General features: G+C 39.0%; 3 protein-coding genes across 3 annotated transcripts; 1 reads left to right on the top strand and 2 right to left on the bottom strand.

Moving 5' to 3' along the window:
• The first annotated feature begins 13527 nt into the window (after nucleotides 1-13527).
• LOC107810241 (phospholipase A1-II 1-like) lies at nucleotides 13528-15541 on the top strand. The gene is made up of 2 exons (XM_016635000.2): nucleotides 13528-14321; nucleotides 14706-15541. Exons 1-2 carry the CDS (start codon nucleotides 13626-13628, stop codon nucleotides 15288-15290), a joined length of 1281 nt encoding a protein of 426 aa, XP_016490486.1. The 5' UTR covers nucleotides 13528-13625; the 3' UTR covers nucleotides 15291-15541.
• Nucleotides 15542-41684: 26143 nt separating this feature from the next.
• Nucleotides 41685-46175, bottom strand: LOC107789302 (GDSL esterase/lipase At1g28610). The gene is made up of 5 exons (XM_016611082.2): nucleotides 45789-46175; nucleotides 45499-45711; nucleotides 43328-43476; nucleotides 42390-42666; nucleotides 41685-42032 (listed from the first exon to the last, which is right to left on the bottom strand). Exons 1-5 carry the CDS (start codon nucleotides 46057-46059, stop codon nucleotides 41773-41775), a joined length of 1170 nt encoding a protein of 389 aa, XP_016466568.2. The 5' UTR covers nucleotides 46060-46175; the 3' UTR covers nucleotides 41685-41772.
• Nucleotides 46176-56095: 9920 nt separating this feature from the next.
• LOC142171439 (uncharacterized protein At4g28440-like) lies at nucleotides 56096-58433 on the bottom strand. Its single transcript, XM_075233797.1, has 3 exons — nucleotides 57866-58433; nucleotides 56491-56706; nucleotides 56096-56301 (listed from the first exon to the last, which is right to left on the bottom strand). Exons 1-3 carry the CDS (start codon nucleotides 57984-57986, stop codon nucleotides 56201-56203), a joined length of 438 nt encoding a protein of 145 aa, XP_075089898.1. The 5' UTR covers nucleotides 57987-58433; the 3' UTR covers nucleotides 56096-56200.
• Between the last annotated feature and the right edge of the window lie 13656 nt (nucleotides 58434-72089).

The raw sequence follows: 72089 nt of genomic DNA, 5'->3' as shown, positions 1-72089 counted from the left end.
GACAGATTGTAGTAGATGCTCATGACTAGTGACAACCCGATGTCGGGCTTTTCCTTCCTCATTTTTATTTTGATTGAAACTCCTTTATGAAGGTTTTACGTTAAATAGCATTGAAATTAAAATATCGGTTTGTTTTGAAAATGAGTCGGCTTGCCTAGTTCCACGATAGGCGCCATCACGATAGGGGTTAGTTTGGGTCGTGACACGTCATATCCGCCCTCAACCGGATGTTACGGCGCGAAATCCCGCTGATATCAACTGCAGATCAACATTTACTGGAAGAAGAAGAGTTTTTACCTTATTTAGACTTGTACTAGGATTGAAACTCCCCTACTATATAAAGGGAAGAACCTTTTTATTTTAAAACCAATGTTGCCACGTGTATCAAAGCAATTAAAGTTCATTTTTTTCTCTAGCTACTGTTCATATTGTTCTTCAACTGCTTATTTATTTAGTTTCAACTGAGCCCGCCCCGAGGGCTTGACCGAGGTCAATTTTTAGTATTCATCCAAAAGTCAGGCTTAATTGTCCATCACGCTTGGTTTGACCGTTTCACTTCTCTTTACTTTAATTATTTTCTGTTCATAGATCATTTGTGTTAAATTAAATCACGTATTTTTTAAACCGCGTACAAATATAATTGTTACTCATTTTAAGGGTAAGCATCTGACTATACAACCCTTCTAATGCACAGGTTATGCCAAGTTTTAAGAAGATTAAAGCAGATTAAGTGCATAATTAACTAAAAAATAAATTCATTTAAAAATCAATTTGGTTGAAGTAAGATGAGTTCAGTGAAATTAGTCATAGCAGAGTGTCATAACCAAGCAGCCGAACTTACTCAGCCTCTTTCTATTTCCTCTGTTCTTCCTTTTTCTTGTTGTGGACAAAGCAACTTAAATTTCACATCTACACTGTCGGTGCAATTCTAGTAGATTGAGAAATAGTAAATGGTAACAAAGGAAACTCACATGCAGTGGATCCAACATTAAATATGCCGTTGAAAAGAACCATACTTTTCTTTCCTTTTTCTTTTTGCTTTGTTGAAGGAAAACCCGTTCGTTACGAAAGGATACGAGCATAAGTTTTGCACAAGTTACAACAAAGTTCTAGAACTCAAATGTAGATGTATTATTTTGTTTCTAAGGGCGCGCCGGAGGGGGTTCATTTATCTTGTTTTCTTGTACATTTTGTCACGGGGCTCCTAGTTTTCTTCATTTGCGCTAACATTTGTTGGCATTGTTTTTATCTGTAGGCCACAAAGGTCTCAACAAAAGAAAATTATTCGCACCCAATGTCAATTTACACAAATCAGGGAATGAAACGCATGTCTTTCCTATAGTATATACATATATCACTTAAAATAGTTAAGTAATATACGTTCTTACTATAATTTGCACTCACTATGATTGAATAATATTGTTTTATGTAACATTAGGTGCGAGTAAAATTGTCTCTAAAGTCTATACTTCCATAAAAAATGTACAGTACCTCTTAATTTGACATGATACGATTATTTGTAGTTCAATAATTTTACCTGACACGACTTTGAAGAAAGAAGATTGTTTACCCGAAAAATCGGATAACGTTGAATTTATGTATGGTTCTAAGGGCAAGTAGATTCCTTTGATCTGAAAATAACAATGTACGTATTTATGGTGCAAAAAAAGGAATGTTGATGAACAAAGATATTTAGTGAGCTTTAGAAAGATAAACACAATGAATTCTTAATCCCAGCGAAGGTGCCTTCTATTACAATCTATCTTGCCTTTTATAGCCGAGGATCACTACTTTATCTATAGCAACATGATGGAATACTACTACTAGTGGAGGACCCATGATGGTGTGTCTCCTCCTTAATTCCCGTAGAGATTCTCTCCTTTGGTGCGGTTGTAACAGCTTTTTGTCTGCGAACTCGATACCGACTCGAGCTCGGTATCGGTTCGGAACCTCGGCCTTGGTTTCGAGCTAGGTGATCACTTTCGGGCATCGATGTTCGGGACCTGTATCGGTCGATGTTACCTCGGTCGATTCGTACGTCCCGAGCTCGATACCCCCATCTCGGAATTCGTTCGGGGTCTCCGTGAAGATACCCCTTGATTGAAATGCCATCCTCGATCGATCTTCATGACCGAGGATCGGTTTTAACCGTATACAGATAGCCCCCTCTTTTCTTGGAAAGGAGATGACGAGAAATGATATGATTTTCCTAAGGTTCGACCGCATCGATGATGATGTTTCTATCGGCTTTGACTATGACGTGCGTGATAGCTGTCCCATCAATTTGGTTTTATCGAGGCATTTAATGTGTGTCAGTCGATGGTCGGCCACCGCTAGAAACGAATCGCCATGCCTTATAAATAGTTTTCCCATATAATGTTTTCCACTTTTGTGCTTCCTCTTTTCCCAAATTCCCTTTGATTAGTTTCTCTTATTTCGTTGCTTTAGTGCCGCTTATACCAGAGTTTCGGTGCTGTCCCATCTTTCACCTTTCTTTGCGACTTTTTCTTCTCATATTAATGGAGAAAACTTCAAAAATCGTACCTCACAAGGAGAAAGCTTCTTCCTCACAGCCGTGTGACGATAAGGTGCCGACCGAGCCGTCCGTTCAAGATTATATTCCCGGCCCGTGTATTTTAAAAACTGATTTTAAGGTGGAGAACCCTCCGTCCGTTCCGGGTCGGTGTGAGCACGTATCGATGTATACGTGCTCTATAGCGGAGGTTCACCTCGAGGCCGTCAGAAAAGATTGCGGTTGGGGTTTTGAGGTTGTGTTACAAATCCCCTCCTCCGATGAGAGCGTCACTACCTATGTGGAGGGATTTTTAAGTGTTTACACCTATCCCTTTACGTTGGGAGCTGTCGATCCCGTGATTTTTGATTTCTGCAGGAGATATCAGGTCACCCTCGGCCAAATTCATCCTTCCTTATGGCGTATAGTCATCTTATTGTGTTTCTTCTCTATCAAAGCCGGAGGGTTGGATTTTTCTCTGAACCACCTTATACGACTGTATCGGCCTCAGATTTATCGTGGACTTATTAGGCTATATCGTCGGGCATCGAAGGCTTTGATGTCGAGCATCGATGAAGATAAGGATCGAGGCTGGATGGGTCGATATATTCGAGTGAGGACTCGTGATCTTATCCCGGAGGAAAAGATGTCGTTTCCTGAAAAATGGAACTTCGACCGTAAGTGATCCATGTTTGCTTTTCGTGTCTTTTTTCGTATTTGTTAATATTATTTTCTGATGTCCAGCTGCACCTTGAATGCCACAAGCTGTGCCTGATCTCGAGGATTGGGTTCGAAAGTTAGCCTCGACTTCATCCTATGCCGAACGCGCTTGGCGTGATCTGGCTAAAGGTAGATGGGAGGCCAAGAATCATGGTGAGGTTTGGTTCCTGTTTCCCTCGAGGTATATTCTGCGTTCATTTCGTTATCGATTTTTCCCTTGTATATAGGTGTAACTAGGGATGCCGTTTTGCGGCCTTCGAGCGGTGATGAAGGAAACAAGCCCCCGGTCCTGGAACAGGGAAAAGAAAAGAAATGAAGGGCTTCCTCTCGACCGGAGGACCCTAAGCCCAAAACTCGAAAGGTGAGGAGAAAAATCATTACCCTTTCGATCGACTCGGTCCATCGACTGAGGGAGGAAGAAGAAGAAGAAGAAGAAGAAGAAGATAGCTCCTCGGCTTTGGTAGTCCGACCTACGGAGACAGTCGAGGTTGCTAGAGCTGCTGAGCCGATGGCGGCCGTGCCCATCGGGGTTGGTTCCGAAGATCTAAGTCTCGATCGGAGTACTCCGAGTGATTTGCTCGGGGCAATGGAAATGGGTCATTCACCTTCCCTTCCGTCTTTTTTTGAGGAGGCATTGAAGGAGGCTCGAGAGCTGAAGACTCCCGATATTGGTGCTGGCTCAGGTGCAGCGGATCCTTTTAAGGATTGTTTTACTGGTGTTGATGACAGTTCCGATATCGGTGATGCTTCTCTTTTGTTAGAGGAAGCTCAGCGTTTTATTACTCGGGTAATGATTCTTCCATACTTGGCTTCTTTGTCCTTTTCCATACTTGACGGTTCCGATATCGGTGATCCTTTTTTGCTTTATTGGTGTTGATGACAGTTTCTAATTATGCAGGCCATCGGTAGGTTTCGAGTTGATCTTAGCCAGTGTGAGGCCGAACTCCGGAAGGTCCTAGGTGAAAGAGATGACCTTCGGCTTCTTTGTAGCAAAAATGAGGAGGCTATAAAGGATCTTTAAGCAGATTTGGCTAAGGTTCGTGAAGAAAGGGTCGAGCTCGATCAGCAGGTGAGCCTCGTTCTGTTAAAGTATGGATTCGACTCGACTGTGGAAGTTAACCCTCAGTTGTCTCAGTTGTAGCAAAAGATCGAGAAGATCGAGCTACTTCGAGAGGAGGTCGATCAAATCCGGGCCGAATGCAACCTGTGCAAGGAGACTATTGACTGCCTGGCAGTGGAGAAAGAAACCATCTTAACAAAGTTATTATCAGCCGATGTTCAGCTTCAAAACGTCAAGCAAAAGGTGTCGGTGCAGGCTAAGAAAATCGATGAGCTTGAGATACGACTTGCCGAGGCTAAGGCGGAGGTTGAGTCGTCAAAAGTTTTGGCGGATAAGTCTATTGCTGTATATTAAGCTGATGCTGAGGCCGCTCAGGTAAAGGCCCGGGAAGCGGCGAAGATTGCCGATGCTCGAGCTCATTGGGTTGCCGAACTTGTTAAGTGTAGATCTCGGAGGAAGACCCTCGAGGAGATTCATGCTCGATGTTTCGATCTTACCGAAGAGGTAAGAAAGGCAAAAGAACTTGAAGCGGAAGCTAAAGCCTTGGCTTCTGATGATGATGATGATGATGATGATAACGATGATGGTAGCAAAAGCGGGTCCGAGGGTGGGGAAGACCCTGACCCAGAAGCTTAGAGTCTAATTCTCATTATCTGTAAATTAATTACTTAGGCAATTTTGTATATATAACAAGGTTGATTTTGATCGATCAGATTTGGAGTGACGTTTTGCTTGTTGAGTTGATGATAATGTGGTGGTTAACGTAAACTCTGAGTAAACGTAGCTTTTTCAATGTTTCAAATTCGATTGGGTCCTTGTTCGAACTCGGCAGCCCGTAGGCTTTAATATTTGAGTGTCGAACTCGATGTAGAAGTGACCCGTAGGCTCAATGGTTGACTGAGTATTTCGAACTTGATATAGAAGTGGCCCGTAGGCTTAAAATTCGAGTGTTTATTTTGAACTCAAGATAATGTGGTAGCCCGTAGGCTTAATATTTGAGTGATTATTTCGAACTCGAGATAATGTAAAAGCCCGTAGGCTTAATATTCGAGTGATTATTTTGAACTCGAGATAATGTGGAAGCCCGTAGGCTTTAATATTCGAGTGATTATTTCGAACTCGATGTTGAAGTAACCCATAGGCTCAACGGTCGACTGAGTATTTCGAATTTGATATAGAAGTAGCCCGTAGGCTTGTTTATTTCGAACTCGAGATAATGTGGTAGCCCGTAGGCTTAATATTCGAGTGATCGTTAATTCTGTTGCATAATAAATCTCAAGTCAATGTACATATGTTTTGGTGCAATCTAATATGAGCATGGTTCATTTTGACCATTTTGGCTCTTACAATTTTTCCTCTATTATTGTGAGAAAACTTTGTTGCATCTGAACTCGATGTATTTGAGGCCCTGGTGCCCCCCGGTATTCGAGGCCGTTCGGGCTAAGGGTCGAAAGCTTCGGATACTGTTTTGAAAGCGCAGCACGATCGATGGTTGCCTCATTGAAAACCTTGCCGCAAAAAACCCTTTTGGGAAAAAACCGGTCTAAGGAAAAAAGAGTGCAGCACGTGCTTTTGAGTAAAAGAATACTTCTGTTCTTTGTTCGAACTTCTGTACTGGACAGTTGAATAAATATGGGAAAGGTCGGACCTTAGCAGTAGTACCGTTTTAGATGTGATACATTCCAACTGCTTGATAGCTGTTTGCCGTTTATGATGCTGAGCCTGTACGATCCTTTCCCAAAGTTCTCAAGCACCTGGTACGGCCCTTCCCAATTTGGTCCTAATTTTCCTTCGTTTGGATTCCGAGTATTGATGGTGACTTTCCTTAACACCAAGTCCCCTGGATTGAAGTGGCGAAGTTTAGTTCTTCGATTGTAATACCTTTCGATTCATTGCTTTTGTGCGGCCAACCAGATGAGGGAAGCTTCTCGTCCTTCATCCGATAATTCAAGGCTGGTGTTCATAGCCTCGTTATTTGATTCTTCCGTCATGAATCGAAATCTGGGACTAGGCTCTCCGACTTCGACTGGTATTAATGCTTCGAAGCCATATACTAAGGAGAATGGGGTCTCCCCTGTACTGGATTTCGATGTTGTTTGGTATGCCCAAAGGACTTCGGGCAGGATTTCTCTCCATTTTCCCTTAGCGTCATTCAATCTCTTCTTCAGGTTTTGAAGAATAATTTTGTTTGTTGATTCGGCTTGTCCGTTTCCGCTGGGGTGGTATGGGGTTACTAGTATCCTTCTTATTTTGTGGTCTTCGAAGAATTTTGTGATTTTGCTGCCACTGAATTGCTTCCCATTATCACATACTATTTCGGATGGTATCCCTAATCGGCATACTATATGATCCCACAAAAAGTCGATAACCTCTTTTTCTCTTAATTTCTCGAACGCCTGCACTTCAACCCATTTAGAAAAATAGTCAGTCATAAACAAAATAAATCTGGCTTTACCTGGGGTCGATGGTAGGGGGCCGACGATGTCCATTCCCCATTTCATGAATGGACATGGCGATAGGACCGAGTGAAGCTGTTCTCCGGGCTGATGGATCATTGGAGCAAACCTTTGACATTTATCGCATTTACGAACAAATTCTTTTGCATCTTTGCCCATATTGATCCAATAATACACTGCTATGATCACTTTTTGAACTAACATGTCGGCACCGGAGTGATTGCCACAAGTGCCCTCGTGTACTTCCCGGAGGATGTAATTGGTATCTCCCGGACCTATGCATACCGCCATCGGTCCATCGAATGTTCTTCGATATAACATTCTGTCCGCAGCCAAAGTAAATCGAGCAGCTTTAGTTCGAAGGGTCCTGGACTCTTTGTGGTTTGAAGAGAGCTTTCCGTTTTTTAAGTATTCAATATACTTGTTTCTCCAATCCCAGGTTAAGCTAGTAGAATTTATTTCGGCGTGCCCTTCTTCGATTACAGACCTTGAAAGTTGAACGACAGTTTCCGAGTTCAAATCATTCACCTCGACCGATGATCCCAAATTAGCAAGCGCATCGGCCTCATTATTCTGTTCTCGTGGAACATGTCGTAGACTCCATTGTTTGAAATGGTTCAAAGTGATAAGCAGTTTGTCCAAATACCTTTGGATTCTGCCTTCTCGGACTTTGAAGGTTTTGTTTACTTGACTCACCACTAGCAAAGAGTCGTAGTTGGCCTCAACGACCTCCGCTCCCAAATTTCTAGCTAGCTCGAGACCTGCAATTATGGCTTCATACTCAGCCTCGTTGTTAGTTAACCTGATAGTTTTAATAGCTTGCCTAATAATGTTACCCGTGGGAGATTTCAAAACTATGCCTAGCCCGGACCCCTTTACGTTCGAAGCTCCGTCCATAAAGAGGATCCATGCCCTCGTCGATAAATTTGATTTTAACAGTAGTTCTCTTTCGACTTCGGGTACGAGGGTCGGCGTGAAATTGGCCACGAAGTCTGCCAAAATTTGAGACTTGATGGCCGCTCGAGGTCGATATTCGATATCATACCTGCTGAGTTCGATGGCCCATTTGGCCAATCGGCCCGATAGTTCAGGCCTATGTAAAATACTACGAAGTGGGCAGGTAGTTAATACGCTTATGGGGTGGCATTGGAAGTACGGTCGTAACTTCCTAGAGGCGCTAACCAGTGCAAGCGCCAATTTTTCCAAGTGCGGATATCTAGTTTCCGCTTCCCCTAAGGTCCGACTTACGTAGTAAACAGGAAATTGCATACCTTCCTCTTCTCGAACCAGGACACTGCTTATGGTGACTTCTGATACTGCCAAGTATAGGTAAAGTTTTTCGCCGATTTTTGGAGTGTGCAGCAGTGGTGGGTTCGATAGATATCGTTTCAGTTCTTGTAATGCTAGTTGGCATTCCGGTGTCCAAGCGAAGTCGTTCTTCTTTTTGAGTAGAGAGAAAAATTTGTGGCTTCGATCTGATGATCTCGAAATGAATCGGCCTAAGGCTGCTATTCTTCCTGTTAACCTTTGTACAGCTTTCACGCTGTTCACGATGGTGATGTCTTCAATGGCCTTGATTTTGTCTGGGTTAATCTCGATTCCCCGATTTGACACCATGAAGCCGAGGAACTTACCCGAGCTGACTCCGAAAGCACATTTTTCGGGGTTGAGCCTCATATTGTATTTCCTCAGGATATCGAATGTTTCCAGCAAATGGGTCAAATGGTCCTCTGCGCGCAGGGACTTGACTAGCATGTCATCAATATAGACTTCCATTGATTTACCTATTTGTTCTTCGAACATTCTATTTACTAGGTGTTGATGAGTAGCTCCTGCATTTTTTAGCCCGAAGGGCATTACGTTATAACAATATGTCACGAACGAAGTCTTTTCCTGGTCTTCCGGGTTCATCTGGATTTGATTATACCCGGAATAGGCATCGAGAAAGGTAAGGATCTCGTGGCCGGCCGTGGCATCGATCAAGTGATCGATGTTGGGCAGTGGATAAGAATCTTTGGGGCATGCTTTGTTCAAGTCTTTGTAGTCTATACACATTCTAAGTTTGTTTCCCTTTTTAGGCACTACGACCACATTGGATAACCATTCGGGGTATTTTACCTCTCTAATGGATCCTATTTTGAGCAGTTTAGTTACCTCATCTTTTATGAATACGTGCTTCACCTTCGATTGGGGTCTTCTTTTTTTCTTCACCGGTCTGAATCTAGGGGACACACTTAGTCGATGTGTCGTTATGTCCGGCGGGATTCCTGTTATATCTAAATGGGACCAAGCAAAGCAATCGATGTTATCGATAAGAAATTGAATGATTTTCTTCTTGAGTTCGGGTTTCAAACCCCTTCCCAGGTATACCTTTCGTTCGGGCCAGTGATCGATCAAAATTATTTGCTCCAATTCCTCAATAGTTGATTCGGTGGCATCGGAGTCATCGGGGGTCACGAAGGATCGAGGGATCCACTGATCATTGTCTTCTTCGATGCTCTGTTTATCCGGCTGGGTCGGGGCCGATGTCTTTGGTTGCTATTTGGCGTTCCGGTCTTCGATTGTGCCTCCTTTTGAACCCGATCCATTCATTGGTGAAGACGAAGATGTTGGTTTTGCTTCTTCGATGGAGAACATTTCCTTTGCGGCTGGTTGTTCTCCGTACACTATTTTGACACCTGTCGGTGTTGGGAATTTGAGGACCTGGTGTAGGGTCGAAGGTACAGCTCTCATGTTGTGGATCCACGGCCTTCCGAAAAGGGCGTTATATCTCATATCGCCTTCGATCACGTGAAACTTTGTTTCCTGAATTGTTCTGGCGACATTTATCGGTAGGGTTATCTCGCCTTTGGTGGTTTCGCATGCCATATTGAATCCGTTTAAAACCAAAGTTGCGGATACGACCCGGTTTTGTAGGCCGAGTTGTTTTACGACCTTCGATCGGATGATATTGGCCGAGCTACCTGGATCAATTAACACACGCTTAATTTTAATTTTATTCATGAGTACGGATATTACCAGTGCATCGTTATGGGGTTGGATGATTCACTCGGTATCTTCATCATTGAACGATAAAGCCCCTGAGGGAGTGTAATCTTGAATTCGAGATCGTTTTTCCCTCACAATCGACGTTTTAGCGCGTTTGAGCATAGGTCCCTGAGGGGTATCGACGCCGCCGATGATCATGTGAATGATGTGCTGTGGTTCTTCTTCTTCGTTTTGCTTGCCAAAGTCCTTGTTTTTAAAATGGTTCTTCGCCCTATCACTCAAAAATTCCCTAAGGTGCCCTTTGTTAAACAAGCGGGCTACTTCCTCTCTTAATTGTCTGCATTCTTCCATTTTGTGACCATGGGTGCCATGATACTCGCATATTTGATTGGGATTCCTTTGGGCCGGATCGGTCTGCATGGGTCGAGGCCATCTTGTATCTTTGATGCGTCCGATAGCCGATACGATCGCGGATGCATCGATGTTGAAGTTATATTCCGATAATCGAGGAACTTCTATAGGATCGGCATATTTATCAAAGCCTCTCTTGCTCATAAGTCCCCGAGAATTTTGCCCCCGATCATACCTGCGGTTATTCCTAACTGTGTCATGTGCCGAACCATGGTTCACCCGATCTGCAACGTACGGCTGGTGTCGGTCTCTGTTTGACCTTTGTTCTCTGTTGGTTTCCTTCAGAATTTTAGTGGTTGCGCGGTTCTGACGCGTGGGTTCATACGGAAATTCCAATTGATCATCTTCGACCCTGATTTTCGATTGATACCGATTGTGTATATCCGTCCAAGTTATTGCAGGGTATTCGATCAAGCTTTGTTTCAACCGACGTGATGCTGTCGAACTCAGTCCGTTCAACCCTTGGGTGAAAGCTTGTACGGCCCAGTCTTCCGTGACTGGTGGCAAATCTATGCGTTCCATTTGAAACCGGGATACGAATTCCCTCAGTATTTCATCACCCCTTTGTTTTACTTTGAATAGATCCGATTTCCTCGTTGTGACCTTTATGGCACCAGCATGTGCTTTTACGAACGAATCTGCTAACGTGGCAAAAGAATCGATAGAATTCGGTGGCAAGTTGTGATACCAGATCATTGCTCCTTTTGCAAGGGTCTCTCCGAACTTTTTCAATAATACGGACTCGATCTCATCGTCTTCCAAATCGTTGCCTTTGATGGCACATGTATAGGAGGTGAGATGTTCGTTAGGATCGGTCGTACCGTTATATTTGGGAATTACGGGCATACGGAACTTTTTTGGGATCGGTTTTGGGGCCGCGCTCGATGGAAAAGGCTTTTGTAAGAATTTCTTCGAATCCAGCCCTTTCATCATGGGCGGAGCCCCCGGGATCTGATCGATCCTAGCATCATATGTTTCGAATTTTTTGTCGTTGGCTTCGACTCGTTTTGTGAGTTCCTCGAGCAGTTTAGCAATTTCAGGAGCGGTTCCTGATTTTCGCTCGTTCGGTTTCACTGTGTCAGGCTCCGTTCTGGGTTACTTCTCGAAGAAGTGGATTGGAGTTTGGATTACTTCGCATATGAGTTTGGCTCTGCAACTGAGCTATCGCTACTTGTTGGGCTTGTAGCATTTCGAAAATCATACGCAAGCTGACCCCGATATCCCCCGTGCTGTGGGTGTCTCGGGCTATGGGTCGAGCGCCACCCTGAACGCTTTTTTCCTGCTCGGAACGTTGATTCGCTTCTATAGCTATTCGTGAATTGATATCTACTGGTACTTCGGCTCGAATTTCGGGTTCCTCGATTCGAGCCTCGTTGCCGTTGTTGGGTAGCCTTTCGGCCACGGGCACCAAGTTGTTGGTTTCATCCTGAAGGCCGGCTTCGAGGTCGATTGGCGGAGCCATAGCTGGTATGAAGGTGTAAGCTGGAGTGTACTGTATATTTGTATCAAATAATCACTTGTTATCCTTAGCCCCACGGTGGGCACCAAACTGTTTACCCGAAAAATCGGATAACGTTGAATTTATGTATGGTTCTAAGGGCAAGTAGATTCCTTTGATCTGAAAATAATAATACACGTATTTATGGTGCAAAAATAGAAGATGATGAATAAAGATATTTAGTGAGCTTTAGAAAGATAAACACAATGAATTCTTAATCCCAACGAAGGTGCCTTCTATTACAATCTATCTTGCCTTTTATAGCCAAGGATCACTACTTTATCTATAGCAACATGATGGAATAATACTACTAGTGGAGGACCCATGATGGTGTGTCTCCTCCTTAATTCCCAGAGAGATTCTCTCCTTTGGTGCGGTTGTAACAGTTTTTTGTCTGCGAACTCGATACCGACTCGAGCTCGGTATCGGATCGGAACCTCGGCCTTGGTTTCGAGCTAGGTGATCAATTTCGGGCATCGATGTTCGGGACTTGTATCGGTCGATGTTACCTCGGTCGATTCGTACGCCCCGAGCTCGACACCCCCATCTCGGAATTCGTTCGGGGTCTCCGTGAAGATACCCCTTGATTGAAATGCCATCCTCGATCGATCTTCATGACCGAGGATCGGTTTTAACCGTATACAAAGATGAAATATAAGTCATTTTGTACTCCAATTCTTTGAAATTGTTTCCATATTTCTTGTTTTTATGTGTAACAGAAAATTGTTCTTTCTGAAAAAGAAAAAAATACTCAAACACAAAAAAGTTTGGAGCTTAATATATCATTGGATACTCTAATGTATAAGCAACTATATATGCTTCGAAGCAATGACAAACTTGCCACCCCACCTCCATGGATCATGACGTTGACTAGCGTTGAAGAACTTTTAACTTTTCTTAAAAATCAAAGTAGAGATTATTGAGCAAAGAATTTTAAATGTGAACGTAGTGACGTTCATTGCACAAAAACAACATTGAGCAATGGCCACAATCAATAAACATGCAGAAGAAGATACTAGATTGACAAACATATGGGAATTCTTGTCTTGTCTTGTGAAAATGGCAAGCATTTCCCATTCTTTTTCCCATTGGTTACTATTATTTGATCCAATCATCCAACCACCACGTTGTCTGTTTGACTTAATGCAGAAAATTTTAACCCTTCCTCTTTTTTACAATCTTTTCTTTCCGGTATCTTTTAGGTCCTTTCGAGAAAATTGGATGGATAAAGAGGAAAACTAACAGAAAAATAAAGAGGTACAAAAATTAGGAGTTTATATGTTTGAGTGAAAATTTAGACGAAAAGAAATGAGAGAAATTTCTGTTTAAAATTGGTTAATAATGTCGGCATGACAGCCTGAGTGTGGAATGGAAATACAAAAGGCAAAAGCCGAAATTCTCAAGCTAAATGATTGATATAATCTTTATCCAGACGGAAAAAGGCTATCAGATGTGAACACTGGAAAAATGAAAAGGAAATAGTGGGAAGGATTCGCCTATACAATTCGAAAACACGAAACTATTGCACCAAATAACTTTCAATATCATTGATTTAGACTAGTTTAACTTTTATATTTGGATGGAGTAAAAAGAATTTAATCTGTTATAACAAGTAAAATTAAACTAATAAGTATATTAGTTGTACAATATCATTTGAAACCTGAAGAACATTTATAATGTTTGGTCAAAAATCATGTGAGATTTAAGTATTCAAGTGTTAGATCTGCAGTACTAATGCCTTAAAAAGTTAAGGAATCATTCAAATTAAAATTTAAATATTGCAAGATGTTTTTTCGAAAACGGATATAAATCAGAACTTTCAATGGTATGGCCGGCCGTATTCTGGAGTATGACCCAAAAACGGTACTCATTTTTGTAAAATTCATAAAAGCAAGGAAGTTAAACGACACGTTTTCCCAACCTATAGGAGAGGGTATTTAAATAGAAGAATAACTAACGGACATACCACAGGAGAGGAACATGTTCCAGAGTAAGAAAAAACCAATAGAGAAGATGCAAAGTCCTATTTTCTCCTTTTGTTTTCTTCTTCTCCTTTTCAATTTAGAGAAGATGCAAAGTGCAGACCTGGATATGGGCAATATAGCAGAAAGATGGAGGTTTCTTAGTGGGAATAACAGTTGGGAAGGCTTATTAGATCCATTAGACAATGATCTTCGCCGATACATCATTCACTATGGAGGAATGGCACAAGCAACTCGAGACGCCTTTAACACCAACAAAATATCAAAGTATGCAGGAAGTTGCAGATACTCAAAAAAGAACCTCTTATCTCAAGTTGGGATTGAGATGTCCAATCCTTTCAAATATGAGGTGACCAAATATATTTACGCGACATCATCTGTCCAAGTTCCAGAAGCATTGATCATAAAATCTTTGTCAAGGGAAGCTTGGAGCAAGGAGTCAAATTGGGTTGGTTTTGTTGCTGTTGCTACTGATGAAGGGGAAGTCGCATTAGGAAGGAGGGATATAGTAATTTCTTGGAGAGGAAGTGTACAGACTATGGAATGGTTTAACGATTTTGATTTTATTCAAGTCTCTGCCCCTGAAATCTTTGGTCATCAAAAATCTATTCCTAAAGTTCATCACGGTTGGTATTCCGTTTATACTTCTAATGATTCACGATCACCATTCAGTAAGGCTAGTGCAAGAAACCAGGTAAATTCATCTTCCTCTTACAAGAAATGAGACTTCTTTGTTTGCTTAAAGGGCTAATAATTCAGTTTCTAAGTATTAATTAATCATGTAAAACAAAAAATACTCCTGCTCTCATAATATGAACTTATTTGACTGAGTATAAAGTTTTAAAAAAATGAAGATTTTTAAAACTTATAGTCCTAATAAACAAGCAAAAATATTTGTGTGGCTATGTTAAACATGAAGAATATTTGTATGGCTATAAAAACTTCTCGTTGCGAGTAAAAATGAAAGTTTATGTTAAATTATTTTTAAAATTAAAAAAGAGTCATTTTTTTTAAATGAACCAAAAAGGAAATAAGTTCGTACTTGTATTAATAATCTTTGGATTCTCTTTTTAATTAGGTGCTCGGTGAAGTTCAAAGATTGGTAGAGCAATACAAGAATGAGGAAATTACCATAACAGTAACAGGGCATAGCATGGGAGCAGCAGTCGCGACATTAAATGCAGTGGATATGGTTTTCAATGGATTTAACAAGGGCTTTCCAGTAACTGCATTTCTATTTGCAAGTCCTAGGGTGGGAGATGAAAATTTGAAGAAAACATTCTCCAAACTCGAAAATCTTCGAACTCTAAGAGTCCGAAATGCCCCAGATATAGTTCCAAACTACCCATTGCTTGGTTACTCTGATGTTGGTGTTCAATTAGACATTGATACTACGAAGTCGACCTATCTAAAAAGTCCAGGAGATGAGAGCAGTTGGCATAATATGGACTGTTACTTGCACGGAGTGGCTGGAACGCAAGGATCAAAAGGAGGATTTAAGCTACAAGTGCAACACGATATTTCTGTTGTTAACAAGTATTTAGGCGCGTTAAAAGATGAATATGGTGTACCAGCATCGTGGTGGGTTGAGAAGAACAAAGGGATGGTTCAACAGCAAGATGGATCTTGGATTCTAATGGATCATGAAGATGATGATCTTTAGTTCTTTTTCAAGGAAAAATAGAAGCCAATATAAGAGATTTTGATTTTATTTCGTCCTTATTTGTATCAACATAGCCTTAGCTTGTTAAGATAAAAAAAACAAAAAAAATCGAGGTACATTTAATATTAGGAATGAAAGTTACTCGTGCGTCCACAGCCTTAGCTTGCTTCGACGAACGGATAATGGACATATATTTATTGGAGAATGAAAAAATTTGTAAAATCCTGTTTTTAAAATGCGTACTTCGATACAGCTGGCTGCATCATCCATATGCCATTTTAACAAAAAAGAAAGGGACGGAGAGACATGATCACTTTCTTCTTATAAGTTGAAACACACAATAAAGGTCAAGATCTTAAAACAGTTTTACGACAAATCAGAATTAAATGACTGCAATCAGATCTTGTACCTGGGTGGGCGTTCGGTATTTCGGTACGGTATTTAATAATTACGGTTCGATATTTTGATATTCGGTATATCAATTGTGCATACCAAATACCGTACCAAAATAGTTCGATACGGTTCGGTATTTTCTTATTTGGTTCGGTTTCGATATGGTTTCGGTATTATACCAAAATCTTTCAAATCTTCCAAGATTATGCTATGCCTAATTGCCTATTGCCTAACATATCTTATGACTTCTGCTGAGAATTCAACCACTCAAAGGAAAATTCAAAGCCATTGTTTCAAGAATAATTAGTTCGGTGACACTGTTTTGATTGCCAAATCAATCAGAGAAGAGAAATGGAATTGATGGTGTATATTCCCCAAAAACAGTGATTCTTTAAATTCTCAAACTACTATCGGTAAGTCTCTAAGCCTAAGGAGATTGCTAGGCCCGCTAAGGGATTAGGGAATTAGGATTTAGGGGACTTGGGGTGTTGGGCTTAGGCTTATTGGGCTGGAAAATAAAAATATAAGTGGGCTTGAACTTAAATATTTCGGTATTTCGGTATACCGAAATATCAAAAACTTAATACCGAATACCGTACCGAAATACCGAAATTTCTGTACCGAAATACCGAAAAAATCGAAACCGAAATACCAAATTAATTCGATTCGGTTTGAAATTTGATTTTTCGGATTTTATGCCCACCCCTACTTGCACCTTGGATCATACCGTAGAAACAAAACCTTTTTAGATCACCTCCAATCACAGTGAAAAAGTAAATGTTTCTTAATTAGATATAAACAAGTTGCTATAATTTTCTACATTATATTTGAAAGAAAATTACAGTTGGTCAACTGAAAAGAAAAAAGATTTAAGCTATATAATAATTTTTTTATACCATTAGTATAATTTAATAATATGTTATAGTAGGTTGGTTACTTACCATTTATTTTAGATTACCAATAAATGCTAAAAAAATAAGTTAGTTGCAATTACCATTTAAATGACTTTTATGTAAATAATTTTTACATTATCAGTGCGTAAAAGTTAATTTAACTATATATATAAATAGATCAGTACGCATTATCTTCCTCTTCATGATCCATCAAAACACAAGTTATTCTACCCTCCTGCTGAATCATTCCATTGTTCTTCTCATTCCACCATGATTTTTGGTACACCATATTCATCCTTCAATGCATCCAAATACTTATAACAAGTGAAATATCACGTTGTACTTCAAGCTTACGAAAATCCTGCTTTAGTCCCTTGGTATGCAGCAATGCCATTGCATGTGAGCCTCCAAGCTATGCCAGCTTCTAAAATCGCCAGGTCCTTTTAGATAATCCGATTTCATGGTATCGATGGCTAATTCGAGCTCGACTTCTGAATACCTCTACCATTGGATAATTTGGAACGACATCCATGGCATTACGAGAACATGCAAGATTTTTCATGCTTGAGATCACTGTTGCGTGGTGGTCTCAGAACACAGCTGATCTCAACATTCTATGACTCTCCTCTAGGTGGACACTCATGTTATAATTGGTTATAATGGGGATTTAGGAAGACCTTCTATGAAGTCCATACTAATATGGCTCCATGCTTGATTTGGAACGGGGAGGGGCTGCAGGAGACCAGGGTATGCCATATTGTCATCCTTGCTCCTAAGGCAAACATCTCAGCTAGCAACAAAGTCATTGACCATCTGTTTCATCTTGGGCCAGTAAAACATCAGTGGCAACCTCTTAAGCGTTCCTAGTTGTCCTGAGTGTCCACCTATATAGGAGAGTCATGAAATGTTGAGATCAGCTGAGTTCTGACACCACCATTAGCCCCAATATAGATTTTTCCTTTTCTTCTAAGTAAGCTAGAAGAGTAATGCCAAATGTTAGGTCCTTGTATGTTCACTGTTACCTGACTGATTAACTCTGCAGCTTGAGTATCTCCTTTTGTATACGGTCGAAATAGATTTCAGCCTTGACATGTCCGGTATGGTTCGAAGGGTGATGTATCGAAGTAAGATCCCGAAGGGGGGACGAACTAACCTCGAACCCGGGGAGGCCGGTCCGTGTCGAGATAGATATCATAATCAAACTCGAACAAGAATCGAACCATGACGCAGGGTAGACCTATCGTGCTGATAATCCAAAGACCAACCAACACTGACCTGGAATCAATTCGAGGGCTCGAACCAGGATCGGGTTCGAACCGGGATCACAAGTTCGAGCCGAAATCAAGCTCGAACCAAAATCGAGGATTCTAAGCGAGATCGAGCTCGCAGACAAAAGCCGTTGCAATCCCACTAGAGGGAATCTTGGCAGAAATTATGGAAAAGCTGACTTATCATGGGTCTCCCACTGAATGTTTATTTTGTTATGCTTGGAGCCGAATCCCTCCACTATAAAAGGGCATGGTTATCATTTCTGTAGCACAAGTTCTTCTGAGACTTAGAGTATCCAGCGGTAACTTGGGCAGATGTGCACAACCGATATCAATCGAAAATTAGGGTCGAGGATGATCAGTCGGGAGCCCCGTACGGACCCGTTCATCAGAACAGGGCAGTTATTAATCAAAAGCATATCGACAGAGAACAAAGGTCGAACATAGACCGATATCGACCATACGTCGCAGATCGGGTGAACAACGGTTCAGCACGCAACGCAGTTCGAAACAATCGAAGGATTGATCTATGATAAAATTCTCAGGGGCTTATGAGTAAGAGCGGCTTCGATAAATATGCCGATCCTATAGAAGCACCTCGATTATCAGAATATAACTTCAGCATTGGTGCATCCTCTCTCGTGTCGGCCATCGGACGCATCAAAGACACTAAATGGCCTCGACCAATGCAGACCGATCCTGCCCAAAGAAATCCCAATCAACCGTGCGAATATCATGGTACCCATGGCCACAGAATGGAAGATTGCAAGCAACTAAGAGAGGAAATAGCTCGCTTATTTAACAAAGGGCACCTTCGGGAGTTTCTGAGTGATAGGGCAAAGAGCCATTTTAGAAGTAGGGATTTGAGCAAGCAAAACGAGCAAGAAGAACCGCAACACGTCATCCACATGATCATCGGCAGCATCGATACCCCTCGTGGACCAATGCTTAAACGCACTAAAACATCGATGGTGAGGGAAAAGCGATCTCGGACTCAAGATTACGCACCCATGGGGACTCTGTCCTTTGATGATGAAGATACAGAGGAGGTCATCCAACCTCACAACGACGCACTGGTAATATCCGTACTCGTAAATAAAACTAAAACTAAGCGTGTGATAATCGATCCAGGTAGCTCGGCCAACATCATCCGATTGAAGATAGTGGAGCTGCTCGGCCGACAGGATCAGATCGTACCCCGCAACTATGGTCCTAAACGAGTTCAATATGGCATGCGAAACCACCAAAGGTGAGATAGTCCTACCAATAAACGTGGCCGGAACCATCCAGGAAACAAAGTTTCGCGTGATCGAAGGCGATATGAGATATAACGCCCTTTTCGGAAGGCCATGGATCCACAACATGAGAGCTATGCCTTCGACCCTACACCAGGACCTCAAATTCCCGACGTCGGGAGGTGTCAAAACGGTGTACGGAGAACAACTAGCCGCGAAAGAAATGTTCGCCATCGACGAAGCTAAACCAGTGTCCTCACTTTCACCGATAAAAGGAACGGGCCCGGAAGGAGAACGGGACACCAAATAGCAATCACAGACATCGGCTTCAACCCAGCCAGACAACCAGAAAATCTAAGAGGATGGTGATCAAAGGGTCCCTAGATCTTTCGTGATTCCCGATGACTCCGACGCCACAAAATTGACGATCGAGGAGCTAGAGCAAGTCATATTAATCGAGCGCTGGCCCGAGCGAAAGGTATACTTGGGAACTGGGTTGAGCCCTGAACTCAGGAAGAAACTCCTTCAATTTCTTATCGATAACATCGATTGTTTTGCCTGGTCCTATTTAGATATAACAGGGATCCCGCCGGACATAACGACGCATCAGCTAAGTTTGGATCCCAGGTTCAGACCAGTGAAGCAAAAGAGAAGACCCCAGTCCGATAGAAAGCACGCATTCATAAAGGACGAGGTAACCAAGCTTCTCAAAGTAGGTTCCATTCGGGAGGTGAAATATCCCGAATGGTTAGCCAACGTAGTTGTAGTCCCTAAAAAGGGGACAAACTTAGAATGTGCGTGGACTATAAGGATTTGAACAAAGCATGCCCCAAAGATTCTTTCTGATGCCCAATATTGATTGCATGATCGATGCCACGGCCGGCCACGAGATCCTCACTTTTCTCGATGCCTATTCCGGGTATAATCAAATCGAGATGAACCCGGAGGACCAGGAAAAGACTTCATTTGTCACCAAATATGGAACGTATTGTTATAATGTGATGCCCTTCGGGCTAAAAAACGTAGGGGCTACTTACCAACGCCTAGTAAAAAAAATGTTCGAAGAACAAATAGGAAAATCAATGGAAGTTTATATTAATGACATATTAGTTAAGCCCCTGCGCGCAGAGGTCCATTTAATTCATTTGCAGGAAACGTTCGAGATTTTAAGGAAATACAACATGAAGCTCAACCCCGAGAAATATGCTTTCGGGGTCGGTTCGGGAAAGTTCCTCGACTTCATGGTGTAACATCGGGGAATAGAGATTAACCCCGATAAAATCAAGGCCATCGAAGACATCGTCGTTGTGGACAGCGTGAAGGCCGTACAAAGGCTAACGGGTCGGATTGCCGCCTTAAGCCGGTTCATCTCAAGATCATCTGATCGAAGTCATAAATTTTTCTCTCTACTCAAAAAGAAGAATGATTTTTCTTGGACCCCGGAGTGCCAACAAGCATTAGAAGAACTAAAGCGATATCTATCAAGCGCACCACTGCTTCATACTCCAAAAACAGACGAGAAACTTTGTTTGTACTTGGCAGTATCGAAAGCCGTAAGCGGTGTCCTAGTTCAGAAGAGCAAGGTACGCAATTCCCCGTTTATTATACGAGTCGAACCTTAGGAGAGGCGGAAACTAGATATCCGCTCCTAGAAAAATTGACACTTGCACTGATAAGCGCCTCAAGAAAGTTAAGGCCGTACTTTCAATGTCATCCCATATGTGTATTGTCCACTTACCCGCTTCGTAATATTTTGCACAAACCCGAGTTATCAGGCCGACTGGCCAAATGGGCCGTCGAACTCAGTGGGTACGATATCAAATATCAACCCCGCACGACCATCAAGTCTCAAATTGTAGCAGACTTCGTGGCAGATTTCACACCAGGCCTCGTACCCGAAGTCGAAAAGGAACTGTTGAAATCAGGTACATCATCAGGGGTATGGGTCCTTTTTACGGACGAGGCTTCGAACGTAAAAGGGTCCGGGCTGGGCATAGTTTTGAAACCACCCACGGGTAGCACTATTAGGCAATCTATTAAAACTATCAGGTTGACTAACAACGAGGCCGAGTATAAAGCCATAATTGCAGGTCTCGAGCTAGCTAGAAACTTGGGAGCAGAAGTCATTGAAGCCAACTGCGACTCCTTGCTGGTGGTGAGTCAAGTAAAAAAACCCTTCGAAGTTCGAAAAGGTAGGATGCAAAGGTATTTAGATAAACTGCTTATCACTTTGCGCCATTTCAAACAATGGACTTTACGGCATGTACCACGGGAACAGAATAATGAGGCCGATGAGCTTGCGAATTTGGGGTCGTCGGTCTAGGTAGATGATACGGGCTCGGGGAATGTTGTTCAACTTTCGAGATCGGTAATCGAAGAAGGTCACGCCGAAATAAATTCTACAAGCTTAACCTGGGATTAGTGAAACATGTATATTGAATACTTGAAAAGCAAAAAACTCCCATCGGACCCTAAAGATTCCAGAACCCTACGGACCAAAGCTGCTCGATTCACGTTGGCTTTGGACGGAATGCTGTACCGAAGAACGTTTGATGGACCATTAGCGGTATGCTTGGGTCCGGGGGATGTCGATCACATCCTACGGGAAGTTCATGATGGTACTTGCGGGAATCACTCTGGAGCCGATACATTAGTCCGAAAAATAATTAGAGCAGGGTATCATTAGTCAGTAAGGACGCACGCCCCGGGAACACACTCCTCAGGCCGTGGTTCTGTCGGTGCCTCATCGGCGACACACTGTGAAGATGAAGACTTCTCTTTCTGAGGAATGGTTTGCAATGTTTTCGCCATTTTTGAATTCAAAAGTAAGGAATAGAAGAAAGTGACAGAGATTTGGTAGAATTGAAGAAGGGTTTTTTCGGAAAGAAATCACAGCTTTACTGGTAAGTTGGAGAGTACGAAGAAGAACTTGGGAAATTTTGGAAGATAGAAGATGTAAAAATGGTAAAAGATAAAAGTAAGGATTATTTATAGGTTCAAACGATGGCGGTTCAGTATCAGCAGTGGCCGACCACCGCCTGACATGCATTAAATGCCTTGAAAGACTAAACCGACGGGACAGCTACCAGATGCATCATGGTCAAACCCGATGAAAATGACAAGATATAATCCGATCGAGCTATTGAAAATCATATCGTTTCTCTCCATATTCTTTCTGAGAAACGAGGGGACTATCTGTATACGGTCAAAATAGATTTCAGCCTTGGCATGTCCGGTATGGTTCAAAGGGTGATGTATTGAAGTAAGATCCCGAAGGGGGGGACGAACTAACCTCGAACCCGGGGAGGCCGGTCCGTGCCGAGATCGATATCATAATCAAACTCGAACAAGAATCGAACTATGACGCAGGGTAGACTTATCGTGCTGATAATCCAAAGACCAACCAACACTGACCTGGAATCAATTCGAGGGCTCGAATCAGGATCGGGTTCGAACTAGGATCACAAGTTCGAGCCGAAATCAAGCTTGAATCAAAATCGAGGATTCTAAGCGAGATCAAGCTCGCATACAAAAGCCGTTGCAATCCCACTAGAGGGAATCTTGGCAGAAATTAAGGAAAAGCTGACTTATCATGGGTCTCCCACTGAATGTTTATTTTGTTATGCTTGGAGCCGAATCCCTCCACTATAAAAGGGCATTGTTATCATTTCTGTAGCACAAGTTCTTCTGAGACTTACATTGTAACAAAAGTATTATATTCTTCTACAGTAAAGAATTGCTCTTCCAGTTTCTTAGATTGATTCTATTGGTCGAATTCTAAGGTTCACCGTTCTTGATAACCTTATCTAGATTGCATTCTCTCCAATCTACATTTACATTTTATTTATCCTTGCATTTTGTATCAAGTTACGCCACATATCCTCGGAACTGCGTATAAATTTAACTCTATTCATTTTTCGGGTAAACAGTTTGGCGCCCACCGTGGGGCCGAGGATAACAGTGGTCATTTGATACAAATCTGAAAAAACACGCCATTGTGCTTTGCACTTATTTTCGAAAACATCTTGAATTTAGGGTCAGCTACGAATAACCATCGATCGAATGGCTTCACCGATCGATTACGAAGCCGGCCTTCAAGATGAAACTAACAACTTGGCACTCGAGGCTCGAATCGAAGTACCCAAAATTCGAGCCGAAATACCACTGGATGTCAATTCACAAATAGCTTTGGAGGCAAACCAGCGTTCCGAACCGGAAAGAAGCATTCAGGGTGGTACTCGATCCGTAGACCGAGACACCCAAAACCCAGGGGAAATCTGGGCCAGCTTACGTATGATCTTCGAGATGCTGCAAGCCCAACAAGTAGTGATAGCTCAGCTATAGAGCCAAACTCGCGCACAAAGCAGGCCGGTCTCCAATCCACTTTGAGAAGTCTCACCCCCAGAACAGAGCCTGCCATAGTGAAATCTAACGAGCAAGAATCGGGGACTACTCCCGGAATTACTAAATTGCTCGAGAAACTCACAAAATGAGTCGAAGCCAACGACAAGAGGGTGAAAATGTAAAATGCCAAGGTCGACCAAATCCTGGGGGCTCCACCAATGATAAAAAGGCTTGATTCGAAAAAGTTCATACAAAAGCCTTTTCCGTCGAGTGCGGCACCGAAGCCAATCCCCAAAAAATTCTGTATGCCCGAAATTCCCAAATATAACGGTATGACCGATCCTAACGAATATGTCACCTCTTACACATGTGCCATAAAAGGTAACGATTTGGAAGACGATGAGATCGAATCTGTGCTGTTGAAAAAGTTTGGGGAGACCCTCTCGAAAGGAGCTATGATCTGGTACCACAATTTACCGCCGAATTCCATCGATTCTTTTGCCATGTTAGCAGATTCATTCGTAAAGGCACATGCTGGTTCCATAAAGGTTGCAACGAGGAAATCAGACCTCTTCAAAGTAAAGCAAAGGCAGGGTGAAATGCTGAGGGAATTCGTATCCCGATTTCAAATGGAACGCATGGAATCACCCCTGGTCACAGAGGACTGGGCCATACAAGCCTTCACCCAAGGGTTGAACGAGTTAAGTTCGACAACATCACATCAGCTGAAACAAAATTTGATCGAGTATCTAGCGGTAACTTGGGCATATGTGCACAACCGATATCAATCGCAAATTAGGGTAGAGGATGATCAGTCGGGAGCCTTGTACGGACCCGTTCATCAGAACAGGACAGTTATTAATCAAAAGCAGATCGACAGAGAACAAAGGTCGAACAGAGACTGATATCGACCATACATCGCAGATCGGGTGAATAACGGTTCAGCACACAACGCAGTTCGTAACAATCAAAGGATTGATCGAGGACAAAATTCTCAGGGGCTTATGAGTAAGAGCGACTTCGATAAATATGCCGATCCTATAGAAGCACCTCGATTATCAGAATATAACTTCAGCATTGGTGCATCCGCTCTCGTGTCGGCCATCGGACGCATCAAAGACACTAAATGGCCTCGACCAATGCAGACCGATCCTGCCCGAAGAAATCCCAATCAAACGTGTGAATATCATAGTACCCATGGCCATAGAATGGAAAATTACAAGCAACTAAGAGAGGAAATAGCTCGCTTATTTAACAAAAGGCACCTTTGGGAGTTTCTGAGTGATAGGGCAAAGAGCCATTTTAGAAGTAGGGATTTCAGAAAGCAAAACGAGCAAGAAGAACCACAACACATCATCCACATGATCATCGGCGGCATCGATACCCCTCGTGGACCAATGCTTAAACGCACTAAAACATCGATGGTGAGGGAAAAACGATCTCGGACTCAAGATTGCACCCATGGGGACTCTGTCCTTTGATGATGAAGATACAGAGGGGGTCATCCAACCTTACAACGAGGCACTGGTAATATCCGTACTCGTGAATAAAACTAAAACTAAGTGTGTGTTAATCGATCCAGGTAGCTCGGCCAACATCATCCGATTGAAGGTAGTAGAGAAGCTCGGCCGACAGGATCAGATCGTACCCCGCAACTATGGTCCTAAACGAGTTCAATATGGCATGCGAAGCCACCAAAGGTGAGATAGTCCTACCAATAAACGTGGCCGTAACCATCCAGGAAACAAAGTTTCACGTGATCGAAGGCGATATGATATATAACGCCCTTTTCGGAAGGCCATGGATCCACAACATGAGAGCTATGCCTTCGACCCTACACCAGGCCCTCAAATTCCCGATGTCGGGAGGTGTCAAAATGATGTACGGAGAACAACCAGCCGTGAAAGAAATATTCGCCGTCGACGAAGCTAAACCAGTGTCCTCACTTTCACCAATAAAAAGATCGGGCCCGGAAGGAGAACGAGACACCAAATAGCAATCACAGACATCGGCTTCAACCCAGCCAGACAACCAGAAAATTGAAGAGGATGGTGATCAAAGGGTCCCTTGATCTTTCGTGATTCCCGATGACTCCGACGCCACAAAATCGACGATCGAGGAGCTAGAGCAAGTCATATTAATCGAGCGCCGTCCCGAGCGAAAGGTATACTTGGGAACTGGGTTGAGCCCTGAACTCAGGAAGAAACTCGTTCAATTTCTTATCGATAACATCGATTGTTTTGCCTGGTCCTATTTAGATATAACAGGGATCCCGCCAGACATAACGACACATCAGCTAAGTTTGGACCCCAAGTTCAGACCGGTGAAGCAAAAGAGAAGACCTCAGTCCGATAGAAAGCACGCATTCACAAAGGACGAGGTAACCAAGCTTCTCAAAGTAGGGTCTATTCGGGAGGTGAAATATCCCGAATGGTTAGCCAACATAGTTGTAGTCCCTAAAAAGGGGACAAACTTAGAATGTGCGTGTACTATAAGGATTTGAACAAAGCATGCCCCAAAGATTCCTTTTCGCTGCCTAATATCGATCGCATGATCGATGCCACAGCCGGCCACGAGATCCTCACTTTTCTCGATGCCTATTCCGGGTATAATCAAATCCAGATGAACCCGGAGGACCAGAAAAAGACTTCATTTGTCACCAAATATGGAACGTATTGTTATAATGTGATGCCATTCGGGCTAAAAAACGCAGGGGCTACTTACCAACGCCTAGTAAATAAAATATTCGAAGAACAAATAGGAAAATCAATGAAAGTTTATATTAATGACATGTTAGTTAAGCCCCTGCGCGCAGAGGTCCATTTAATTCATTTACAGGAAAAGTTCGAGATTTTAAGGAAATACAACATGAAGCTCAACCCCGAGAACTGTGCTTTCGGGGTCGGTTCGGGCAAGTTCCTCGACTTCATGGTGTAACATCGGGGAATAGAGATTAACCCCGATAAAATCAAGGCCATCGAAGACATCGTCGTTGTGGACAGCGTGAAGGCCGTACAAAGGCTAACGGGTCGGATTGCCGCCTTAAGCCGGTTCATCTCAAGATCATCTGATCGAAGTCATAAATTTTTCTCTCTACTCAAAAAGAAGAACGATTTTTCTTGGACCCCGGAGTGCCAACAAGCATTAGAAGAACTAAAGCGATATCTATCAAGCGCACCACTGCTTCATACTCCAAAAATAGACGAGAAACTTTGTTTGTACTTGGCAGTATCGGAAGCCGTAAGCGGTGTCCTAGTTCGAGAAGAGAAAGGTACGCAATTCCCTGTGTATTATACGAGTCGAACCTTAGGAGAGGCAGAAACTAGATATCCTCTCCTAGAAAAATTGGCACTTGCACTGATAAGCGCCTCAATAAAGTTAAGGTCGTACTTTCAATGTCATCCCATATGTGTATTGTCCACTTACCCGCTTCGTAATATTTTGCACAAACCCGAGTTATCAGGCCGACTGGCCAAATGGGTCGTCGAACTCAGTGGGTACGATATCAAATATCAACCCCGCACGGCCATCAAGTCTCAAATTGTAGCAGACTTCGTGGTAGATTTCACACCAGGCCTCGTACCCGAAGTCGAAAAGGAACTGTTGAAATTAGGTACATCATCAGGGGTATGGATCCTTTTTACGGACGGGGCTTCGAAAATAAAAGGGTCCGGGCTGGGCATAGTTTTGAAACCACCCACGGGTAGCACTATTAGGCAATCTATTAAAACAATTAGGTTGACTAACAACGAGGCCGAGTATAAATCCATAATTGCAGGTCTCGAGCTAGCTAGAAACTTGGGAGTAGAAGTCATTGAAGCCAACTGTGACTCCTTGTTGGTGGTGAGTCAAGTAAAAAAAACCTTCGAAGTTCGAGAAGGTAGGATACAAAGGTATTTAGATAAACTGCTTATCACTATGAGCCATTTCAAACAATGGACTTTACGGCATGTACCACGGGAACAGAATAATGAGGCCGATGCACTTGCGAATTTGGGGTCGTCGGTCTAGGTAGATGATACGGGCTCGGGGAATGTTGTTCAACTTTCGAGATCAGTAATCGAAGAAGGTCACGCCAAAATAAATTCTACAAGCTTAACCTTGGATTAGAGAAACAAGTATATTGAATACTAGAAAAGCGAAAAACTCCCATCGGACCCTAAAGATTCCAGAACCCTACGGACCAAAGCTACTCGATTCACGCTGGCTTCGGACGGAGCGTTGTACTGAAGAACGTTCGATGGACCGTTAGCGGTATGCTTGGGTCCGGGGGATGTCGATTATGTCCTACGGGAAGTGCATGAGGGTACTTGCGGGAATCACTCTGGAGCTGATACATTAGTCCGAAAAATAATCAGAGCAGGGTATTATTGGATCGATATGGGGAAAGATACGAAGGAATTTGTTCGTAAATGTGACAAATGTCAAAGGTTCGCACCGATGATCCACTAGCCCAGAGAGCAACTCCACTCAGTCCTATCCCCGTGGCCATTCATGAAATAGGGAATGGATATCGTCGGCCCTCTGCCATCGACCCCAGGTAAAGCCAAATTCATTTTGTTTATGACTGACTATTTTTCTAAATGGGTTGAAGCGCAGGCATTCGAGAAAATAAGAGAGAAAGAAGTTATAGACTTTATTTGGGATCATATCATATGCCGGTTCGGGATACCCGCCGAAATAGTATGTGATAATGGAAAACAATTCGTTAGCGGCAAAGTAACAAGATTCCTCGAAGACTACAAGATAAGAAGGATACTGTCAACGCCATACCACCCCACTGGGAATGGGCAGGCCGAATCAACAAACAAAACTGTCATTCAAAACTTAAAGAATAGCTTGAACGATGCTAAAGTTAGATGGAGAGAAATCCTGCCCGAAGTCCTTTGGGCATATCGGACAACGTCAAAATCTAGTACGGGGGCAACCCCGTTCTCCTTAGTATATGGATCTGAAGCATTGATACTAGTCGAAGTTGGTGAACCCAGTGCCAGATTTCGATTCGCGATGGAAGAATCAAATAACGAGGCTATGAATACAAGCCTCGAACTATCGAACGAAAGACGAGAAGCTGCTCTCATCCAATTGGCCGCCCAAAAGCAGCGAATCGAAAGATATTATAATCGAAGAACCAAGCTCCGCCATTTTAAGCCTGGGGACTTAGTGTTGAGAAAAATTACCATCAATACCCGAAATCCAAATGAAGGGAAGCTAGGACCGAATTGGGAAGGACCATATCAGGTACTCGAGGACATCGGAAAGGGGTCGTACAGGATCGGCGTTATAAACGGCAAACAGCTATCAAGCAGCTAGAATGTATCACATCTAAAATGGTACTATTGCTAAGGTACAACATTTCCATATTCGTTTATATCTCGAAACTGACCCCTGCAGAAGTCCGAACAAGGGACGGATCTCTCGCTGGAAAGCACGCGTTGCACTCTTTTTCCCTTAGACCGGTTTTATCCCAAATGGGTTTTTTGGCAAGGTTTTTAATGAGGCAACCACTGGTCGTGCAGCATTTATGACAATATCCGAGGTCCCACAAGAAAGTTATTTCACAGCAACAGGGTCCCAATAGGAAAAACTGTAAAGAGCCAAATGGTCGAAGCGAACCATGCTCATATAGATTGGCCCGAACCCAGGCGTGTAATAACGTGTGAAGAAAGTTCTCTTTTTATCGGCATCTTATATCCAATGAAGATTCCTCTATTTTGAGATTTATTGTGCAATCAGAATTAAGATACAATTCGACCATTAAGCCTACGGGCTACATTACTTCGAGTTCGAATCATTCACTCGACCAAGCCTACGGGCCGTTTTTACTTCGAGTTCGAATCATTCACACGACCAAGTCTACGGACTATTTTTATTTCGAGTTCGAGCAAACACTCATGCGACCGTTAAGCCTACGGGCTACATTATTCGAGTTCGAATCATTCACTCGACTAAGCCTACGAGCTACATTACTTCGAGTTTGAATCATTCACTCGACCAAGCCTACGGGCTATTTTTATTTCGAGTTCGAGCAAACACTCACTCGACCATTAAGCCTACGGGCTACATTACTTCGAGTTCGAATCATTCACTCGACCAAGCCTACGGGCTATTTTTATTTCGAGTTCGAGCAAACACTCACTCGACCATTAAGCCTACGGGCTACATTACTTTCGAGTTCGAATCATTCACTCGACCAAGCCTACGGGCTATTTTATTTCGAGTTCGAGCAAACACTCACTCGACAGTTAAGCCTACGGGCTACATTAATTCGACTTCGAATCATTCACTCGACTAAGCCTACGGGCTACATTTTCAGGTCCGAGCAAACACTCGCTCGACCATTACGCCCACGGGCTATATTTCTTCAAAATCGAATCATTGACAACTAATAAGCCTAAGGGTCTACATTGCCCCAACTTTGAGTAAACGCTCGCTCGGTTACAGAGGCTACGAGGTCCAAATTTGATTAAGTTGTTTAAAACATTGTGGAAACATTCATAAGGCAAATAAAGTCCTCGCAAGACGGGAAACAAAAACAGAAGCAAATCGGCGAAAGAGGAGATATGTCTATACATAAATTTATCTGCATGGGTGATTACAACGTAAAAACTAAGAACTAAATTTCTCGACCGGGAGCGGTCTCTTCTTTAACAGGTTCCCCCCATTTTCGGATCCGCTCTTGCTCCCATCGTCGTCATCATCACCATCAAAAACCATAGCTTCAGCATCAGCTTCGAGTTTTTTTGCCATTTTTATCTCTTCCGCGAGAGTTTCCCTTCTGGATCGGCACTTAGCAAGTTCGGCGACCCAATGCGCTCGACTATAGGCGGATTCGGCTGCCTCTCTTTCCTGGACTTGGGCAGCTTCAGCATCGGCCCGATAGACGGCCACGAGCGCATCCGCATCGGCCTTTGCCTTTTTCAACATCGGATTCGGCCTTGGCAAGTACAGAGGCCAACCGAGCCTCAAGCTCCTCAATTCCTCTGTCTTGAACCAGGCCTTTTTCCTTCATTTTCTAAAATTGGGTTTCGTACGACGATAACTGGGCTTGAGCAGTCTCTTTTTCTGCAGCAAAGCGGTCCATACCTTCTTTCCACCGCAAGGACTCCATCCTTATCACGTCGACCTCCTCACGAAGCTTCCCGATCATCTCGATTTTTTGCTGCAGCTGTGAGACCAAAATGTTAGCTATCGTTCCTGTATCAAGCCCATAGGCTTTCAAAAGCATCATTACCTGCTCAGACAAATCATTCTGATCTCGATAAGCCTTGGCCAGCTCAGCCCGGAGGTCTTTTATTTCCTCCTCTCTCTGCCCTAAGGAAAGTCTAAGGGAGTTCCTCTCGTTAGTAGCGCGGTGAAGGCCGGTCGCGTATCGATGCAGCTCATTCTGGGAACGAGAACATTGTTCTCGATGGACTACCGCTGCCTACAAAGAAACAAGAAGCGAAGTTAATGAAAAACGAACATAAAGACAGTACCGACAAAATAATTTTAAAGGCTCACCTGAATCAAAGTCTGCCGCAATCCGTGAAAAAGATCTGATTCATCACCGGCACTGGCAACGTCCTCGATACCAGTAAACAGGTCACGAAATAGATCTTCTTCATCGTGAGGCCTGTCTAGATCGAGGGCTCCCAGAGCTTGAGCTTCCCGAATCACCCCTGCGGAAAATGCGGGAAAGGTAGGTGAGTCCTCGATTGCTGCTGCCCCAAATGACTCGCTTGGAGCATTCCCCTCGACTCGGAGGGGTTCGAGGGGCTCTTCGATTGTAACCCCTGCCGATTTACTCCGATGAGAGGCGTCTTCGACATCCGATAGTTCGGGGACTCTACCTGAATCTTTCTCCGGTATATCTTCAGCTCGAGGTAGAGCCTCATAGAGCATCATCGATCCAGCCGGCGATGAGGCATCGGTGGCTCTCTTCGTTCGGACTGCCAGCGCGGACTCATTGTCTTCTTCTTCTTCTTCTTCTTCTTCTTCTTCTTCTTCTTCTTCTTCTTCTTCTTCTTCTTCATCCCTTAGATGCAAAATGTATTCCACGGTCAAAGGAATGACATTCTTGTTCGACCTACGAGCCGTCCTCTTCTTCGGTTTTGGATATTCGGGAACCGAGGCTCTCTTCCTTTTATTTTCCTTCACCGGCTTTGGGACAGAGGTCGAAATGTCCTCCTCATTGGACAGATGCCTCAAGACCGCGTCTTTACCCAAACCTACATATGGGAAACCTTATAAAAAAATATTTTGAGAAATGCCTCGTTCGGATCATCAGAGCCCGAGAAATGAGCTTACCGTGATTTTTGGCCTCCCACCGACCCTTTGACAAATCACGCCATGAGCGCTCGGCGTATGTGGAGGTCAAAACAAGAGCCCATACCCAGCTCTTGAGATCGGGAACTGCTCCGGGCATCCAGGGAACCGCTACATCACAAAAGGAGGAGTGTCGATAAGAGAATAAATGAAAGAACAAAATAGAAGCAACAGCAAGATCACACTTACGTTTCATATTCCACTCCTCAGGAAAGGGGATCTTTTCAGTCCGGATCAAGTCCGAAGTCCTTACTCGAACGAACCTGCCCATCCAACCCCGGTCCCTGTCCTCATCAATACTCGAGAACAGAGCCTTGGTAGCCCGACGCTGGAATTTTATTAACCCTCCTCGATAAAGCCGGGGACGGTACAGCCGAATAAGATGATCGAGGGTGAACGACATCCCCTCTATTTTGCTCACAAAATATCGGATCAGGATAACGATCCGCCACAAAGAAGGATGGAACTGGCCTAGGGTTACCTGATATTATCGACAGAAGTCAATAATGTCGGAATCGAGGGGACCCAAAGTGAAAGGGTAAGTATAAACGTTCAAAAACTCTTTCACTAAGAAGTAATATCTTCGTCAGGGGTAGGTATTATTACTTCTTTTTCACCCTAATTGCAATCCTTCTGTAACAGATCGAGGTGCTTCTCGGTTATCGAACACATGTACCTCAATACCGGCTCACACCGGCCAGGGACCGATGAACCTTTATCAACCTTAAAATCTGAAGTAAGGACGTACGCCCCAGGAACACACTCCTCAGGCCGTGGTTCTACTGGTGCCTCATCGGCGACACACTGTGAAGATGAAGCCTTCTCTTTCTGAGGAATGGTTTGCGATGTTTTCGCCATTTTTGAATTCAAAAGTAAGGAATAGAAGAAAGTGATAGAGATTTGGTAAAATTGAAGAAGGGTTTTTTCGAAAAGAAATCACAGCTTTACTGGTAAGTTGGAGAGTACGAAGATGAACTTGGGAAATTTTGGAAGATAGAATATGTAAAAATGGTAAAAGATAAAAGTAAGGGTTATTTATAGGATCAAACGATGGCGGTTCAGTATCAGCAGTGGCCGACCACCGCCTGACATACATTAAATGCCTTAAAAGACTAAACCGACGGGACAGCTACCAGATGCATCATGGTCGAACCCGATGAAAATGACAAGATATAATCCGATCGAGCTGTTGAAAATCATATCGTTTCTCGCCATATTCTTTCTGAGAAATGAGGGGACTATCTCTATACGGTCGAAATAGATTTCAGCCTTGGTATGTCCGGTATGGTTCGAAGGGTGATGTATCAAAGTAAGATCCCGAAGGGGAGACGAACTAACCTCGAACCCGGGGAGGCCGGTCCGTGTCGAGATCGATATCATAATCAAACTCGAACAAGAATCGAACCATGACGCAGAGTAGACCTATCGTGCTAATAATCCAAAGACCAACCAACACTGACCTGGAATCAATTCGAGGGCTTGAACCAGGATCGGGTTCGAACCAGGATCACAAGTTCGAGCCGAAATCAAGCTCGAACCAAAATCGAGGATTCTAAGCGAGATCGAGCTCGCAGACAAAAGCCGTTGCAATCCCACTAGAGGGAATCTTGGCAGAAATTATGGAAAAGCTGACTTATCATGGGTCTCCCACTGAATGTTTATTTTGTTATTCTTGGAGCCGAATCCCTCCACTATAAAAGGGCTTGGTTATCATTTCTGTAGCACAAGTTCTTCTTAGACTTACATTGTAATAAAAGTATTATATTCTTCTATAGTAAAGAATCGCTCTTCCAGTTTCTTAGATTGATTTTATTGGTCGAATCCTAAGGTTCACTGTTCTTGATAACCTTATCTAGATTGCATTCTCTCCAATCTATATTTATATTTTATTTATCCTTGCATTTTGTATCAAGTGACGTCACATATCCTCGGAACTGCGTATAAATTCAACTCTATCCATTTTTCGGGTAAACACCTTCATAACTGTGTGCTATCTCTTGCATCCAAGAAGGAACTGAGACACTAATTGCCTGTAATTTCCCTTGAATTTGGCTTGTATTGTCTTCTGATTATTCATGTTGTCTGCAAAGGGCATCAACTACCATATTCTCAGCCCCTCTCTTGTATTGCACTTCATAGTCTAACCCAAGTAATTTGGTCAATCCTTTCTGTTGTATGGCGGAAGTAACCCTTTGTTCCAAAAGGTATTTTAAGTTGTGGTGGTCAGTCCTGACCACAAAATGCTTGTATTGCAAATAATGTCTCCACTTGTCTAGTGCATTCAGCAAAGCCATGTACTTTTTCTCATAGGTTAACTTACCTTTGTGCTTCTGAGCCAAGACCTTGCTAAAATAAGCTACTGGTCTTCCTTTTTGCATCAATACAACACCAATGCCATTTTGACTAGCATTTGTTTCCATTATGAACTCCTTAGTATAATCAGGTAGGGCCAACACTAGGGTAGAAGATATAGCTTTCTTGAGGGCTGCAAAAGCTAAATCAGCTTCAACATTCCATTTAAAAGAATCATTTTTGAGTAAATTAGTCAATGGCCTATAAATCTATATAATTATATAATCCAGGGCCATAAGTCCGGTGACGTGGCATGCATCATTGACCAGCAATTGCCTTTTCTATTTTTCTCCATTTTATGGGATTTTCTCCAATATTTTACCCAATTACCTCATTAATTAACCAATAAAACCCAAAGAAAAGCCACCGATTAACCTTCTTAAACAAATCGTTTCTACTTCCTTCATTGATAATGGCAGCCGATCAAATTCAACCAATCCGTGTCTTTTTCCTTTCATTAATTATTATGGCAATTCGAACAGTAATCTCTCTTCCCTCTCTTCGATTAAAGATATGTAATTAGCGATGAACCTACGGAATAATGCTTAAAATTCAAGTCATACTAACGTTCATCATCATCATCATTGAATAGCAAAGGAGAACATGAAAAGGACCAGCAACAGCAAAAAAGCACAATTCGATTTCACCATGGCTCCTTCAATAGATTTCGAGAAGGTACACTCTTTTTCTATTTATATGCATTTCATCGTATATACACTGCGCAAACGACACGCTTTTCACCAGTTATTACGTTTTGTCAATTTGTGTATTGGCTTAAGTTGGATTTCTCATAACCAAAAATATACATGTTTGCCCGATTAAAGATTGATTTTTTGCTAATTAGAATTGTCTGTGGAAGAGTTAAATAATTTGATAGGAGCATAATAATTATCACTGCTAATTTATTATTCAAACTCTTCTGTAGTCCCGATTTAGCTTTCCTTGAAACATATTTTGTGAGGACACCCCTATTATAAACCTTGCAGTATGGTCAATCTGGAGCAGTGATTGAATTAATGGGACCTTTTGCAGTATCATCATTAGTTGGCAATGTCTTCCTTCTTCACTCTTTCCTTTTTAGTAGACTTCTTGTATCGAGATCTACTTCTATGTAGTAATTACTTTTCATACTATTGGAGTTCTGCATATGGCTCCATTAGTTTTTATTCTTTCTGGCTAACAGATAAGGAGAGTTTTGGCTCGCATTTTCCAACTTATAATTTTCTTTGCGGTGTCTCTATTGGATGCTTTCTTTCACTGGATCGTTCTCAGCTTCTTCTATTCGAAGGCATCAGATTGTGATGCCATATAATGCTAAGCCTAAATATAATGAGTCAATCTTCGATACTTCTTTAGCCTTTTTTTGTTTTCCTATGGACTTTCAAAGAATCTTTTCGTTTGTTGGCATATGAAGCAAACAACTTAATGTTTGACTTTAATTTTTTAATAAATTCATGCATCCTATTTCATAATCATGCTGTATAATCCTGGTCTATACCTTCCTAAATAAAGAATTTGCACTGAAGTTCATTTCAACTGGAGTTTTCATCTTTGGTTTTCCTTTATAATTGTTTTTCATGAGTCTTGCGTTTTCCTTGTAGAACTTCATTCTTCATACTGCTCAATTGCCTATTCTGCAATATTCCAAAGAAAATTCGGATTACCACTATCCAGCTTATAACATAAGATATAGAATTTTTTTCTAAATATGTGGGACTAATATGGAGTTTATTCTGAAAAATATGGCTTGATAATGTCATGATGTCCTCGGGCCATGATTATTACATGTACTTGGTTTGCAATTTTTTGTTCAAAAAGATCTATCAGATGGCGCAATTAAATAAATGGAGTATACTGTCTGATTTTATATACCATTATGCAGGTGGCTAGAGAAAACAACTACTCTGCTATCAGCTGCATTGTTTATTATCCGATACCATTCTTCTATCAAAAGTAGTCCATAATTAAATATTTATCTTCGTTTTCTTTCTTGATAAATATTTTGTGACTTTATGGATATAAGTATTCATTCCTAATTCTAAACCTGTACAATGTAGCTCTGAACATATTAGGAGCATATACACGAGATGAATGAGGAGGATAAAACAAATCTGAAATGGTTTTGAGGGTCTCTTCCCATGCATTCTTTGTCATGAGGTTGCAGAGTGAGTGTTCTTGTAATCATTTAATTAGAAGTTTTAGCTTCCTTTTGATGCTAAAGAAGAATATATTTGTTTGAAGACTTTTTTCGAGGGTACATAGCTCCAAAAATTATAGTATACCTGAAAGTTTTTGATGAAAGTGTGACTGAGGTTTACCAAGCAGAATGCAGAGAATGTAAATTTAATTTGGAGGAGTTTGATGAATGACCACAAAAGTCATATTTTAAATGGAAGTTGAAAGGCACGTTTAATGTACGAATGGGATTACAAGATCAATGGTCAAAGAAAAATTGGCTTGTATTGCCGTATTGGGAAGCAATGATACATGCTTTCTTTTATCCTACTTGCGTGGATAATAGAGTAATATGTTTGAGGCACACATTATTTTGATCTTAGTAATGAGGGCTAAAAATTACTACAAGACTAACATCATATAGAAGGTTTAGGGATGAAACATAAGTAAATGAGGAGGAATACATGGAAGATTTATGCATTATGCTGCTGGAAAATGAGTATTTTATTTTTCTTTCTGCCCTTGAAAACTGTAGTTTGTCTTGTGAACATCTGAAATGAACTATAGCTGGAAAGTATTCAATTCTATATCCAATTTCTAAAATCTAACTCCCAGTGTTCTTTTGCATTACATTTAGATTCCTCTAAATTTGTTTCTATTACATTCTGTTGGTACAAATTTGTTCCCGAATATAGTGCAACTCTTATTTTTTGTCTTTCTAGACTAAAGTGTACGAAAGTGTTCGTAGATTCAATACAAACAGTATTTCTTTCTATAATTTTAAATGGAATCAATGCACAACCATGAGAATGCTACAATATTCAATCACTAATGTATATCATTTTTTACTTTTATAGGCTTTGACTATATAAATACTTATTATTTTATTGATATACAATTTTGTTAATTTTTTTGATGATATTGTGAGTTTTGTACCTTACAGGAGAATTTATATTTGTATATAATGCATGATAATTGTATCTCTTCTATCTCGATTAAGTTTTTAACACGATCGTATGACATATTTACTATTTTCTGTAATGACCGTGCAAAGCGCGGAGAATTTCACTAGTAACTCCATAATTAGCAACATAATTTCTATAGTACCCAGTCAACCCCAAGAATCCTCTTAGTACTCTTAATGAGGTTGGTCTAGGCCAGTCAATCATAACTTGTATTTTGGTAGGATCAGTAGATACTCCTTCTGCAGTTATTATATGGCCTAGATATTCAACCTTAGATTGACCAAATGAGCATTTTGACTTTTTAGCAAACAAGGAGTGTTTCCTCAGAGTGTCAAATACAGTAATTAGGTGAGTTACATGATCTTTCACAGATAGACTGTAGATGAGGATATCATCAAAGAAGACCAAAACAAACTTTCTAAGGAAAGGCTGAAAAACCTGGTTCATCAAAGCCTGGAAGGTAGCGGGTGCATTTGTTAATCCAAATGGCATAACTCTGAACTCATAATGGCCTAAATGAGTTCTAAAAGCTATCTTGTAAACATCATCTACCTTCATTCTGATCTGGTGATAGCTAGCTCTCAAATCCACCTTAGAAAAAATCGCAGATCCACACAGCTCATCTAAGAGGTCATCCACAATTGGGATAGAATACTTGCCCTTCACTGTAATGTTATTCAGTCCCCTGTAATCTACACAAAACCTTCAGGTTATATCCTTCTTTTTGACAAGTAGAGAAGGTGATGAAAATGGTGATTGACTATGTTGAATTATCCCATTGATGAGCATCTCTTTGACCTGTCTTTCTAACTCATCCTTCTAATAAAAATTGTACCTGTGGGGTCTTGGACTGACTGGCATGGCTATAAGTTTCAAGGGAATGATGTGGTCTAGGGTCTTGACATAGGGCAGAGATTTAAGTTATGCAAACACATCAGGATACATGTGCAGCACCTCTTGAATTGCCTCTTCTACTAGTTCCTGATCTTCTGTCACCAAGGAGCTCATCATAAACAAATGAGCTATCATAGGTTGGCCCTTCTCCAGCATTTTTCCCATGGTTCCACTTGAGATCATGTTTAGTTTTCCCTATTCAGAAATACCCTGCAACACTAATTTATTGCCTTTCTTGCCAATGGTAACACACATCTTTTCATGATCAAACTTAGTGAGTTTGTGCTTCTTCATCCAATCATTACCCATCACCATATCACAACCTCCTAGTGGAATAATTAGTAAGTCTTCTTGAAAAGGTCTACCTTGCATCTTCCACTAATATCCTGTGCAAATGGAGGTGCACATGACATAGTTCCCATCAGCTACTGTCACTCTCACTGGTGGGCAATGCCTAGCCTGGTAACCTGTCTCATTGACTGTATTAGCATCAATGAAACTATGGGTGCTACCAGAATCTATTAGCACGGTTAGCTTCCTATTTTTTATGGTACCTCTAACCAATATGGTATTGAATCCTCTGTTGTCACCTGATAGGGTGTTCGTGCACATAGTTTCCATGACTTCCTGCTCCAACTCTCCTTTAATGATCAAGTCTGCACAAGGTTTCTCTTCTACAGCCTCAGTACATTCAGGAATTGGCTCTACTTCTCCCCTCATACGGTTCAGTTGCTTCTTCTTGCACTGATGACCTGAAGCATACTTTTTACCATATCTAAAATACAAATAAATGCTCTTTCTGTACTCATAGACTTTAGGGCTAAGTCTAAAGGAGTTTGGCTTGACTACAGCTGCAACAACATCCTTTAAGTTAACAGAACTGCTAGCTATAAATAAGGGCTTTGGGGTACTCTTGTTCTTCTTTTGAGGAGCTTCTATGGCCTTCTCCTGTAGTCTGGCTTGTTCCCCAGCAAATCTTAGGGTCATAGGCTTGAACAATTTCACATCAAACCTTATCTCTTCCTTTAGGAAACCTATAAAACTAGATATAAAGTGAGACTCATCCAAATGAGGATTCCTTACCAGCATTTGAGCTTTCAAGTCTTCAAACTTGCCTAGGAAGTCATCAACAGAGCCTACTTGACTCAACTTGTTGAACTCTTCTACTATATCCTTCATTAGTTCTTCTCCAAATCTAATAAGCAATTCTTCTTTGAATTCTTTCCAACTCACTTCACCTCTACTCAATATTAATGAGTGGTTCCAAGTGTTAGCTAGTCCATTTAGATAGAAGGAAACACCTTTGACATTTTGGTTGTCTGGGGATCTATACAGATTAAAATACCTTTCACACTTATGAAGTCATACCTTAGGTTCATGACCCTCAAAATTAGGCAGCTCCGACTTAGGAGAAGGAGCTTGCATAGCTTGAGGTCTGTTCTACCTCATATCTTGACCTGGGAGTGGTAAGAGTCTCCTTGAGGTCTGTCACCTTGATCTCGCTGAGGAGCTCTTTCCAAATTTGTTAACATTTCTAGGATTAGCTCCAGAGTACCCTATATACTAGTTTGTGTGTTGCGCAGCTCCTCCTGAGGGGACAGTACCTCGTTCAAAGCCTCATTATGTCTCACGAGCTTATCATCCATAACTTTCAGTCTAGTTCCTTCAACCATTGCCACCATAGAGTCGCTAGATTGAAGCTCCGATACCAAATGTAATGATCTCGCTAAGAATCAGAGATATTAATCAACTAAAGTACGAAATAAAAGGAGATTTTGGGACAATTTTCTATTTTATATATATATGGACAAAGTCGAACTGCAAACAACCAAAATGAATTAACTATCCATTACAGATAAACTCCATAGCCGATTAAGATCTGCAGACATGCAGAAGAAGAAAGAATCAGAGATTGAAGGAAGGGAAAGAGAAGTGGCAAGGATCGAGTGACAAAGAGAGAGAAGAGATAAGATTGACCTCGGATTCGTTGCCTTCCCAATTCTGTTGAAGGTTAGTTATAACAATCTCAGCTGACTTGGCACAATCCTAGCATTTGCAGCTCATTTATTCAAAACTAATCCTAGCCGTCGATTTGAATTTATGTTACTTCCTCTTCCCCGATGATGTTATTCTAGTTATTCCCTCGCCTAATACTTTCCTTCATCTAGCCCAGCTGACAACACTAGTCTTTAGATTACTAATGGATCATTACAATAACCCAGTCACCTACGGACCTCGCCGAAAATTCTCATTTTGTGGCCACTATCGCCGAAAAAGCTCATCGCTGGAAAATTTTGAAACAATCGACTCTATTGGAATCTTTAATCCTCTCTCTGTCATTTTCCTTAAAATTATTGTTTGGCCGATTCAAGTAATTGGTTGTTATTTATGTGTTTCAATTGGAATGAAGGTGTTGTTGTCGGTAGTGGTTGAAGGGGCTGCTGGAATTTATTTGGTAGAGATGAGGATGAGGGGGTGAAGAACCTTGGGTTCTTTATGGTGGAGATGAGGGTAACAAGGCTATTCTTGTTTATATGGTGGCAACCTGGCGGTGAAGAGAATTACGGAAAAATGGTGGTGTGGCGTAGATGAAGTTGTAGTAATATAATTTTCCAGGTGCTCAGTTAAGGCTGCCGTGAATGGTGGTCGGTAATGGAGGTGACTGTAAAGGTGGAAAAGAGAACAAGAGACACAATATTTTTTTTTCAAAGAAAACAAAAATAGGCTGAAAAAATGAGTTCACCCGCTCAAAATTTTGTTAGCAACCACGCATATGCCACATCAGCTACATGTGTTTAAAAGACACACATATATCAAGTAGAGGTGTCTAGTTGGACATTTGAAAAGTTAAGGTGTTCACCTGATCGTTGGTGACAATTTAAAGGGGCCCTTTATGTATTTCTCCTTTTTAAATAGTACTCCTTCATGTCCACTTTAATTAATTTTTTTGGATTTTTTTTGTGTTCCATAATATTTATTTTTTACCAGATATCGAGAAAGAATTAACTTCCTTTTTTCAAAAGTTTTCCTTGGAGTAAAGAACCTAGGAATACTCCCTCCGTCTCAATTTGTTAGTCATAGTTCGAATCACGAAGGTCAATTAGATATAGATTTTGTACGTTTTAAAAAATAATCTTTTTATAATCAAAAATTACATAAAAATACTATAAGTCATAATAATTTATATTTTAAAATAATTAAACCTATTTATGAAAAATATAGTCAAAGAGTACAACTAGTTGACTACCAAAATAGTAACTATGACTAATAGATTGAGACGGATGGAGTATTTGTTATATTTTTAATGAACAAATTAAGGTTAATATGGTTAATTTTATTATTAATTAATGCTAAAATTAAACATGAATTCCTTAATACGTGTAAAAATAACCAAAAAAATCAATTAAAGTGGACCATAGGGAGTAGAGTTTATACAGCAAGGAATCATAACTCAGGTTCCTTATTATTTCTAGCTACAATGATCTTAATGAGCTTATTTAAATATTGTTATGGGTGAATTTAAGAGTAAGGACTGAATGATGAAACATCAAGTTAGACGCAACACGAATTACAGCTCAAAAATAATTCATAACTATAGAATTTTTTAAAATATCAATACAAGCTAGTGTAGTCAAATGGTTTTATACTTGTCATGCTTAAGAGCCAAAATGGTTTACATTTGCATTAAAAGGAGTACAAATTTTAGCGAGGGGAGGAAAAGTGAAAGTGCCTTCTAAAAGACCTCTGGCTATCCATTTATAGGCAGCTTCTGTGAAATGCATTCCATCCCAATTAGCATACAGTGAAGTGTCACTGCAAATATTTCTTGCTGGTGGATCCCCACATACTGCAGAAAATTTAAAATTGTATGGCCCTCCTGCTCCACAGCATGCATCCAAAGCTCCTTTTCTAAACCCTGTAGTATATTTCGTAATTAATCATAAGATTTTCACGTCCTTATCAATAGTATATATTATAAGGCCAAGAACATGACGTAATTTTATGTTTATATGTTGATTTAACAAATATGTATGATTTTGTAAAAATATACACAAAAATGCCATCATATTTTCCATCTATTTTGGCAGTGGAATTTTTGATTGTGTCACTTAATTTGTAAATTTGAATATAGATAGGTTAAAATTCTTAAATATGAAGACATTTAATTAAGTGCTCCAAAGAGCAGGAACAGTCAAGTTTTTGTCAATTCAAGCTCAACTAAATATTTTTGGAATTGTTGATTATACACTTGTTAATAAAGAAAGAAAATTACCATGGCTCATTGGAGACACATAAAATTGCATGGCTGCATTGTAGTAGTCAGCATAGATGATTGTAGCAGAAGGATGAAGCTTTCTAAGAAGATGAAGTTCCTTTTGAAGAAGCTCATTGTAATGCTGGGCGAAGTGGTTTAGCCAATTGATACAACCAGTTTTAGGATCATAATTTTCTTTATCTGAATGCATAAATTTTGTCAGATAAGCTGTTGAGCATCCAATTGGCAAATCCCCCGGAACTACCAGTGTGCTTGCTCCTAACTCGATTAGTTCCTGCACCGTGAATTAATTAATTAATAGTGATTTCCTTAGAATTATGTTTTATTATTTCGAAGCAATGTTTGCCTCATAGTTATGCCGTGGTGTTTGTATACATGTTGCTATGAGACGTATAAGAACTGACGAAAGCAAATTGTCAAGTGACACGAACGAATCGAATTCGTTTCGCGTAAGGCCCATTAAAAGGGAAGCACCGCCGATCATCAAAGACAGATATAGGATTTCTAGAACCGAGTACACCATTCACATAAAATACCTAATATGCGACTTAAGGTATAGTTTGACCAAAATGCATATGTGAATGCTATAATTTAAGTTGTGTTATTGAGTTGAAAAGACAAATTGTTAGATATGAACATATGAACATTTGTTGTAAGAAACTTTGTGACAAGTGAATAGCTGGAGTTATGCTAGTGTATAGTTAATATGAGAAAACCCTACCAAACTTTTCAATAATTGATTAGGCTCGCTATAACGATTTACCGTCCAATGCACCAGTAATAATCCGATCATAGGTACTGGTAAACCACATGCTAAGTAATATGAAGGATTTTTTTACAAAAAAAAGTTCCAATTTCAGCAAAATATATCAGACAAGAATGCTAATAGTACTATATATATCCCACACGTGCAGTATTTTTGGTATTGATCTTACCTGTATAGCTGAGCTAATAGTGTTGATGACTGCTGGAACATATGATTCAACCTCTTCCTTAGTGCTATTTCCAAGGAAACCATAGTTGAAATCATTGCCTCCAATTTCTCCCACCAATATCAATGAGTTCTGTAGAAATTCCTTGCATTCTATGCGCGATAAAAAGAACTGGTAATTGACAAATGTTGAATAAGACTTATACTAACACATTATAAGCGTCTTTAATATTTATTTATGCCTTCTTAACTCGCTTGATCTTTTTTCTGTTCTTTTGCAAATAGCAAATCGTTCTTCTTTCCAAGTATAGTATAAATTTAGATATTAATTAATTTTATACTACTTTTATCTCAGTAAATGACATTATTACCTTTTTGGTTCATCCAAATTAATTTAATCTCTTTCCTCATGTGGAACATTTTACTCAGACAATTCAAACTTGTAGTATAATTTAGTATGTGTGCTGTATATACTTAAAATTTAACAACATATGTTTACCCTGCCCACCACCCTATCGTGACCTTGACCACTTAGAGCAGAACTCAAGTACATGTGTGGCCTAAAGCCAAAATTTAATGTGAGACCTAAAATTTTAAAAATACTGTTGAATGCTTGTACTAATAAAATCTCGGAGAAAGAAGATGAGTAATAAAATCTTGGATCGAAGAAAGGAAGTGAGTAAGAATATCAAAGAGGAAGACAAAAAAAATGTAGGCGTTTCAGAAATATGAAGAGATTGAGGAAAACAAAGATTGATTTGGACACATTAAGAAAAATAAGCGAAATTTTACAATTTATTTACTGAATGAGTAAAAAGTAGAATTGTCAAATCAACTTAAATTGTATTGTTAAAAAAATTATTCATCTACCCATTTTTAAGCAAGTTAAACGGTTACTTTTTTTTTATATATCTAAAAAGTTTAATTACCTTTTATAAGAAAAATTCTACTTTTTATAATAAAAGTACTAAATAATATTTTTTAAAATACCTACAAACCTATTATTTCTAAATAACCGGTCCTAGACTTAGAGGATCAACAACAATAAAGATATCTTCAAACGTAGATATATTTACGTACAAGTTAAATTTATGAGTAGTTAAGCTAAAAATGTGTAGTTTGTTTGACAATGATACGTGCGCTAATCCTCATTGATGGCCATTACATTCATTATCAACTGTTCTGCCGCAGGCATCCACCTAATGTTTAACCAATATTTGTGCATTTCCCTTTTTTTCTTTTGTGTTTTAGCGATATAATAGTAGTACTTTGTTAACGTGCATTCATTGCCATCTAATTTCTACTTTCTCAACAAACTAAAAAGGACACTATCAGTCGTCGTCATCTGTGACAAGTTCTCAACATATCGGTCTATTCTTGCAAATGTGCATAATGTAGTTTTTAGGGAATATAAGAGAGAAATATTCACTTTTGCGGCTACCAAATATAAATAGTTTTGGCCGCGAGCTAAAAGTGATTTTTGCCATATACGAGATGTCACTTCGGGGACATCCAGGGGCGTATGCAATATAAAAGGTATGGGTTCAACTGAACTCATAGCTTTTTGCTCATACCCTATATTTTTTCCAAAAAATCATTAAATATGTACATATAATATATTTTGAACCCACTAAATTAGATGAGATATGATAGAATTGCGAATTTAAAACTATAAAGTTTAAATCTTGGATCCGCCTTTAGAGACATCCGATAAAATTTGAAGGACACAAAGAAAATTAGCATGGCTTGTACGCAACAATAAAAAGAGAATGAAAAAAAAAAAAAGGAATTATATAAGAGAACTTCGACCGCTTTTATATTCAAGGTAGGTAATCCGTTGCAAGCTGATGAAAGAAAAATTCAAAAGAAGTAACATCTCCAATCATTCCTAAATAATAATTATTTCATGCCATGACGACCTTGGAATGATTAGGATAACATTTTTTATATTGGATAATACTTTCAATGTGGTCTTGCAAAATCATACGTACCGGGCAGGAACCTTTGAATAAATGCCAATTTAGAAATAAAGGAAATGTGATTAAGAATTTGTATATTTCGTTCGTAATTAATTAATTCTTTCAAATGAAGAAGTATTGTAATTCGTAGGAACCTAGCTATATGAGATTTTCTTAAAGATTAATACAGCAGGCAAGTGGAAAATTATAATAGTACCTGAAGGGAATTTGCAAAGGGAAGAGAGCATTTCTTTGAACCAAATCAGTTGAGTCCCCAAAGACACATTGTTACCGGGCGTTACTCCCTTCTCCAACAAGTAGGCATAATCAAGTGCAGTTGCTCCTCCCACTGCAAAATTCACACCTTGCTTGAATCTCTCATCTTTTCCTCCCAAATATGGTGGCACTAATGGGAGCCCCAAACTCTCAGCTACAAATCAATCAAGAAAAAAATATAAATAAAAAGAATATATATTTATGTGTACAAGTTTGAAAAATTGTACGTACCAATAAAATCTATAACAATACGGCCATCGGAAAACCGACCGGTGGGACGATGAAAAAAGGTTTCACCGTAAGGTCGCACGGCGAAATGGGGAAGAAGAGTTTTGTTTTGAGAGAGATGAAGTCTATTTCCAGTGTCAGCAAGGGAATCCCCGAAACTAATAATGGAATTGAAGCATCCCTCAGTGGCTTGAAAAAAGTTCAATACTAAAATGATGCAGGCAATTGCAGTGTTCCAAGTATATAATTTTAACGATGAAGAATGAAAAGCCATGACAAAAACCAACGAACGGCTTTTACCCCAGGAGAAAAAGGCACATAGATTCGTAATTATAACGCTGAAATTAGTGCCAACTAGGCTATTATCAATGTGACCACCAACTAGGCTACTAATAATTAATACTCCATATGAGACCAACTATAGGTCGTCCTTGTAAAGTAAGGAGTAACACAATAAATAAGATTTTTTTTAATAACAAAATATGATCTGTAATGATTTCTTTTTGTTCGCTGATGTAACACTTTTTGTAAATTTGGTAACATCTCTTTTTCTTTCTAAATCTTTTGCAAGACCTTGACAGTCGTTCCAAATTCTGTTTGATTTATATTACATTCTTATAGGTTTAATATAATCTTTCAAATTTTCATGTGAAATAATGGCGGATAATTTTACTCAAAATTGAGATATTACTGTAAATAAAAAGATGCAAACTTAGTCGGACTCTAATGTGAGTACCAGACACATGGTGGGAAACCCAAAAAAAAAGAAGCAAATTTCAATATACGAAAATAACATTTTCATTTTTCTGATTTACTTACTACTGCCAACAAAGTACGAACTACATATGCAACAAGCAAATGTGTTAAAATGGACTTTGTACGATGTAATGACGGAGAATACAAAGCCACGGAGTGTGTGCTGGATGGGATGATAATTTCTGACGCATAATGCCTTCTGAAATTATCGCAGTTATAAAATAATACAGAAAAAGAGCACGAGATGTAGAGAGAATAGCAGATATATTTTTTTATTACTATAGAATTTGATATAATTGAGATACGGGAGTCTTTTGTTTATAGGAGATGAAAATCTTGTTTTCCAAAAGAGTTAATGCTAACACTTAGGGAAAGAAAAAGCTACAATGTCGTTTCTTTTCTACCAGAAAAAATGAACCTCCATTAAATAACTTATTCATAATATTCCTTGTTATTAGATGTTCCTAATACAAGGAATATGCTGCGTTAAAACTTTAATATGAAATGGGATAAATAAAAAGTGAAGTCCAAACAAAATTTACTGTGAGTATTTGAGTACAAAATAATATAGTCTAACATGCAAAGATGAACCAATAACGTGCAAACATGAATATATTTCATTAAAACCTTACTAGGAAAGAATTATGTGGATAAAATAAAAATTACACAAAGTTCAGGTTGTAGCACACCCAATTAAACTTTTTTATGAATATCGTTTTCCATTCCACGCTCAGGCTCACTCTGACATTGTTAACCAAATTTTAAAACAGAAATTTCTAAAAGGTATAAAGTCGACCTCCTTTAAATATTTTTATTAGTTTTCCTCTTTATTCATCCAATTTTGTTGAAATCCAAAAGGGCAAAGATCGCGGAAAGAAATTAAATGATGTTAGAAAGAGGAAGTGTTAAGAGTTTCTATATAAAGCTGTCACGATCCGAAATTTCTATCGTGTAACGGTGCGTAACATTTCACTTGCTAGACAAGCCAACATTAGAATGGTTTTTAGGTATTTTTAACAAATCAAATTAACTAATACCAATTAAACTGTAATAACTGAAATAGAACTGAAATAGAGTGTGAAAAACCATAATAAACGCAATATCTAGATACAATTTCAGAACTTGTGTCACAAGTGCACGAGCACCTAGAATAATACAGATAATGGTCAGAATGAAAGTAAAACTGTCTGAAATGAAATAAACAGCTAGGTTAAGGTAGAAGGGGACTCCAGGGCTGCGAACGTCATGCAGCTGTACCTCAAGTCTCCGACCCGGCAATCAATCCAAGCAATCCACTAACCGCCGCTAGGACCAACTCCAAAGTTTGCACAAGAAGTGCAGAGTGTAGTATGAGTACAACCGACCCCATGTACTCTGTAAGTGCCGAGTCTAATCTCGACGAGATAGTGACGAGGCTAAGGCGGGTCACTTACAATAACTTGCACGCAGTATAATAATAGTAACAGGAAAGTAAGGCAGTTAACTTATGAAAATAAATTCAATCCTCGGAATCGGTAAAATCAAAAGTACATGTACTCAGAATCTCGTATGGAAGTATCGAAAGCTAACACAGTACAACAATGAATACAAAACACACAATCTGTTGCGGCGCGCAACCCGATCCCACGGTACAAACACAATCCTCTCTTATTTCACCATATCAATATCAATAATAACATATAAAACCGGTTGCGGCGCGCAACCCGATCCCACCAATGTAATTAGAATCAATATCATATTCCTCCCTTATTCCACCATATCAAAATCACATATAAAATTCGTTGCAGCGTGCAACCCAATCCCACAATATCAATATTAATCCTCCCTTATTCCACCCATTGTGGCGTGCAACCCGATCCATAAATAAAATCAATAAAATGTAAGCAATTCAACAACCCAATTCACAAGAATCTATATGATTAAAGAATATAAAAACAAGCCATATGTAATAAGTTTCGAAATCCGACCTCAACTTGAGGTCTAAATCCCAAATTTATAAATTAAAAAAAAAAAAAAAATTAATTCTTCCCAAATCTCTAATTTTCTATCATGAAAGAACATAGATTAAGGTTAGAAATAAATGGGTGATGATGGAAATGGAAGAAAACAAGTTAAAGCACACTAACCTATGAAAGTGTGATGAAATTTCTCTTCCAAATCGCCTCAAGGCCGAGCTCTAATGAAAAGATGGTGAAAAGTGGGTGAAATCCCGTCTTTGGGACATTTAATAGACTGGGTGTCAGGCCTTCTTCGCGTTCGCGAAGCACAACAACCAGAATGGCCTACGCGTTCGCGAAGCACAACAACCAGAATGGCCTACGCGTTCGCGAGGTTCCTCACGCACTAGCGAACGCTTCTCCTCCCAAGCCTTCGCATTCGCGAGCCAGGGCTCGCGTTCGCGTAGAGCAAACCCCAGATCCCCCTTCCCAGGTCCCTCAACACTACGCGTCCACGAGAGGCTGTCCACGTTCGCAAAGGGCAACCCCCCAAAGTTTGGCGTTCACGATGAAGGAAAGCTTCCCCAACCCAAATTACTCTTCGCGGTCACGAAGAAGAACACATTAGACACCAGCAGAAGTCAAAAACCAGAAATTTTTGAAGTTCAAAATCATCCGTAGTCTATTCGAAACTCATCTGAGACCCTCGGGCTCCAAACCAAACATGCACACAAGTGTAATAACATCATACGAACTTGTTCGCACGATTAAAATATTAAAATAACACCTAGAACCACGAATCGGACATCAAAATAAAGGAAATTTTCAAAGAAACTTAAGAACTTTTAATTTTTCAACTGGACGTCCGAATCCCGTCAAATTAATTTTGTTTTGCACCAAATTTTGCACACAAGTTATAAATACTGAAAAGAACCTATACCAATTTTCGGAACCGAAATTCGAACCTGGTAGTAACAAAGTCAACTAACGGTCAAACTTAAGAATTCTTTAAACCTTTAAACTTCTAGTTTTCAACAAATTACGTTAGATCAAGCTAGGGACTTCCGAATTCAATTTCGGGCATACGCCGAAATTCCAAATCACGATAAGGACCCACCGGGACCGTTAAAACACTAATTCGGGTCCGTTTACATAAAACATTGACCGTAGTCAACTCAAATAACTTTTAAGGCACGATTTCACATTTTCATCAATTTTCTCATAAAAATTTTCCGGAAAAAGCTCACTGACTGTGCACGCAAAACGAGAAAGGCTAAAAGGAGCTATTTAAGGTCTTGAAATATTGAAATAATGGGTAAAACTATAAATGACCTATCGGATCATCACAAAAGTCAAAAACAACGTGGTGTTTGTGGATTGAATAAAAGCATCCTATAAGGAAAGGGAACTAGGGAAGTGCTTGCCATTTTCACAAGGCAGGGCAAGAATTCCATATAATTGTTTTGAACAATTCTTGTTTTTTTTTTTTGTGGAGAATATTGAACGTCACTATGTGACATTCAAAATTCTTTACTCAATAATCGCTATTTTGGTTTCTAAAAGAAGTTCTTCGACACTAGTCACTATCAAGAAGGTTGTAACAAATTAATGATACTCCTTTCCATTTAGATGTCTTGTTTTCTGTTAGTCTGTTTTAAAAGGCATTTCAGTTTTTATATTAAACTAAGAGCCTGCTTGGCCAAGTTTCTAGGAGGTCAAAAGTACTTTTTTTTCTCCAAAAAAATACTTTTTAAAAAATTTAAGTTGTTTGGCCAAGACGGAGAAGTACTTTTGGCTAGTAGCAGAAGCAGTTTTTCTGCTTTTGAGAAGAAACAGAAAATTCTAGCTTCTTCCAAGAAGCAAAAGCAGAAGCAGAAAATTAATTTATTCAAGACAAAACTATCATCACCATAAATTTATATTTTCCAAATTATCCCTTACTAATTTAATTTTTTTTCTTTTTCTTTTTTTGTTTATAGTTTCTTCCATTCTTTTAAAATTAGAGATATCATATATACGAATATATTGTAACTTCCCAAAAAAAATTGACTTTTCTTGTTTTTGATTTTTTCTTTGTGTAATATCTAGTAACTTTCCAAATTATCTTCTTCTTTTTTTACACTAAAGCAAATTATCTACATCCTTCTTTGGATTATCAAAGTCTCTTACGATAAATATTTAAGTTTTATTTTCTCTTTAAAATAATTATAAGATCTTGGTACTATCCTTTTTGGTAATTTGACACTCAAAATTACTTTTTAAAAAGATTGTCCAAACACAATTTGTTTACTAAATGTTGCAAAAAGTACTTCTTAAATGAGTTGGCCAAATACAAACTATTTTTTTTTAAAAGTACTTTTGAAAAAAATACTTTTGAAAAAAGTACTTTTCAAAATAAACAGTTTTTGACAGCTTGGCCAAACGGAGCTCTAAGACACCTTAAATGAGAGGGAGGAATTACTATTTTGCTAAAAAGTCAACAAGTTTGCCATTGCTTTGAAGCTTAGCTGCTTATATTTGGGATACTCAACGAATAAGCTTCTATCCCTTTCGTGTTCCTCTTCTCCAAACTCAAATTTTCTTTTTCCAAATATGCAATTACCTAATATACCTGCAATTGGATTATTTTTCACTACAATGCATGCAATTAGTTTTTCCTATTTCCCGCTTTAATAATAAAAGTCAACATATAATGCCCCACAAGCAAAAATATTTATTTGTGTTGCTTCATTTGGGACCACAATCTAGTTGGGACGACCGGCAATGACCTCTATAAACTGGACCTTAAGTACTCAACAATATATTCTTCAACTAAAGCATGACCAGATTTAAATCGTGGCTTGTCAATGATATGTATGAGCGGTCCAACTTGTATGCATACTTTTTGTTCAGATTTATTTCTTAGAAAAAAGAAATGGTCCTTTGAGCTAAATGAATATAACGATGAAATTACAAAGAATGAAGTTTTCTTTTTATACTTTACAAGATCTACCCGTTTCACTGGGGGCCTTATTTTAAAATTTTCACTGTCTTTCTTTTAGGTTTAGATAATTTAAGATTTTGATTTTGATGTTCGAACAACGCAAAAGTGATAATATTGTGAGATAGTAAAATAGAATGAGTATGGGCATTATTTATTACCGAGGGTAGACCTTATGTCTCCTTCTTTATGCGTTTATATTGGATTCTAATATATCTAATAAACATATAATGTCTCCTCCATGTTCTGTTAAATGCCATAGTAACAGTATGTGTGAAGCTCTGGCTGCCAAATTTGGTGTACAATGGTGTGTTCAACATGGCTACACTCTGATATGATTTTGGAGCTAGACTCACAGCTTGTAATATGTCCACCAACAATAACAAAATGAAAGGGGTGGTTGATGATATAGTGCATGATTTGGATCAGAGTAATGTCTTAATTACACACTGCTTCAGAGAGGCTAATCAAGTTTCTGATTGTCTAGCTAAACTTGCTTCTTCTTCTGGAAATAACTCCTTCTTCTACACACTTACCAGGAGCTTCTCAAAAGTGTCAAAGGTCCTTTCTTTATGGATAAGTGTCAATTTCCTAGTATTAGAACTAGGTATGATAAGGCCAACTTCTTTGTTAGTTAAGATTAGAATCTGTAGGAGCAGGTTGTAAATCTCTTATATTTTGTCCATACTTTGTCCTGTTCCTATGACCTTTTTGAATGGATGGATTCCCACCATTCTTTAGCTAGCTCTTAAGGTAAGGTTTATGTCATCCTCCTTGTACTAGTTTTCTACTATATATATACAAGATAGTTTTCTACTATATATACATGGTAAGGGTCAATGCCAAACCCCAAACACTACAACAGGAAAGCTTGGGTGGTTGGATTAAATTTTTTTTAAAAAAATGGATAGGGGTTAATTGTGCGATATACATAAGGAGATTTTTGTTTTTAAAAGAGAGAACGGTGAGAGAGAAAAAAAAAGAGAGAATTCGGGGTGTACAACGTTTCTCTATTTTATTATTACCAAAAAAGATGTTCTGATACCCAAATTCCCAAAATTTCATTATGGTTGAAAAATAGTAAGGACTCATAAAATTGTAATCGGTCCACTCCGCTCAATTTTCAATAGGTCGAGCAAGTGTTATATCTATTTACTGATTAAATGTATGCGTACATCTAAAATCTTGAGTCAACACACGGTACTTAAGATGGACAAGAACAACATGATGAATTAAAAACACCCTCTATATCACACAGACTGAATTAACTCATCTTCCTCCAACTAAATCTTAGACAAGTTTAGTTATGACTCATTTATTTCAACCAGTTTTAATCTACTGATTCTACTCAAACTCTGACATAACTTGCGTATTACTTAGAAGGTTATGCTCATGACCAGTACATTATCAATACCAGGTGTATAGTTAGTAATTTTATTATAAAACCAAGAGATTATCAAACAAATTATGAACTCAATATTGTTTGTTACGTTGTGCAAAAATCAAAATCAAAAGATGGAAGCATGAAAAAGACAAGATTGTTTTTTTTCTGGTATCAGCCCCACCCAGTAAATTATTGATTTCCCCCAACAATCTTCATCTAGTCCTCAAGGTGTAAATAAAAGAGTACATACGCAGCAGGTATTTTGCAAAATGCAAAGAATCTTTGTCGTCCTAGACGTCTCTAATGTACACATCCAACCCTAAGTTTTCTTGCTTATAACTGCTACCAACCACATGAACAAAGCAATTAGAAGTCAACATAATATACTTATCATTGAGATGGTAATGCATGACCATGGCCAGTAATTCACCAAAAAGATATATATCACGTTACACAGGTCATAGCTAATGGTTTCATTCCACAAAGAAGAGGAAGTTTATTTTAGAAAAATACAAGAACTACTGCAAAAGTCACTGTCATCCTCATGAATCATGATCCGTCTTTTTGTTGAACCATTCCTTTAATCCACCATACCACTGGTACACCATATTCATTCTTCAATAAGTCCGCTTCCTTATTCACTAGAGCAATATCCGGTTTTGAACTTTACCTTTGGTCCTTGTGTTCCAGCAATTCCATGCAAATAAACCTCCAGAATATGACCATTTATGTCTTGTCTTCAAGTACTCTGACTTTGTAGTATCAATTGAAAGCTCAAAACCAACATCTCTCCAATCATTTGCAGAAGCGTCAACGAGTCCATACTGTGGTACCTTTGGAATAGGATCAGGAGCATTGCAGATGCGCAAGATTTGCAGGTCTTTGAATTTGTCATAAGCATTCTTGAAATTCTCATCTCCAACTCGAGGGCAAGCAAATACAAATGCAGTCACTGGAAACTCCTTATTGATTTGGTTGACAACTATGTCAACTGCATTGGCCAATAATGAACTCAAGCGGTGGCCTGTAACAGTGATGCTAACTTCCTCAGCTCGTTCTTGTATTGCTCCAACAAGCTTTTAACTTCTTCAATAACCTGTTTGAATTTATAAATACAAGAAAATTTTAGTAATTAGTATCACTTGGAAAGTTGCTCAAGGAAAAAATTATTTTCTTACCTCATCTCTGGCACTGGCTGATCACGCGCAACTATGCCTTATAAAAAGGACTAAGCGGTCGTTGCAAATATAATTCGATTTACAAGTTCGGAGTCGAATCCCACAGAGAACTAAGGCTTAGCTACAGTTGTTCAATATTGCTAAGAAACACACGTCCAAACAATTTCCTAATTATAGAGATTATAATATTTATTTCTAACTAATTAACTAACAACTATTATAAAGCAGTAAAATTATCAACTAACAAGGATGAAATTTGAGACAAGCTTAAGGAGGTAGTTATGATTTCCCCAATTATCGGAATCCTTCCCACTATAGGCCTTCTATAATTTTGCCTAAGTATTTTCTACCGATCGTGAGTACTTCAGGTGTCATAATTCTCTTCCGAGCAACTACCACAATTTACTAGACATATTCTTTCGAACTAAGCTAGCTGGCACTAGTTTACTGCTCACTAAGATCGCACCAAGGTTTCGTTATTCCTAATCCCACCTTTAAATCCTTCGTATTGATTCCTCACATACGTCAGGAGTGATGTTGTTCAACAACTACCTAAATATGTACCCTTTTCCAAGCAATACATACTAAATAGGCACAGCCAATTGATGGTCATTCAATCAACAACAATAAACACGTAGTTGAACAAGTAGAGAAATCCAACGACTCAATTATATAGAAACATAACAAGAATTTATCCTACAAAAGGTTCTATCAAAACTTTAGATAACAAATTAGCTATTCATAATAGTATGCAAAACTACAATACTAGAATTCATAACCAATAATGGAAATAGGAAGGAGGAAGTGAAAAACTCGTTGAAGAATTCTCCGCCTTGCTCCTAGTGTGTTCTTGTCTCCTTAGGTCAAAAATCCCAAAGTCGGTCTCTTCCTCTAAAAATGGTGTTTAATGACTATTTATCTGTGTTGGGAAAAGGCCTAGACGAAATAACCAAATCCAAAACAAAAAAGGAGACAAAATAGGTTTTATAACCCCGGAACACGCGAACATCTCGCTCAGACCGCGCCTCGCGAGCTCAAAAGCGCTCTCCATCTCGCGGTATGATGTGCGACGCCTGCTCTAACTCGAGCAATTTGGCTCGCGACGCCTGACTCTGCTTCGTTTCTCATTTGCTTTGCTTGTCTTTCTTCTTTGCTAATTCACGCCCAGGTTTCTCATTTCACTTCTTTTCTTTCTTTCTTTTTAATTCTTTGCATTTGTTTATTTTGTCTTCCTTTGTATGTTACTTTAATCCTTATATATTCCATAATTCAATAATTATAAATCTCTTCTTATAGTGTATAAAATACACATAAAATCTCTACTTTACTCACAATTTATGCATGCCATCTTTCTCCTTAATTTTGCTTCTTATGATAAGAGCATCATCTCTCTGTTCAAGTAGTGGTGCTTCATAAGATCCCCTAGTTCAGTTGTCCTTGAAATTTTTTGCTTTTTGGGTCTATTGCTAAAGAACGTGGCGATTTGATTTTACGTATAATAAGATTATAATAAAGAATGACAACTTCTAGCCTCTAGGATGCCCATTTTCTTTTTGTCCCGCCTGACAGCATACCCGTGCCAATTAATGTGGCACTTAATTGGGACACTTTTCAATTTTTATGTAAATTTTGACCAACCTTTTTAAATTGTATTTTTAATCTTTTTGATATGAGAAATATAGTAACTACTTATATTTTTCGTGTAGTTTTTGAATATTTAAATTTAAATTTTAAAATATTAAATTGATCTAATCCAATTTAACTTCAATAATTAGTCAAATTGACTCTCAAAAAGCAAAAAGTACCGCATAAAACGGAAAGGAGGGAGTATTACTTTGGAAAAATTGTATAGTAACAGTGAAGAACTCGTCTTTTGAAATCAAAAGTACCCCGCATAAACACTTTATTGTCATGCTTTAGCCTTTCTCCAATGTTAATACTTAATACTACGGTAAGGTTTTCATTATAGAAAATAGCTTAATAATTTTAGTTGACAAAGTAAAAGGAGAGTGACCATCCATTGGAAACAGTGAGCTTCTGTGCAAAAAGAACCAAAAATATACACTAAGGCGCTCTTAAGGCAGAGCTGTAAGGTGATGAATAGTGTGGAACTTTTTCTTCATCATCAATATTTCCGGATTACTTCATACTCATCTAAAGACATATTACAACCATCATCTTCATTTACAACAAATTCCACAGGTTCTGCGATTATGATTTGTATACATTTGGACTTTTGCACCATAAAGGAGTAAGATGCTACCTGGCTCCATCAAATCAACTACATGATAAAACCAGAGCTATCATAAGCATAAGCAATAGGTATTGTGCTAATAAAAATCAAATTTGTGAACATCCTTTATTGTTCCTCGAGTGTGGAGGGCTAGATGCAGCAAATCTAGGACTCAGAATGCAGTTAGTTCATAAAAAATGAATTACGCCAAGGCAACAAAAAGAAGATTGACACTACCTTGTTCGTTGCGAGCGGTGAATATGATAGTTCCAGTTTCATCTCCAACAAGGCTCTCAGCTACTCGTGTGATTTGCGGTTGAGAATATACACATGGCGATTGGGACTGCCACCTGTTGTTTTGGTTCTTGTCAACCACCACATCAGTAGTTAGGACTTTGACAATTAGATTCTTGCCCGCTGTCCCTGGCTTCAACTGATCCACCTTGACAAATCCTAAGTAGAGAAAGTGCAACTCATTACACATGCATACTTTTCATATATCTCTATTACACCAATGCATACTTTTCTATTAGAGAGATGAATACTTGTTGCATATTTCAAAAGCATTTAACACAGCCATACTATTTTCTTTCAAAGATACCCAAGGATGGCACCTAAAATCTCCACATGCATAACTGTAGGCCAGTTGTCTTCCTTCATGGAGGGAAGGGAGTTGCATGAGCTTTTTAAACAAAAATAAAAGGTTGATAATGGTGGTGTTCACTGTTCAAGTCACTTATACGCACCTTGACTATTCCACCGGCTACATCCATTCTTCCACCAGTACAGGAGTACCGGCTAATTTTGGCCACCAAGGCTTAGCCAGACGAGAATAAATCACCTAACTTTTTTTCTCTCTACAGAAACTCGAATTCTGGCTCTATTTGTCTTTAATTAAGAAAACTTTAACTTGGCACTACTGATCTATCTCATACTGTCATACACAGTACTCCCTTTCCCTGTAGTATCCAGACATCCAATGAAAATTCACACATAAAAAGGGCGGTCAAACAACAAACAAAAATATGGTACGTTCCTTAGGTAAGAATCTTTTGCCCATTTTTTTTCCTCCAGATGTAGAATCAGAAGCAAAGAGAAACCAACTCAATCTAAAGTGCCTGGCCCAGAATTCTGCTACTAGATAGGTTAAACTTTTATGATCGGAGTAGATTTTGAGCAGTGCTAATAGCAATGATCTTTAAAAAAGTGATTTTAGGTTCTCAATCATAATGTCAGAGGCAAAGGGAAGAGCCTTCACTAGAACCCTTGTCCTTATTTGCAAAAAGAAAAGATAGTATACTAGCCCTTTTGAACAATCAAACTTTCTCGGGTATAATATAAGGGTACAAAGCTTAATACATTTTTCTTATTTTGCTATTCAGATACTTAACTCTGTTATAAAAAATCTGTTTTGGTGTTCCTCTTAATCTTATCTGGCAACTAAACGGTAACTCAGAGGCTATCATTACGTGTTCGATTGACCTCAATGAGTCACATAACAAGGTGTTTGTAAGACCTAGAACACTTCAAAGCAAAGTTGACTTGAACCTACAAGCTGAAGGAGAATGCAGCAATTGCAGCATAATAAGAGTATAAGACACTCAAAGCATACCTGTATCTTTGATCTTTGCCTCCTTCAATTTTTTCCCCATTAAACAAATGGCTTCTTTTAGCGTAGCTTTCCTGCCTTCTTTGAAATTCCAGAGCTGATGAGTCGTGGTTCTGACCTTCATATTATACTCTTTAATTTCTTCAAGGCTATGGCAACAGCTAAATATACTTCATATCCCCACTCTTTCCTCAGCTGCAGGAGATGCTTGTCCTCTTGGTCTATCATTTCCTAAAGCACAAATAATGGTTTTAAGCATGCTTGAATATGAAATCATGTGATTCAGAGTAGAAAGAGTTCAGTTGAAAAAGTCTCGGAGGGGACATCCGATAAATAGTTCAGTTGGAATTCCGGGGAAGGAGAGAAATTCAGAGCGAACGAATTGCATTGATAACTTGATTGTTGTTATTTAGACCATAGAAAATAGAGAAATCAGTTTGAACATAATCTTTTTGTTGCACCATGTCACCCATTTATTATGACAGGGGTGCATTTATTGCATCACCTGGCACCATGAGTTACTTGACTTCCAAGAACTTATGTTCTGAAATTAAGAAACCAAAGTTTTCTATTTCAGTTGGACAAGTACCAACAGATTGAAAATATCTCTATAAAAAAATGAAATTTAAACAAGTACAAGGAAAGAAGAAAGGAATCAAAGGATTCAGATACGTACTGCTCGAACTTCCTCATTTGAGGTGATAGTTTTGAATGGATTCCATTTGGGGTTTTCCACAGCTGTCTGCCAAATAGAACACAATTCTGTTGCTTTTTCTTCGGCAACTTGATGCGAGAATTTCTGCTTGCATGCACTATGAAAAGGAGAACTATCAATGACACCAAATCTCTTTATACCAATATCCATGTCACCATTGCACATGTCAGAAAGAATCTGGAAAAGAAAGAAAGCATGTCAGTTATTATCTCATGAATCCAGAGTAGAAAGTGAATTAGTAAGGTGTTTTCCAGATCTCTAAAGCGAGGAATAGAGCATAGAAGGAGATATTTCTACCTCAATGGTCTACACACTGTAAACAAAAGAATCCAACAGACAAGCAAAAAGGGAAACATTACTAGCATAAACAAATGGTGGTAAGGCAACATTCCAATAAGCAGGTATTTTACTTTGGTTAAGCGCCTACAGAGCCACACCGTTTTCTTCACTCAACTACCTATAAAATTTTTGACCTGCGACTCTAATGTATGCTCATGTGAATTGAAGTACATCTGCTACAGAGTGTTCATGTACTTATATGTAGAATGTTAAAACAGGTAAGAATTTCCAAATATATACTACTATCAAACTACATAAACATGTAAGAATTCCATACAGATGCTGCTATCAAACTTCAGATAATTAAAACCTTGTGTGCATATTTTAGGAGTTACCTCAGCCCATAGCCTCTAGAATTAATAGGAATGGTAAGTCTTCCAAGTGTCAGTAAAAACTAAACTAAGCTACCGTTTGGCCATAGATTCCCAAATTTGTTTTGAAAAATCTGATTTGGGTGAAGTTTGGTTTGAAGATGAAAATGTGTTTGGACATGATTTTTCAAAACATATTTCACTTTTTATTTGAAAAAACATGAAACATGACTTATACCCACAAGTTCTAAAAACTATCACAAATACCCAATAGTATCATTATCACAAACCATAGTCCTGAACATAAATAAGTTTGGTACAAAATTATCATTTTTATAATAAACTATATAAATCATTAATTACAGTGAAATCCCATTAGAGAATTACGGCTCCTAATTAAGAAGAAAAAGTTAACTGATATGAGTGTTCAGAAAGCCATTTAGCCTACAAATCAGAAGCAAAAGTAAGATGCACAAAGGATTAAGCGGATAAGGAAGTATATTCATCAAATATTTAGTTGGTCGTAATAAATGTGGGCTCTTTTACAAATTATAAAAGTTTGGGGTAATATTTAAAAAAAATTAAAAATGTAACGGTCATGTTTTGGCCCAAAATCAGCAATTGAGGTGATTTTAAGATTTTGGATTTTGGATTTGGGATTTTGCCAAAATGTGGGCAAAATCTATGGCCAAACATATGTTTGCCAAATAAATCCCAAATTTATTTTGGCAAAACTCATGGCCAAACGGGTCCTAAATGGTTTGTGGGAAATACATGAGGCATCCATTGTCAATGATGATTTAGGAGTTTCAACATAGGGAATTTTTCAGAATGAAATACTATACAAAATGCTTCCAAATTATTTTCTAAGCAGAGTGGTATAGTCACCAATTTTACTTATATGTAGATAGAGAAAGGGAAACAAAGAAACTAAGGCTAGAAAGTTGTTGTCTTAGATGCTGCAGGTTGGGATAATTCTGAGCATCAAAAACTTATTTCCTTAGGAAAAAATCACAGTAGCCTGATGCCTGATCTAATTAATTGAATATTGTTTGAGGCGTAGCTGTAGAAAACATATGCTTCAAAGAAATATCCAAAGACCCATACCTTAATCATCTCTTTTCGAGCTTCTACTAGCTCAGCAGTCTCGCTTTCTTTGCCCTTAAGCTGCTTAGCTAAATTTTCCCAATAGTTTCTTTCCTCGGAGATCTTTTGCATAGTTATTGTCAACTCTTTCACCTTTTCCTTTGGTTCTTTATCTTCAACGTGGATCTGCTTTAAAGCTCTTATAGCTTGTTTATACATTCTAACTTCCTTTGTTTCCAGCTCCTTCTCAAGCACAGCTATCTTACTCATTGTAGCTTATTTCTCTTTTTCACGCTCAATATTAGTATGCCTTTTGAAATCCACAAACTTGGTTCTTAGATTCTTCTCCTTCTGAAGCTGAGCATTCTTATACTGTCCAAATATATATTCCTTAGTTTTTAGCTCCTTCTCGAGCAAAGCTATCTTCCTGGCTGCATATTCTTTCTCCTTCTCAAGTTCCTCAATCTTACTTGTCGCAGCTTGTTTCTCCTTCTCAAGCACAACTATCTTACTGAATGCAGCTGTTTTCTCCCTCTCAAGCAAAGCTACTTTATTCTCTGTGCATTCTTTCTCCTTCTTAAGCTTGTGTATCTTAGTTAATGCAGCTTCTCCTTCCCTCTCAAGCTGAGTTATCTTGCACAATGCAGCTTCTTTCTCCTTCTCAAGCTCAGCCATTTTACTTGATACCCATTTTCATTTCCTTTCTGTAGATCAGATATCCGAGCCATCAGAAGCTAAATCACATAGAAAAGGACAATATAACCTACTAATAATTTTCAATACCAGGTGGTTAAAAATCTAGAACCACCAGCATTGACACACCTCAAGCCCTTCAGCTTTTATTCCAATGCTGTTAATGGCTAAACCACGAGTACAGGCGCTTTTAAGGAAATCTACTCGTGTGTAAGCCTGTAAGAGATTTAGAAAAATTCAAAGAAGACATTAGCACCTTTGGCCCAAATTCTTTCCACAAATTTGAAACAACATAAATATATATAAAAATGTGGTTGAGTAAAAGTCAACATGGACACAAATTTTAGGATGGATAAAAGTTCCAACCGAATCGGGTAAGACCAACCAATCAAATTGTATACGGTCAAAATAGATTTCGGCCTTCCTACGTTCGATCGAGTTCGAGTGTTAAAAACCCGGAATGAGGTTTTGGGAGTGAGCTCTGAGGTCGGTACTAACGAACCTCGAGCCCGAAGGTCACTCGAGGAGGCGGCTCGATAATCCCATCGAGTCCGTGGCCGAATCGATCCGCAAGGCATTGCTTCGAGGTCGGAAATATGCGACGTCCATCTCGAAGGTCGAACTCGATCCGAGACCGAAGGGCCCGACCCAGTAACGAGTTCGAGCTAGTATCGAGCTCACAGACAAGAGCCGTTGCAACCGCACCAATAGAGAGAATCTTGGCGGGAATCGAAGAAGAGACAAGTCATCATGGGCCTTCCACTATATGTTTGATTGTTTTTTATAATAACCCTCTTCTATAAAAGGGGGATCCTTGTAAGCCAAAGGGGAGAGGAGGAAAAACAGGAGAAAGGAAGATCACTTCTTATATTGATAGTTATCCTCTTATGTTTGTTTTACTTATTCATTCTTTTTTGCTTATTATTTTCATTCTCACAGCCAACAATACATATATTTCTATTTCTCTACTCGATTTATATCGAATTGTATCGCATATCCTTAGAACCATACACAAATCTAACGTTATCCGATTTTTTCGGTAAACAGTTTGGCGCCCACCGTGGGGCTAAGGGTAACAGTGATCGTTTGATATAAATCTAAAGTACACGCCAGTTTGCAACTTCAAATCAGCAATGGCTTCACCTATCGACCACGAAGCCGGCCTTCAAGATGAAACCAACAACTTAGCACCCGGGGCCGGAAGGCCACTCGATGATGGCACTAAGGCTCGAATTGAAGCACCCGAAATTCGAGCCGAAGTACCATTGGATGTTAATTCACAAATAGCTCTAGGGGCGAATCAGCGTTCAGAACCGGAAAGAAGCATTCAGGGCGGTACTCGATCCGTAGCTCGAGACACCCATAACGTGGAGGAGATCGGATCAGCTTACGGATGATCTTCGAGATGTTGCAAGCCCAGCAAATAGCGATAGCTCAGTTGCAGAGCCAAACTCAGGTACAAAGCAGGCTGGAGCCCAATCCGCTTCGAGAAGTAACACACAGAACGGAACTAGCCATAGAGAAGTCAAATGAGCAAGAATCGGGGACTACTCTCGAAATTACTAAATTGCTCGAGGAACTCACAAAATGAGTCGAAGCCAACGATAAAAAAATAGAGACATATAATTCCAGGGTCGATCAAATCCCGGGAGCTCCACCAATGGTAAAAGGTCTAGATTCGAAAAAATTCATTCAAAAGCCTTTTCCCTCGAGTGTAGCCCCAAAACCAATCCCCAAAAAATTTCGTATGCCCGAAATACCCAAATATAACGGAACGACCGACCCCAACGAGCAAGTCACTTCTTACACGTGTGCCATCAAGGGCAATGATTTGGAAGATGATGAGATCGAATCTGTATTATTGAAAATATTCGGTGAAACCCTGTCAAAGGGGGCAATGATATGGTATCATAATTTACCATCTAACTCCATTGATTCTTTTGCTATGCTTGCAGATTGCTTCGTAAAAGCACATGCCGGAGCCATAAAGGTCAAAACCAGAAAGTCGGACCTGTTCAAGGTAATACAAAAGGATAACGAGATGCTAAGGGAGTTCGTAGCTCGTTTTCAAACGGAACGAATGGATCTGCCACCAGTCACAGATGATTGGGTTGTTCAAGCTTTCACTCAAGGTCTAAATGAGCGGAGCTCGAGGGCTTCACGGCGGCTGAAGCAAAATCTGATTGAGTACCCAGGTATTACTTGGACCGATGTGCACAATCGATACCAATCCAAAATAAGAGTCGAAGATGACCAGTTGACTTCTAGGTCCATTACGAAAAAGCAAAAGTCGACCAGAGATCGATACCAGCCATATAGCGGAAACGATACTACTGGTGAGTATTCGAGGCCTCTTTAAAATCAACCTCATACACAGGGGGGCTTTATCATTGAACGCATTTGTGATGATTATCAAGTTCGGTGCGAAGGAAGTTACTTCGTTATTTCATGATAAAGAGTGTCTCAACGGGAAACGTCGTAAGGGCCAAATGGTCAAAACGAACCATGCTTATATAGTTGGCCCGAGCCTTGACGCAAAACATGAACCCATGTATAATGACTTGCAAAGAAAGCTCTCTTCTTTACCGATATCCTATGTTCAAGATTTATTATGCAAACAGGTTCGAGTTCAAGCAATCGCTCACTCGACCATTAAGCCTACGGGCTACTTCGACTATTATGCCTACGGGCTAAATTGCATCGAGTTCGAACCATTCGCTCGACTGCCAAGCCTACGGGCTACCTTTATTTTGAGTTCGAGCAATCACTCACTCGACCACTAAGCCTACGGGCTACTTCGACTATTACGCCTACGGGCTACATCGCATCGAGTTCGAACAATTCGCTCGACTGCCAAGCCTACGGGCTACCTTTATTTCGAGTTCGAGCAACCACTCACTCGACCATTAAGCCTACGGGCTACTTCGACTATTACGCCTACGGGCTACATCGCATCGAGTTCGAATCATTCGCTCGACTGCCAAGCCTACGGGCTACATTGCATCGAGTTCGAACCATTCACTCGACTGCCAAGCCTACGGGCTACCTTTATTTCGAGTTCGAACAATCACTCACTCGACCATTAAGCCTACGGGCTACTTCGACTATTATGCCTACGGGCTACATTGCATCAAGTTCGAATCATTCATTTGACTGCCAAGCCTACGGGCTACCTTTATTTCTAGTTCGAGCAATCACTCGCTCGACTATTACGCCTACAGGCTACATTATTTCGAACAAAACTACTCATTTCTTCGAGTTAGAACAAACACTTGACTATTTAAGCTTAAGGACGCTCGAGCCCAATAAAGCAAAGAGGACTAGCCACGAGGCCCGAAGGCAACAGAGATTTAAATAAACTATCTATTTAGTTTGAAAGGCCATTTCTCTTCAAAATGAAGAAAGATTTGTATTTACAAAGTTTTTGTACAGAGGCGGCGAAAACGCCATCAGAAGTTACCCGATTCAAAGCATGTTGTGCCTCGTTGAAAAGACAGGCGGGTCCCATCGCATTCATCACTGATTGATCTTCTCCGGTCACCAAGGACCGAAGGTAACTGACAATTCCCACAGGGGAAGAAAACATTCGGGTATCCTCGATAAAATCGGGGACTGTAAAGATACATAAGATGATCGAGCATTACATACGTCATGGTCGGGATCGATAAAAACATTAGTGTATATCTGATCGAGCTGCTGGGAAATCATATTGTTTCTCGCCACATCCTTTTTCGAGAAACGAGGGGACTATCTGTATACGGTCAAAATAGATTTCGGCCTTCCTACGTTTGATCGAGTTCGAGTATTAAAAAACCGGAATGAGGTTTTGGGAGTGAGCTCTGAGGTCGGTACTAACGAACCTCGAGCCCGAAGGTCACTCGAGGAGGCGGCTCGATAATCCTATCGAGCCCGTGGCCGAATCGATCCGCAAGGCATTGCTTCGAGGTCGGAAATACGCGACGTCCATCTCGAAGGTCGAACTCGATCCGAGACCGAAGGGCCCGACCCAGTAATGAGTTCGAGCTAGTATCGAGCTCACAGACAATAGCCGTTGCAACTGCACCAAGAGAGAGAATCTTGGCGGGAATCGAAGAAGAGACAAGTCATCATGGGCCTTCCACTATATGTTTGATTGTTTTTTATAATAACCCTCTTCTATAAAAGGGGATCCTTGTAAGCCAAAGGGGAGAGGAGGAAAAACAGGAGAAAGGAAGATCACTTCTTATATTGATAGTTATCCCCTTATGTTTGTTTTACTTATTCATTCTTTTTTGCTTATTATTTTCATTCTCACAACCAACAATACATATATTTCCATTTCTCTACACGATTTATATCGAATTGTATCGCATATCCTTAGAACCATACACAAATCTAACGTTATCCGATTTTTTCGGTAAACACAAATAAAGGAATACAACTTCGCAGGAATGGAACTGAATTAAGGAGTATAACTTAACAACAACAAACTATGAACAATTATCCTCTCCCAAGCCACAAGAAAAAGCCACAATGAGCTCAACTTAGAAAGCAAGCATAGAGCAAGGGAAACTTACAGGAATTGAACAACAAAAGCTGAACATCTTAAATTAATGGAGCTCAAAGAAGAATATTACTCCCTCAATTTATTCCATACTTTTTCCGTCTAAAAGGTCTAAAAGCAATACTTTTCATTAAGAATTCAAATTCATTAAAGTAAATAAAGTTTAAACTTTGATATGATACTTTTCTCTGTCAAACTAAATATTCAACTATTACAAAAACAACTACTAAGCCTCCAAACAAGTTGGGGCTTACTATATGAATTCTCACCTACCTCGTTAAGTAAAGAATCTAACGTCTAAAACACATTCTTAGCTAATATGTCTTGCCTATATAGATATATTTCTTCCATTATACCATATCATTTTCTAAGTTTGCATAGATCTCCAGAAATTATCGGTCATTCAAGACAACTTCGTTCCATGAGTTTTAAGTCTACCTCGTCATCTATTACTTTAACATTTCTCGATTATCACTAATATGATATACAAGTCCTATTTTTTTGGTAACCGACATACAAGTCAAATTAACATTTTAAACTCTATTTCCGTTCGAATACCTTTTGATTTTAAGACCATATATAAAATGGGATAGAGGGATTAGTATACAATATTATAATTGATGCCTTATCAAAAATTAACGGTGGTGTCCAAGCCAGCTTGCGCACACCAACTATTCCCGCCCAGCGAGCATTTTGAACCATGGTCTTGTCTTCATCCCATCTCATTGACCGCTAAACCACACCTTTGTGTGTGTGTTTTCAATTAAGTATTTTTATCAGTACTTACATGGGTGTTTGAACTTTCAGACATTGTGATGATCGCTATTTCTGGGTAACCTTCTCTTTGGTATGTCAATCAGCAAAATGCAAAGTTTGATAACCTGAAATTACGTAGAGAGCTGTCTATTTCAGTTTGCACTAACCAAAAGTGAGCCACTAGAAGAAAAAAGACAAACGAAAGTTGACTAACCTTTGCGACAAAATCATCAAAGAAGCAACCTTCAACTATCTTCTATAATGCCAGCTTTTCATTAGCTGGTGGAGTTTTGAACTTTTATAGAACGGATAAGAGTGTAATTTGCCTCTACTATCATAAATAAGCCTTATTTACCTTTCGTTTAAATTTTTTATCAAAAATATATTTATCGTTATACATTAGGTTCATATTTACCCCTTACACATTAAAACGAATTACATTTGCCATTCGTTATACTTTAGAATCATATTTACCCATCTACTCTTCAAAAAAGGGTTACATTTGCCATTCGTTATACTTTCTTGACATATTTATCCTTACAATTATACTTTAGGATAATATTTTTCTCTCATCCGTTAGATCGCCATGTCCCACTTTTGTTTTTCTACATGTCACCTATGTGGATTTCTTTTTCTTCCAATTTAAATATGGTCACTTATTTAAGATAATTTAACCCGCCCACCTAATTTAAATAAAACACACTGACTAAAATAAATGAAAATCATAATTCCCAATCCCACCCCCCACCCACTCGTCCATCTCTCTTATCCGTGTCAGCTCTATATTTTTCGGAGAGCGAGAAAATTTTGGACAGTGAGTGAATAAAACTATAGTGTTATCTCTAATTGATTTATTTAATTATTTCACCTTTGTCTATGTTAATTTGTTTCCCTTTAATACTTAGGAGTTAGGAGACATGAATCACTCAATGATATTTTGACGTGTTTGTAGAGATACAACTCTGTAAAGTCTAAACTGGGTCAATTGACCATGATTGATCCACGAAAAGCAATTTCGTGATACGTCATTTATGAAGATTGTGCAAAATACAATAGTTAGAGCAACGGCAACATATTGACAAACAATAGTTTTGAACTCAAAATCACTAATCTAATACAACTCACAATTATTGCAGTAACCAAAGTAAATTACGAGAAGTTGCACAACAATGAAGTTAATGAAGTCTTATTTAAATTAGGTGGGCGGGTTAAATTATCTTAAATAGGTGACCATATTTAAATTTGAAGAAAAAGAAATCAACATAGGCACCATGTAGGAAAACAAAGGTGGGATATGGCGATCTAACGGATGAGGGGCAAATATGATCCTAAAGTATAATTGTAAGGATAAATATATCAAGAAAGTATAACGAAGGGAAAATGTAACCCTTTTTGAAGAGTAGAGGGGTAAATATGATCCTAAAGTACAACGAAGGGCAAATATAACACGTTTAACGTGTAAGGGGTAAATATGAACCTAATGTATAACTGTAGGGATATTTTTGATAAAAAATTTAAACGAAGGGTAAATAAGGCCTATTTATGATAGTAGAGGGACAAATCAGACCCTTATCCGTTTATAGAATTTTGAAGAGCAAACCCTAAAATCTTTTCCAGTTCAAAGTGCTTTTGTATTTGTGTTGCCACAGTTCAAAGTAAAGGTGTTAGGGGCCGAGCGGACTATTGGAAAAGGACAGGCCGTCCGGATCAGACCGGTTATCGTGTTTTTAATACCGGTTTTACCGGTGAATTATTGAACTAGAACGGTTCTGGGCTAAGGGGCAGGGCAGTTTTATTTTAAAAAAAATTTATATTTTGTATAACTACCATAATTTATATTAAGGTAAAGTAAAAATGTAAAACATAAAAATAATTTTATAAAAATAGTGTTTGAATAAATTTCAAAGGCTTTAAAATTCTTATATTTGAATACTTCATTAAGAATTTAAGATAATAGAATACAATCAAGATAGAAAAAAATTGAACTTATAATTTGCAAGTTCTTTTTTTAATTCAAACTTGCAAATTAAAGTTTACACTTTACAACAACTAAATTGAAGAAAAAAGAGTAAATTCAAAGTTTAATTATTAAATATAAATCAAGAGCTTCAAAGGTTTTGCATTTCCTTAGTAAGTTCTTCATAATCAATATGAACTTCTTGGTCATCTTCTGGAGTGTTAAATTTAGATGGGTTACCATGTATTAATATATCTCCAAGTTCCTCGTCTTCTGGTTTATCAACATCTTTACGTCCCTGATTTCTTCGTCCCGATCTTATCCAAGCATTGCTTTCCAATGAGTGACGAGTGTCTTCTAGTTGTTGTCTTGCTTGACTAAATGCATTCTCTGATGCAACAGTTGAAATTGGCACATTCAGCACGTCCCGAGCCATAGCGGAAAGAACAGAAAATTGCTTTTCATTCTCGTGCCACCATCCCAACGGTGAAAATTCCTTTGTGCGAGGCTCTGTTTGCTTTTGCAAGTAGAATTGAAGTTCATCAATGTTCCTGCTACTGGTTTGAGTAGAAGGAAATGTAGACCAAATATTATAACCATCAAGGCCTTCATCTTCATCCATAGTAGCAGATGCAGTAAAAGTAGTACAATGCATAGTGGGATTAACATTGCCTACATTAATAGCATCATCATCAATTATATTTGCATAATAATTATTTAGCTTGTTCATACAACAATATATATTTGGGGTTTCAGTTGGTCTAATCTCCATATAAGTATATAAAGCATTGATTAATTTGTGACAATTAGACATCTTAATAGAAGAATTTAAAACAACAACAATTAAGTAAATCGGAGGAATTGGAAAGAAATATTTTTTGAATTTTGCTTGTATTTTTTCAACAGCATCCTTATATTTTTCTTTCTTCTTAAATTCATAGAGTAGAAAAGAAATTTCATCTATATGTACTAAAGCCATAGTAACAGTAGGGCAATATGCTCCAGAAAACTCAACAGTAACTGTATAAAATTTATGTAAAAATTTAACAACATCATTAATGGCCTCCCAACTATTAGTTGTTAACATACGATTTGGATCAGTACAATCAGGGGTCTTCATAAAAAACCGAAAAATCGAACCAAACCGAAAATCGAACCAAATCGATCAAAAAACCGATACTTTTTCGTTTGGTTTGGTTTTGGTTTTGGTTTTGAATTTTAAGAACCGATCAAATTTGGTTTGGGTTTGGTTTTAATCAAAAAATAATGGAAAAAACCCGAACCAAGCCGACTATAGAAATAGTTATTTAATTTATTATTATATCTATATATGTGTGTATTTTTATATAAAGTTTCTAAAATGTTATGGTACATATTAGTCGTTTGTATTTTAAGTCTAGTTTTTTGCTATTACAATAATCTAATTCTTTGCCTTTACATTCTAGTTTGATTGGTAGTTTGCTTTTGATAAATACAAGAACTATTTCATGTTAAAAATAATTGATTTTTAATTGAGTACTTAAATTATTCATCACTTTTTTATTCAATTACCATCAATATATCATGGTAAATGGTAGATTTCTCAAAGAGAAATTGGTTTGATAGTGTTACGTTGAAAATGTAGCCGCCGAAATATATGTTTGGTAGTGTATGTCTCATATTTAAGAAAAAAACCTGATAAATAACCGAAAAATCAAAAAATCGATAAAAACCGACAAAAATCGAATCGCTAAAAAATTGACTTAATTAGTTTGTTTTGGTTCCAACATTTTAAGAACCGACTTACTTGGTTTGATTTTTTTTTAGGGAAAAACCGATCCAAACCGAACTATGAACACCCCTAAGTACAATGCAACTTCAATTATCGGCAATCTATATTTGTAGCAACATTTTAAAAATAAGTATGTATAATTTCATCTAGTAACAATATCATCTGGCATGAATCTAGGGTTAACGTTATGCTCGGTACACTTAGTCTTAAATTCCCTAATTCTAGATTGTCTATTATTTCCTTGAATAACACCAATTGCTCTTCTAACATGAGTAATCTTAGTTGAAAATAAATCAAGGCCACTTTTAATAATTAAATTATAAACATGACATGCACACCTAACATGAAAATTTTCGTCAAGTGGTGGTTTCAAATGCAGTCTTAATATTGAAATAGCGGCAGTGTTGTTAGAAGTATTATCAAAAGACATACACAATACTTTCTTATTAAGATTATAAAATTCAACAACTTCGCAAATAGTAGTACTTATAAAAATAACAGTATGACTTTGATCTTCATCATATTTAAAAGCGATAATACATTTTTGCATACAATAATTATAATCTATCCAATGACATGTAATTGTCAAATAATCATTTCCATTAACAGCGTGGCCAATATCAGAAGTTAGAGAAACTCTACAAGGAAGGTGGTCAAACAAATAGTATGTATGTCTGATATTGTCCATGAAGTCTAAATATATAAGATCTACAAGTACTTCTAGGGATACCTTTAAATAAAGGATTATAAATCCTTTGAATATACATAATAAGATATGATGAAGAAGCAAAAGAAAAAAGGTAGACAACCCAAAGCAATCATTTTTGCTAACTCCTCACGATCCATCATTTTATCATATTTCATAAGTTTTAGAGTTCCTTGATTTTCATCTAAATCAGAGCCCCATTCTATAGGATGAGTAATTTTTATATGTCTACTAAGTGTCCCCCCTCCCCCCTAAACTTCCTCCAGTCTTATGTTTAAAATCATCATTACAAATTTTGCATCTAACTCTATCAGAATTCTCTATTTCCTCAAAATATTTCCAAACTTTACTTCTCCTTCTCCGATTATTAGTCGGGCCCATAGGTGGTCTACTACTAGCGCCATGACCACCACCCCTTCTACCAACTCCAACACTACTAGGTGTAAGTGGTGTCTCGTCTTCAATTTCTAATTTATTATCTTCTATACCGAAATTGTCACGATCCAAAATCTAACTAGCCATGATGGCACCTAACCTCGTCCGCTAAGTAAGCCAAATAACAACAGTCTGATTCAATTAATATTTAACTGACTCTAATACACTCCCCAAGGACTGGTAGTACAAATCATGAGCTTCTAAGATTAGAATTTACAAAGCTGGTGTGAAATAAAAATACATAATCTGTCTAAAATATACATGAATAGATTTAAAATTCTCAAACTACCATGAACAAGAGGCAGCAATGACTGGAACACAGGTACATCTTTAGATATAGCTCTCACCATCCGCAGCTACATCAACATCCGAAATTTGCACGCAAGGTGTAGAAGTATAGTTTGAGTACAACCGACCACATGTACTCAATAAGTAACAAGACTAACCTTTGGGCTGAAAGTAGTGACGAGCTCAACAGGTGTAGTCCAATATAAAACTAACAATACAAAAATGTAGACATGCTTTCAAGTTCAATATTTAAGCTTAGTGCAAGTAAAATAGATCAATTCTGACTGATATGAGGAATATGACATCTCTATATCTACTGTCACGACCCAAAATCTATTAAGGCCATGATGGCGCCGGACACCACTGTCAGGCAAGCCAACCATAAGCAATTAACTTAATTACCTATTTTAGTATTGTTGAAATCAAAATTTCTTCAATGAAATAGTAAAGATAAAACTCATAGAGTAAATGATAAATATTTTTAGCAACTAAATTTCTAAACAATTCACAACCATTCCCAAAACCCGGTGTCACAAGTGCATGAGCATTTACTAGGGAATTAAAATAAAATACAACATCTATCCAGAATACAAATTAGATAGGAAAATATAATAACTCTGAAGGAGA

This window comes from Nicotiana tabacum, chromosome 17 (genome assembly GCF_000715075.1).
Source record: "Nicotiana tabacum cultivar K326 chromosome 17, ASM71507v2, whole genome shotgun sequence".
Classification (NCBI taxonomy): Eukaryota; Viridiplantae; Streptophyta; class Magnoliopsida; order Solanales; family Solanaceae; genus Nicotiana; species Nicotiana tabacum.
The sequence above is the reverse complement of the archived record's forward strand: the minus strand, read 5'-3'. Positions and strand labels throughout refer to the sequence as shown.

Excerpts from the sequence above, each read along its gene's own strand:
- LOC107810241 (XM_016635000.2), top strand. The coding sequence starts at position 13,626 with ATGTTCCAGAGTAAGAAAAAACCAATAGAGAAGATGCAAAGTCCTATT. Across the intron at positions 14,322-14,705 it reads AGGCTAGTGCAAGAAACCAG|GTGCTCGGTGAAGTTCAAAG; the intron begins GTAAATTCATCT and ends CTTTTTAATTAG.
- LOC142171439 (XM_075233797.1), bottom strand. The coding sequence starts at position 57,986 with ATGAAGGTCAGAACCACGACTCATCAGCTCTGGAATTTCAAAGAAGGC. Across the intron at positions 56,707-57,865 it reads GGCAAAGATCAAAGATACAG|GATTTGTCAAGGTGGATCAG; the intron begins GTATGCTTTGAG and ends TTCTCTACTTAG. Across the intron at positions 56,302-56,490 it reads CACCGCTCGCAACGAACAAG|TTGATTTGATGGAGCCAGGT; the intron begins GTAGTGTCAATC and ends TTTATCATGTAG.
- LOC107789302 (XM_016611082.2), bottom strand. The coding sequence starts at position 46,059 with ATGGCTTTTCATTCTTCATCGTTAAAATTATATACTTGGAACACTGCA. Across the intron at positions 45,712-45,788 it reads TATTGTTATAGATTTTATTG|CTGAGAGTTTGGGGCTCCCA; the intron begins GTACGTACAATT and ends ATTGATTTGTAG. Across the intron at positions 43,477-45,498 it reads CCTTTGCAAATTCCCTTCAG|AATGCAAGGAATTTCTACAG; the intron begins GTACTATTATAA and ends TATCGCGCATAG.